Source organism: Quercus robur, chromosome 8 (assembly GCF_932294415.1).
Source record: "Quercus robur chromosome 8, dhQueRobu3.1, whole genome shotgun sequence".
NCBI classification, from domain to species: Eukaryota; Viridiplantae; Streptophyta; class Magnoliopsida; order Fagales; family Fagaceae; genus Quercus; species Quercus robur.
In genome coordinates, this window is record NC_065541.1 from 28836859 (window position 1) to 28908947 (window position 72089).

The 72089-nt window shown below is 37.2% G+C and overlaps 2 protein-coding genes across 2 annotated transcripts; one reads left to right on the top strand and one right to left on the bottom strand.

Annotated features, from left to right (window-relative positions):
* Window positions 1-22374: 22374 nt before the first annotated feature.
* Window positions 22375-25480, top strand: LOC126695127 (pathogen-related protein). The gene is made up of 4 exons (XM_050391768.1): window positions 22375-22595; window positions 22672-22804; window positions 23261-23559; window positions 25129-25480. Exons 1-4 carry the CDS (start codon window positions 22446-22448, stop codon window positions 25261-25263), a joined length of 717 nt encoding a protein of 238 aa, XP_050247725.1. The 5' UTR covers window positions 22375-22445; the 3' UTR covers window positions 25264-25480.
* Window positions 25481-30716: 5236 nt separating this feature from the next.
* Window positions 30717-57538, bottom strand: LOC126695128 (tubby-like F-box protein 7). The gene is made up of 5 exons (XM_050391769.1): window positions 57405-57538; window positions 56976-57333; window positions 56786-56873; window positions 40766-40895; window positions 30717-31575 (listed from the first exon to the last, which is right to left on the bottom strand). The coding sequence occupies exons 2-5, from the start codon at window positions 57288-57290 to the stop codon at window positions 30999-31001; spliced, it is 1110 nt and encodes a 369-aa protein (XP_050247726.1). The 5' UTR covers window positions 57291-57333; window positions 57405-57538; the 3' UTR covers window positions 30717-30998.
* Between the last annotated feature and the right edge of the window lie 14551 nt (window positions 57539-72089).

The window sequence follows — 72089 nt, forward strand, 5'->3', positions numbered from 1 at the left end:
AAGATGAAGCAAATGCATGTACCCTGATGGTTGGGGGGTAGAACACCTTCTCCGAATTTCTTAATTCCAAGGAGAGGTCCACGCAAGCAGCATTTAAGGCCTCGATCTAGGTCCAAAGTCAAAAGCCTAGGCTTACAGCCGGGATCTAGGACTTCAGATGTGCCTCAGTTTCTTTCTACCCCAGATTATATGCTGCTTGTTCAATCTTGCTCATTTCTTTAGCTTTCTGTTCCAGCTCCTTAGTCAGTTCTATGACCCTAGCCTGGGCAAGGGTAAGCTGACCTTCTGCCTCTCTCTGATGGCATATTTGTTCTCAAGCCTATCTCTCGGAGCTCTCAATCGAAGCCTCAGCACTTTTTCGAGCTTTATCACTCTCAAACAGCTTGAGGAGAGGCTCCTTCAATTTTTTTTCCAGTTTGGGCTTAGGCCTTCTGGGCAACATAGAGCTTGGATTCCTCCTCTTTCTTTTCATAAAGGGTTTGGTCAACCCACTCCTCGGCCACATACGTTGCCTGGGTGGCCTAGAAATTTATAAATAAAGAGGGAGTTAAAATTTAAACAAGTTAAACATTGTTTAAAAGGACGAAATAATAATAGATAGTAATGCTATTAGAGGTGAATAAAAAAAGGAAAGAAGAAGGAGAGCATACCAGAGCTAAGTCCCTCTTTAGGGATAGGAACATTTTGTGCTTCTTCAAGTTGCGAAGCTCGGCCATATCCCAAGGTAGAAGAAGTGCCTGTTCAACCGAGTTGGCTACGTAGCCTGCCCTTCCACAATCAAAATTGCGGATTGATGAATCCGAAGGAAAGGGGGCTCCATCCAATATAAGGGGGGGTTCTAGTTAGGAACGTGTGGGTGGCATTCCAAAACCATCTCTAAAGTCTCTCCTCCCCTCCTTTACTGAGACCGAGTTACTTTAGCCACCTTAGCTTGTTCAAGAGGAGTTTCTTCTTGGATCTCCCCTTCCTTGGCAAAGCCTTTGCCTCCCTTTTTATCCCGCTTCTGCTTTTTGTCAACTGATTCAGTTTTAGGTAGGAGGAGGAGGGACTGGAATCGGGGATGTGGGTACTACAAGAATTTCGGGAGTAGCATCCCCGGTGTGGGACTCTAGTAAGGACAGCAAGTTGAGCAACTTCTTTTCTATCACCATTGCCTCTAGAATTTCAGTTGCCTCCTGATCCTCGCTAACAACAAATGTAACCAGAATCGAGGTAAAAGCTATGTCCTTGGTCATGTCTTGATGATAGAAAATTTCAAAATCTTCGTCACAAACGAGGCTTTCAGTGCTTTCTTCCTCGGTTTCTTCCTCAATCTCTTCGAAATGAGCTTCAACCTTGTCATCCGAGGAGGTGACTTCCTCAACCAAAGGTTGGGTCTGTTGTAGGGTGGGGAGTTCCGTGAGTTGAGTACCGGTAGGAGGAGATTTTCGGATGAACCTTCAACGGCCATGTCAAACAATGCGAGACATGAGTCCTTGGCCTTGATCACGTGCTTGGAAACTTGGAAGTGGGTGGAGATCAGTTTGAAGCCAAGGATGATGTGTACCGCCTGAAGTTGGCTGTCTCGGTGTAGGAAGATCTCAAATCTCAAGACTTGGTTCAACAAGTTGAAGTTCACCAAGCTTCGTCTTTTGGCAGTGGCCTTTTTTTCTGAAAACAAAAAATGAAATGAAAGTTTGAAAAAGGATTGATTTAGAAAAATAAAGTTAGATTTTTTGCATTTTTTATCCTAAACAGCACAAGATCTTAAAGGCATCCCTAAGCTACCCCATCTGGAATGCCATCTGTGGTTGGGCAGTGAAGTCCATCATGCCACTCCCCTAAAACGATGAGAAAATCCTTGTCCATGCCCTTGTTCATCTCGAGGAGGCAGGAAATTAATCTAATGGCGGGAACCCTAGTTTTTAGGTAGTACCCTGCTTCATTATACCTCTGGCAACTATAGATCCAGTTTATATCATGCTGGGTAAGGTTTATACCCATCTTGTCGTTTATTGCGTCTACACTACCTAATATCTTAAACATGTTCGGAGCACACTAAGTAGGGTAAAGTCTAAAAAGGTTCAAAAATTTTCTAGTAACTCTACCAATAAGAATCCTCATTGCTCCCTCAATAAATGCTATCATAGGAATCACTACAGCCTTAGTGGGTCTCTTCTCATGCCACCCCCTAAGTTACAATGCTTTGTTGACACGTTACTAGGAATCTTATAGTGCCTTTTAAACTCTTCTTTGTGCTCGAGGGTATCAACTAAATTCAAAAATCTACCCATTTGTGAAAGAATGAAGATAAAAGGGAAAGAAAATCTAAGAATTTGTAAAAAGAAGAAAGAATTGCAAAAACACATACAAAATCTAGGAAGAAGGGCTCCTCGGGCGAGTTATTTGAAGTGGGGAGTAAATTTCTGTTCTTAAAGAGAAAAATGGAGTTAGTATCCCCATACCTTCACATCGTCGTTGATTTACTGGGTTGTTTGAACTTTGAAGGAACAACTGGGAATCTTTAAAGGATTGGGCACAGTTGCTTTGAAGGATACCCCTCCAATGTCTAGAGAACAATATTGAACACAGCACCATATATAATTGCTTGTGATAGAAAAGCATCATGTAGTTTTGTCTTTTAATTTGCTGATAATGTTTACAGCTACTAATTCTCTTTTGCTAAGTAATCCATTGATCGAGTGTTCATACCATACATCCTTTCAATTGAGAAGAATGTTTTGTCTTGAAATCTTCCACTCAATTAGTCTGTGTAAAGTCACTGGCCCGCTGCTTACAGCCTTTCTTTCGGCCTTCATTTATTTCAGAGTATCCAATTCTCGCAAAAAAAAAAAAAATCCCAAAATTATTTCCTTTCCTTTTTCTATTGAAATCATTTTCCTTGATGATACATACCCTACACGGCTAATTGTTTTTTTTTTTTTTTTTACTAAAATTCAGTTGTCATTAACCAGTCAGGCTGTCACTCTTAGGAGAAAAAAAATTGTCACTCCATATTATTAAATGATAGGTATCCCAAAACAATGTCATTTTTAATAAAAAAAAGAAAACAAGGCAATTAATGTGAAATTTGAAACCTCATCTAGGAATATCTAGGGTCCCATGGCATCTCACAGTGAATGGCCACTGACAATAACTCATCTTCGGCCATCGTTCCACTATCGCTTAACCTTTCGCCTCCTCCAACGGACTATATATTTGAATGTCATTCTTTTGATTTGGGTATTAATAGTTTTTATGCTTACCCAATTCAATAGGTATGCCACATTTTTCCATTAGTGTTTTTTTTTTTTTTTTTTTTAATTATTGATTTGCGGGTTTCTCTTATAGATCATGTTTTGTGCGTTATTTTTATGAAGTCTTGCTCATCACATATTTGATGTTTTACATGGTATCCTCCACATAGTCTATATATTTCTCACTCTTCAAGTCTATATTATATTATGATTATGATATTCAAAAAAAAAAAAAATTATGATTATGAGATGTCAAATCTTATAACTTAATTGGCACCTCCTTATACATATAGTGCTTGAAGGTTTAGGCATGGTTTTAAAAACCGGACTAGGGGCAAAACTAGATTTGCCTCCAGTTTTGGCCGGTTTTTGACTGGTTTTGGGCATTTTTACAAGACCAGATTAGTACCTGATTCCCGATTGAACCAGTCAAACCAATAGGGGAGTTTTTAAAACCATGGGTTTAAGAGGGAAAATGTTCGAGTTACAAAATTAGCAGCATATTGTAACTACTTTTATAGAAAAAAATTATGATTACAAGACACATGGATTTATGAATTCATTTTCTAACGTATTCAATCACTTTGATTTAAGACTTATCTATGATTTTTTTTTTTTTTTATTACTTTCAAATGTCTATTTAATAGAGACCATTTAGTTTATATGTTGATAAGTTTTTTGGTTTTAGATTCATACTTTTGTTGTACTTTGTAATTGGGTGATCGATTTATTTTGTCTTATGGACTAAGCTAACATAATTCAATAAAAGACATTTAAAATATTTTCTATATATTTTTTGTGCTCTTACTTCCTTATGCTCTTCTTCAAGGTCTCATAATCTCTTATTCATCATGTCGTCATTGTGGCAGTAATTTATATTTATGTTATGTTTGTTTCTTACTCTCTTTTATCTTTGGGAAATTGTTTATTTGAATTTGTCAAATTTGTAATACTAAATTTGAATATTTAAAAGTTCGTTTGTTTCTTACACTCCCTTTTTTTTATGTAAAATATTTTCAAATGTAAAATATTTTACATTGAAAATATTTTCAGGAAAACGTTTGCATTTTACAGTGTTTGGTTGTATACATGAAAATGTTGTGGAAATTATTTTCTACTTCACAATAAAATGAAAAAAAAAAAAAAAAAATCTTATATTTCAAATCACTGCACCAGCATTGAACCACCACCGACCACGCAAATCCTGAAAAGAAAAGAAAAAAATCCATTCTCAACAGTCAAAACACACACACACACACACAGAGATACACGTATAGCAAGTACAAAGAACCAATTAAAGTAATCAAATTCCAAAGTGTCAATCAAGATAGAGACCCATGGCTATCGTAGGAAGTGGATCTAGAAAGTCCACCACCAAAGTCACCATAACCACCCCAAACAAGCAACCCACAAACCCATATCCAAAAAAACGATCCAAAATTCGAGCATTAAACCATGAATCCATATCAAAAACCCGAAAACTCACGATTCTTGAGAAGCTAATTGGCAAGATAAAGGGGCGTGGCAATTGCATTTGGGTCATGAACCTTAGAACAAATGGGTGGCTTTTGTGTTTGGGTCGAACTAGAGTTGGGTCACGAACTTGAGAACCGGTTTGATGATTGATCATTGATGACAGTAGATCCGGTAATGAGTGGCGCCGACGATGGTGGATCTGATGATGAGGTGCTTGTTGGATGAGTGGCTGTTTTGGTTTATGGGAGTGGTTGGTCTGTTCACCCAAAGCTCACAAGATGAGAACTAGCCCCATTCTCAAAGCCTCACTTCCTCACACAGTTTCACTCTTGACTATTCACCCAAAGCTCACAAGAGATTCACATACACAGCATAAACCAACAACCTAAAATGGGGCTAGGGTTTTTCCTTTTATACTTAAGGCAAAACATAAAACCCTACACGTCAAACGGGCTTAGGCTAAGTTGGAAATTCTACCCAAAAAAAAAAAAAAAAAAAAAATTCTACACAAGGTTTGATCAATCGAGCCTTGTAGAAATTGAATAGTAATTTTCTGCAATTACTCGATTCCAACTTTACACATAAACATTGAAAGTTCAAAAACGTGTACAAAACACCTTTGAAAGTTTAGACCCCCAAAAATTAACTTAACCAACACAAGCAATATGTCAAACAACAAGTGTGCGGAAACTTAACATATGCTATAATGTGAAATTGGTTAAACAACTATCTAAGCCATCACAAAATAAAACCACAGCAGATAAGATAAAGGCAAAAATAGAGAGGAAGGAAGATACAAACACAAAGACAACACGCGATATGTTATCGAAGAGGAAACCGAAGTCCTCGGCGAAAAACCTCTCCGCCGCCCTCCAAGCGGTAATCAATCCACTAGAAAATACAGTTGGGATACAAGGACAGCAATAGACCCTCCAAGCCTAATCTACCCAGTGCACCTAAGCCCTCCAAGCTTCTTGCTCCAACGAGGTTGCGCCGAACCTTTTTCTTTTCTAGCTTCCCGGATTCCGCTACTAGACCGTAGCATCAACCAATGAAGATTGGCTCCTTCCTAACTGCTTCCCAGAACTCCAAACGACTGTCTCACAGAGATGATAATGGTGAGAACCAAGTTTGGTATAATGCCTCTCAAGGATTTGACAATGGAGAGGAAGAGAGTAAGGGAATTTGAAGAGACTCTAAGGTATAGATTGTGGGTGAAACAATCTGGTTTTTCTTTAGGGTTTCTCTCTCAAAATTCTCTCTGGAAGCTCTCTTTCAATCGTGGGTTAAAGGGGTATTTATACTGGAGTGGAGAGGAATGTGAAACATCAGGTTTTAGCAAAACAGGGGTGGCTCGCGGCTTGACCTCGCGGCTTGACCAAGTCGCGAGATCCAGTCGCGAGATAACCGTATGGCTAGTTGTCCTGTTTTGTCCTGTAGTGCTCCAGCTAGCATGACTGTTCATCTTCCAGCATGCTTGGCACGTGTGCAGCTTCTGGCGGCTTGCAGCCGCGAGTCCCAGCCGCGACACTCTGTTTTCTTGCACACTCTTGAGCAATCTTCACTCTATCTCACTCACTACCCTTACAACAAACCCACCTAGATACAGGGTTACTAAATGCTGAATTAGAAGCAAATTTGGTACGGAATAAAGCCAATTAGATAGTTGAATAAATTCAACCTTACAATCTCCCCCTTTGGCTATTCCGTGACAAAACCCTAAAACAGACTCTAGACTTAACATGTGAGTTGGGAACAGTTGAACAAAACTCACTCACACCTAACTCTAGAAGCTGTGAAGCACTTGAATCATATGAACATAAACTCCTGAAACACAACAATACACCATGATCATTGTAAGCAGAAAATTATAAATGCATATGAAACAGGCAATATGAGATCAAGCAAAGATGGAGTTAATAAACAAACCATGGCTTGATCAACCAAGTGAACACCACAAGGTAGTGATCACAGTGCTCATTCTCACTTGGAATGAACACAAGAACATACAAGTTAACAAGCACAAGGCAAGACACTTGTATGCTCAACACTTAACCAATGCATAGCACACAAGGCATATGCATCTAGGAACAATCCTACAAGGGCACAAGAGTGACAGTACATAAACCAAAATGCAGAACATTTAGATTAAAGTACTGATTTCAACATAGCATAAAGGCTGCACATAAGCAAGGTACATACCATAAAGCCTACAAACTATGCATAAAACATTAACCCTAAAAGCTTACAGAAGCACATGGGTACAAACCAATAACTTCCTGAAAAACATCATCAACATATATTAAAGTTTAAACCAAGAGTATAAGTTTAGAGTTAGAAACAGCTATACACCAAAACACAGTGTATGAAAAACCATAAAAACACTAAAAATACCCAACATAAACATATATAAACACATTACTCCCCCTCAACTAATTACTCCCCCTTAAGAGCTGCTTTTCTGCTTCTCAATCATCAATGAACTTCTCCCCCTTTTTGACAGGAATGGCCAAAGGGTCACTGGTCATGCTGAGTTGTGAGGCTGTCAAGTTTAGCAGCCATGACATCAATCTGGTCTTGCATGGCTCTCATCCTGTCAGAGTGCTCAGTTTGGACTGCCTTGATCCCATCAAGCCTTTCCAGAATGATCTGGAAAGCATCTGGAGGTGTGTCTGCAGAAGTTGAAGCTCTGTGTCTTTTGCCACTCCTCCTAGGTGTTGAGGTTGATGCAAGCCCTGCTGCCTCTGCTTCAGTCTCCATTGGGACAGCCTCTCCTTCATCACCTTCATCTTCTTCTCCTGGAAGCCTAACACTTATCCTTTTGCAAGTAAGCTTGTTGATTGCAGAGGGTGTAGACATGGGACTGATGTCTTGAGGGATTGGAACACCCTTACTCCTAAAAATCCTCATTAGCAAACTGGGAAAGATCAATTTAGGCCTAGAGGTTGTTCTAGTCTCATCCACAATGGTGTCATAAATGTGGGAACTTATGTCTATGAAGTTCTTTTCTTTGAGATCCATCAGAAAGACTGCTCTAGCACAATTGATTGTAGTCAATTTCTTAATGGGATAGAGGTTAAACATCATAATTATTGTAAGGCACCTCATGTCCACTGGAAAGGCAGTGGTATTCAAACATTTCCCTTCTCTCTACCCACCTATCCTTTGTTGAATTATTTCAATAGACACACTCCTATCCTTGTAATTGATAAATTCTTCATCATCTAATCCTTCAAGCCCTAATGCATCATCTATGACATGAGCATCCAAGACAAATTCTTTACCCCTCACCCAGCAACTTAATTCATTATCCTTTATCACAGCATTTGAGTAGAATTCCCTAATTAAGGGTTCACACACAACAGGGAATCCACCCAGAAGCTTTTCCCATCCTCTTCCTTCAAAACAGCTGGGAATAAATGTTTGCCTTAAGTCCTCCAAATCTACAAATCTCTCTTGAATGATTCCTGCATTCAAGAAGTTATCCTTGTATCTCTCAAAGTGATGAACTGATCTAAACAGTTTAGAATCCATCTTTAATCTTTTGTCAGCCTTCTTTGCAGTAGATTTCTTTTTCTGAGGTGAGGGAGCCATCTGTGAACAATCAGAAAAGGCCACAACAACATAGAGCAATATATGTGCATAACCAGTCAGTACCATGTAATTAACAAAGAGATATCAACCATCTTTAAAAACTTAAACAACAAGCTACTTAGTTCAAACATATGGATAAACCAAGCCTAGGATAGGAAACACATGAACAACATGGTGAAACTATCCTAAAGGCAGAAAAATGACATTGAGACAGATAATGGAAAAATGATATGACACACAAACAGTATATTGAGCCTAACAGAAACTTCCCACAGATTAACACACTAATACATGCAAATCTAGCACAGTAAAACTCACAACCTCAAAAAGAACCAATAGAAACAACTCAACAGCTCAAAGTTCAGATTGAAATAAAAGAAACACTTAGCTAAGCACAAGATGAAGTGCAATAAGAATATGACTATCATTAACACAAACTATAGCAACAGCATCCACAAGCTAAGCAAGAACAAGGAGCAGAAACCGAAACAAAAACCCATTTCAAAAACACAATCATATGCGAAAAATCAAAGGGTAAAATCACAAAAACAAGTAGAAAAGAGTGTAAAACAGAAAACCCATACCTGTAACTTGACGATTTTGAGCTACAAGAGTGCAACACTAGAGATTGGAAAAGGGAGCACGGAGTGTTTGGGAGGGAGAGAGTTTAGAGAGAAGATGAACAGTCACAAAAATTCGAGGGAAAAACTGAAAAAGTTTAAAAACTGCTCCTGTTTCTGCAAAACACGCGATTTTCCCGACTTGATTAAGTCGCCACACAGTCGCCAGCTCAAGCCGCCAAAGCACTCAAGAACAAAATTTTGAAAAATTTTTCTAAGTGTTTTTCGCGACTGGAAGGTCTACCCGCGAGTGAGTCGCGAGCTGAGCTGCGAAAATCTCTGAGTGAACCTCGCGACTGGGCCTTCCACTCACGAACAAGTCGCCAAAAATGACCAGCAAAGATGCGACTGAGGCTCGCGACTTGACATACCCGCGACTGAGCCGCCAAAACAGGGCAAAACTGAACTTTTGAAATTTTCAGATTTTTCAAACAAAATACTTTCCAAAAACACCTAAAACACTCAAAAATCTTTTTGTGCTTGAATTAACAAAGATTGAGTATGTGAAAACACATTTTATCAAGTACAATCACACAAATGAATATGGCATTTATTGAACATAAACTTGTGTGTTGTGTGTGGATATCAACAATGAGGTAGTCCTTTGTCTAATGTGAAGCTTCAATGATCAATTCAACCAAGGCATACACAATTAGCACTAGACCATGTGACCAATCTCAATTATAGAAATATGAATATATGACCTCCCACACATCTTGATAACATAACTTGGAGCTTTTCATTTGACTCCACTTTCAATCATAACAACTGATCTTTTTGATCTTTTGAGGCAATCATCTCTCATTGTGAGAGGGATATATAACATTTCTCTTTGAAGAACAGGCCTTTGGCCTTTTTGAATGAACATTCACTTTTAATATAAGGTCGCTTACCCTTTTTCCTAGTCAAATACTAGAATGTACGACAGGCTTTTGCAGCTCAATATCTCTTTTCATTTGGAGATTTACATTTGGTGAGCTCTTTTTAGCAAAAAAAAAAATAAAAAATGGGAAGATATATAGACACAAGTCTATGCATGTCTCAAGATCAACATAACCATTCACTAATCATTCATGACAAGTTTGAAGATCTATTTACAACAATCACATAGATTTCAAGATTTTTCCCACAGAGATATAGGTGCATGAAAACAAGCAATGCTCGAAAATGCACAAAGCCATTAGCACAAAGGTACAAGGCAAAACAAGATTTGAGACAAAACTCAACAAAGTCAATCAAGCTTTTTGATTTTCTAATTTTTTATGTGATTTTTGGATTTTTGACACAAGAAACACAAAGAATGATAAAACAAAATTAAGAAATATTCACAAGAGGATAATCAAACAACCAAAATCAAAAACAACAAGCATACCAAACAAACATAGTCACAAAGCATAGGAAGTATTAATGCATGGACATGTTGTAATGCTTATGCATGAGTACCCTTATTCACCCGCACGTCACTTGCGTTTGGGGTGATTTCCTTATAGGATTGGGTACGGGAATTAGGGCTTTCAAACCTTCGTGAGAAGCTTTCCAAGCAGTTGGTGAATGCACCAATCATCTTTATCACGTTCATCATTTCGGGATCTCCATTTTGACCTCTAGATTGATCACCTACCCAAATTCTTCTATCATTTCTGGGTCCTCCTGACCTTTGAGGAGTTGCACTGTTCTTTGCTCTCAGCTTTTGGCAATTTGGTCGAGTGTGCCCTTGAAGTCCGCAATAATGGCACACATACGTTCCTCTAGGACCTCTTTGTGGTCGTGGACGTGACTTGGCACGAGATTCAGACCTGCCCACAGACTGATTACGATGATTCAGCATCCGTTGGTCCACCACATTCTTCTTCTCCTCCACCTCGAGCTTCACACCAGTAAGGTCAGCTACAACTGGATCTTTGGCCTTTACAAACTTCACTTCTTTAGTGACATTTCCAGATGAACTACTTCCTCCGGTATATCCCAGTCCGGATTTGTCTGAAAAGCTCTTTTGAGAAGATATAACATCATCTAGCTTCTTGGTGGTGACCCTCTCTATTTTAGCATTTGCTTGCACAACCTCATTCTCAAGAAATCTCACTTTAGTGTAAGCTTCGGACAACTCACCATTCAGTGTTTCTATCTCACATTTGGCCTCCCTATATCGAATTAGGAGACTTTTGTAGTCCTCCTCAGCCTTCTTCATTTTTCTCACAGCAGCCTTGGCCACCCTTGTGTATTCACCCGACTTCTCCAAGAGTGAGTTATAATTCTCTTGAAGATTTGCTGTGCTTTCTTCTTCTTCAGCTTCTGATTCTTCAACAATTCCTAGTGATTCATCATCACTATGTTCTCCAAGGTCTCGTACAAGCAAATTCAACTCATCAGACGACTCAACATGAGCAATAGTCATAAAAGCTGAATAGTTCCCCTCTCCATCACAGCTCTCTTCAGATTCTGAGTCAGACGAGTCTGAGTCACTCAAGGTCGTGGCATACACTTTGCCTTTCGATTTCAAATAATTCGGACATTCCTTCTTAAAGTGTCCATGCCCGTTACATTCAAAACAAGTGACACCTTGTGTGGATTGGGATTCTTTTCCATCTTTCTTTTTGAAATCCCTCTTCTCCCTTCCAGAATTTTGGAATTTTCTTTTATCATCAAATTTGCCATTATTTTTGAATTTCAAAAACTTTCTGAAATTTTTGACAAGGTAGGCTACATCTTTGTCAACCACATCTTCTCCCGATGAGTCTTGATCTTCCACCTTCTCATTAATGGTCTTTAGAGCAAGGGATTTACTCTTCCGTTGATTTGGCAGCGACATCTCATAAGTCTGCAGAGAACGAACCAGCTCCTGTACTTTGATGTCGTCAAGATCCTTGCTCTCTTCAATGGCTGTCACTTTAGCACGAAAACTTTCCGGCAATGATCGAAGGATCTTCCTTACAATCTTTGAGTCCTCCGTTTTCTCCCCCAAGTTAAACTTACTGACAACCACCTCATTTAGTTTCCCATAGAAAGAGTCAAAGGACTCATCCTCACTCATTTTAAGCTCCTCAAACCGAGTGCTCAGCATTTGTAACTTGGTGTCTTTCACTTTCTTCGTGCCTTCATAAGTGGTTTCCAGAATCTCCCATGCTTCTTTGGCAATGGTAATGTGAGAAATCCTGTGAAATTCATCTGGAGACACACCACAGAAAATAGCATTTAGAGCTTTACTGTTAGCATTAGATGCAGCAAGTGCTGCCTTATCCCATGTGGATTTGGCTGCCTCAGGTTTGGTCCAACCAATCTCAACAGCATCTCAAACGGATTCATCAATAGAACACAGAAAAGCTCTCATACGAACCTTCCAAAAAGCATAATTACTACCATCAAAATATGGAGGTGCATTTAGGGATTGAGACCTATCCATCTCAAAAGGGAGTCAAGGATCACACAATGGTAATGAAACCAACAGCAGTGTACCTGCTCTGATACCAATTGAAAGTTCAAAAACGTGTACAAAACACCTTTGAACGTTTAGACCCCCAAAAATTAACTTAACCAACACAAGCAATATGTCAAACAACAAGTGTGCGGAAACTTAACATATGCTATAATGTGAAATTGGTTAAACAACTATCTAAGCCATCACAAAATAAAACCACAGCAGATAAGATAAAGGCAAAGATAGAGAGGAAGGAAGATGCAAACACAAAGACAACACGCGATGTGTTATCGAAGAGGAAACCGAAGTCCTCGGCGAAAAACCTCTCCGCCGCCCTCCAAGCGGTAATCAATCCACTAGAAAATACAGTTGGGATACAAGGACAGCAATAGACCCTCCAAGCCTAATCTACCCAGTGCACCTAAGCCCTCAAAGCTTCTTGCTCCAACGAGGTTGCGCCGAACCTTTTTCTTTTCTAGCTTCCCGGATTCCGCTACTAGACCGTAGCATCAACCAATGAAGATTGGCTCCTTCCTAACTGCTTCCCAGAACTCCAAACGACTGTCTCACAGAGATGATAATGGTGAGAACCAGGTTTGGTATAATGCCTCTCAAGGATTTGACAATGGAGAGGAAGAGAGTAAGGGAATTTGAAGAGACTTTAAGGTATAGATTGTGGGTGAAACAATCTGGTTTTTCTTTAGGGTTTCTCTCTCAAAATTCTCTCTGGAAGCTCTCTTTCAATCGTGGGTTAAAGGGGTATTTATACTGGAGTGGAGAGGAATGTGAAACGTCAGGTTTTAGCAAAACAGGGGTGGCTCGCGGCTTGACCTCGCGGCTTGACCAAGTCGCGAGATCCAGTCGCGAGATAACCGTATGGCCAGTTGTCCTGTTTTGTCCTGTAGTGCTCCAGCTAGTATGACTGTTCATCTTCCAGCATGCTTGGCACGTGTGCAGCTTCTGGCGGCTTGCAGCCGCGAGTCCATCCGCGAGTCCCAGCCGCGACACTCTGTTTTCTTGCACACTTTTGAGCAATCTTCACTCTATCTCACTCACTACCCTTACAACAAACCCACCTAGATACAGGGTTACTAAATGCTGAATTACAAGCAAATTTGGCACGGAATAAAGCCAATTAGATGGTTGAATAAATTCAACCTTACAAACATACTTTGAGCAAGTCTAAAACAAGACTAAACGTTTTGATCATGGTTTGCCAACATTAAATAATGAAGTTCTAATACATTTAAACCTAAAGTCTTAGAACCCAACATATATATATATATATAGATGAAAAACTTGTAACTTTATTAAGAAAAAGATAAATTTAGTACATCATGAGTAATGGTTGACTCAATCAGCGAAGGATTTTCCTCTATCCAGGTTACAAAATTATCGCTATTGACTATATCTTTGGCATGCTTTGCTAAAAGTTGTGTCGGCCTATTGCCTTGTCGCCTTACATGGGACACTTGAGCTAATCTAAAGTCATGAAATTTCTGAGATACCCCAGCTAGTATATTTGAAATACTCATAGGTGGAGAGCATAACCCCAACAGAGCATTAGACACTATCTTGAAGTCACATTCAAAAATCACAACCTCCATGGCTTTAGCTTCAATCTCCAAAGGTCCCAACGGTTGATGGATTTTCTAACTCAAAGCTACCGTTACCTTGCGTTCATGATCTCGAATCACTACTCCTACCCCAGACCATCTTGGTTAAAAACTGCTCCATCCACATTGGCTTTGTAGTCTGGTGCACTCGAGCTAGACCAAACCTCCTTCATGCTATCCTTTGGTCGAGAGATCAAGTGATTTGTTGTTTGAAACTCATCTAGTAGAAACAAACTTTCTGCACCACCTCAGAAGTAGATTGTCTAGCACTACCATGCCTAACCACATTTCTGTTATGCCACATACACCATGCAACCATAAAGACCAACTCTAAAATTTCATTACCAACATGTTGGACAAACATAAGATACCAGACCAAGTCGACAAACTCATCATACCGGACTCTTTGGGTTTCAAAAATAATACATCTTCATAACCACACATCACAAGCAGTCTAACACTCCTAAAAATATGCCCACTAGTTTCTCTCCCCGATCCATAAGCTTCACACATATCCTCATCAATAACCTAACAATGCCGCAAATTCACCTTAGTGGGGATGATATTTCGACACACATGCCATTCAAAGGATTTAGTCTTGTTTGGCAAATTCATACCCCATATTCATCTCCAGAAGGTTTTGAGTTTTCACCATTCAACGGTCCTTCCTTGCATGTCTCCTTGGACTCAACCACTGCAATCTTGTACGCGCTTTTGATGGTGAAGCTACCATGTCCCTTGGCAAGCGAGAGCTCAAAGGGATGCTTAAAATAGCTTCAACATCGGTAGGGATTAAAGTCTGGTGCACTAGCTCTTCATGCCAGTTTCCTGTGTCGAAGTTAATGAGTTTGCTAACTATTGAGATTGCTGGAATAAAGTTCGATTTGGTAAGCACTCCAAATTTGGATGAGTCATTGAGCCATCTATCGGACCAAATGTTAATTGATGCCCCATTGCCTACTTGCCACCTGCATCCTTTTCAAACAATATTTTGTGCCACCAAAATGCTTCTCCATGCATAAGATGGGCAAGACCCCAACTCTACCCCAAGAAAATCGTTATCTGGAAAATATTTGGCCTTTAATACTCTATCAACCAAGGATGGTGTATTGGTTTATGTTGGAAATAAAGGAGAGATAATACTTGAATTTTCCTTGAAAATTACATAATTTGATTTTACTAAAAAGAGGTGGCAGAGATGAGGCATGGACCAAGTCACTGTCTCGAGACAAATCGTGTCATCTATGGTATATCCGATGTAATTAGACAAATAGTTTCTACACGTTGTCCCCAAGATACAACAGTCCAGCCACCTTTGCTGATTATCCTTGTGAGCCTACACTGCTCATAGGATATAAGCTTTCTATAGTACTTTCTTTTCCCAGGAAATTTTGTAAAAGATAGAATATTTTTGTGAGTAGTAAGAGACAATAGATGGTAAGTGTTTAAGACAATAAAAAATTGTTTTTGAAAAGTTTACAGCTTTTTAATTCAAAAAATAAAAATGTGTGTGTCTGAAACTTTTATTTCTTTCCATATATATAGAGCCAGACATGTTGCTTGTCCTTAGCCAAAAAAATAAAACGTTTGATACCAATTAAATAGTCATAAAGTTATTGAAATTAATATATATAATCAATAGCTTTCTTTATATATATAAATATATATATATATATATATATATTATAAACCGGTCATCAAAAGCTTCTGTACGTTGAGAACAAAAAAAAGATCATAATCTTTGAAATTAATGCCCCATAGATTACGTTGCTAAACAAGAAAAGGGTCATAATGCCAAGCATTTAATGGCCTATTATTACAAAACATTTTCAAAAGTTTTCTTTCTAAATATATGTTACAAAAAATTGCTAACGGTTTGACCACTGTCTATTAAACCAAATAGTAAACATTTGGGTATATATGGTAACATAAAATAATTCAGCAATAGCTGTACATTTAAGTGCTGAAATTCTTCCATATATGACATTATTATGTCATATTCAAATAAGATAGTAAAACCAAATATGCTGGCAATTATGGTATTAATATCACGTTAACGTTTATAAATTTCCTAATTAAAACCATTGACAAAAACTATTCAAATTTTGAATTATATTTGAATTTCAAAATTTAACAATCAACATATCTGACATTAAGGGATAATTGATACACATAAATGAGTATTAAAATAAATATAATATTTTTTATAAAAATATCCAACAATCCCCCACTTATTTTTATAGAAAATAAATAGGTTATATATATAAGAAAATTTTCTGGGTTAAGTAGAAAATTATGCATAATGGGAGTGCCAATGGCTTGAACCCTCATTTAGTGTTTCAGCAACATTGTTCCAAAGTTAATAGTGATCTAAGTCTTGAACTATAACTTTTTCTATGGATACAAAATGTTACATCACACACATAATATTCCAGTACTCTGCTACAAGCTTCTAAGGCAGCACATTACGGCCTTGTGCTTTATCCCAGCATCCATGAGCTATTTAGAGAACTAGCCCGATTCTCAAAGGAAGCGGCCTCACTTCCATGCTCACTTAGGTGTGGCTATCAAGGATGTTCTTGCAACTCTAACGTCCCACTCATAAGAGCTATAGTCCACATTAAGAGTTTTTATAAAAACTCATCCTATATAACGTTACAAGATACATGCATGCGCACCATAGGGAGGGACATCAGTATTATTACTCATACATATATTTAGTGCATGTTAATCAAACTACTCTATGATTAGTTTTTCCCTTTGAACCTAGTTCTTGGGATCTCCGGTCCCTAGGTAGGGTATCCTCATAGGTAGTTTATTCTTGTTTGGGCTTAAGTCCCATCCCCCTTGATGCTATCCAAATCTTTTCTCTAGCTAGAGCTTTAGTTAATGGATCCGCAATATTATCATTTGTACTAATATAATCAACATTTATGGTACCATTGTTTATGTATGATCTCACAGTATTGTGTTTTCTTCTAATAGATCTGGATTTACCATTATAGTATTTATTGCACACTCTACCAATAGTGGCAGTACTATCACAATGAATTAAGTCGGGTGAAATAGGTTTCTCCCACATGGGAATTTCAGATAATAAATCTTGTAACCAACCCGCTTCTCCACTAGCTGAAGATAAGGCAATTAATTCTGCCTCCCTGGTGGATTTAGCGATAATCTGTTGTTTTTTTTAGATTTCCAACTTATTGCTCCACCACCTATTGTAAATACATAGCCAGTGGTAGACAAAGAATCACCTAATAAGGTGTTCCAACTAGCATCACTATATCCTTCAAGAACAGCAGGATATCTTTGATATAGCAAACCATAGTGCACAGTTCTTTTTAAATATCTCATTAATTGGGTCATGGCATTCCAATGCTCAAAATTAGGTTTGCTAGTAAATCTTGCTAGAACTCCTACGACATAAGCAATATCAAGTCTAGTACAATCAGTAGCATATCTAAGACTACCTAATAATACTAGCATATTCCTTTTGATTGTAAATATCATTTTCATCTTTAGTAGGAAAAAGATGCACACTAGAGTCAAAAGGAATACTTGTAGGTTTACAATCAAAGTAATTATATTTTTTCAAAATTTTTTCTATATAATGAGATTGATCTACAAATATGCCATTTGAAGTTCTAGAAATTTTCATACCAAGAATCACATTAGCTTCTCCTAAATCATTCATATCAAAGTTATTTTTAAGAAGCATTTTGGCAGCATTTATAATATCCATATTAGGACCAAAAATTAGAAGATCATCAACATATAAACAAATTATAACATGAGCATCATCAAATGTTTTATAATATATAAATTTGTCACTTTCATTTGTTTTAAAACCATTAGAAAGCAAACTTTGATCAAATTTCTCATGCCACTGTCTAGGTGCTTGTTTTAGACCATATAAAGATTTTAATAATTTACATACCTTGTGCTCATTACCTAGCATTGTAAAACCTTCTGGTTGGTCCATGTAGATTTCTTCTTCTAAATCTCCATTTAGAAATGCCGTCTTTACATCCATTTGATGTATCATCAAATTATGAATAGCTGCTATAGCAATCAATAATCTAATAGACGTAACTTTAGTAACAGGAGAAAAAGTATTGAAAAAATCAATATCTTCTTTTTGTTTAAAACCTTTAGTTACAAGCCTTGCTTTGAATTTTTCAATAGATCCATCAGGTTTTAATTTTCTTCTAAGTACCCATTTACATCCAATTGTTTTACAACCTGGAGGTAAATCTACAAGTTTCCAAGTATTATTAGAGATAATAGAATCCATCTCATCATTGATGGCTTCTTTCCAAAAACTTGAATCAGGAGAAGATAAAGCTTCTTCTAAAGAAGTAGGGTCTCCTTGTAAACTATACACATAATATTCAGGACCAAAAACCTTTTCAATTCTAGGTCTTTTACTCCTCCTAGGTTCAATCTCATATTCATTAACATCTTTTGACTTAGATGTTGAACATTCAACTTTCTCTTGTTGTTCAAAACCCCCACTATTTTTATATTTAAATGGAAATTTATTTTCATGAAAAATTGCATCTCTAGATTCAATTATTGTATTATTATCAATATCAAAAAATCTATAAGTTGTACTATATAAAGAATAACCCAAAAATACACATGTAGAAGCCTTTACCCCAAGTTTAGGTCTTTTAGGGTCAGGTAGCCTCACATATGCTAAGCAACCCCAAGCTTTGAAAAAATTCAAATTTGGTTTATATTTTTTCCATAATTCAAAAGGAGTTAAAAAATTCTTTTTATGAGGTACTCTATTCAAAACAAAATTTGCAGTTAAAACAGCTTCACCCCAAAAATATTTAGGAGCCCCAGAACTAACAAGCATAGCATTAGTTAAATTTATAAGAGTCCTATTTTTACGTTCAGCTACTCCATTTGAAGATGGAGAATAAGGGGCAGTAGTCTCATGAACAACACCAAGAGATTGAATATAATTATTAAGACCAAGAGTATCATATTCTTTTCCTCTATCAGTTCTAAACCTTTAAACCTTTTTATCAAAAGTATTCTCAACTTCTTTTAAGAAAATTGATAATTTTTCAAAAGCATCACTTTTGTTTTTCATAAGATAGATATATGAATATTTTGAAAAATCATCTATAAAGGTTATAAAATACCGATTACCTCCACGTGTCAAATGTCCTTCAAATTCACAAATATCACTATGGATAAGCTCTAGTAATTCAGTATTTCTTTCAATTGATTTATGAGGCTTTTGAGTAATTTTAGTCATGCTACAAATTTCACATTTTTCAAGTTCATTTTCAAGTTTAGGAATTAAACCTAAACCACTCATATTTTTCATATATTTATTATTAATATGACATAATCTACCATGCCAAACATTCACACAAGAAACAATATAAGCAAAACTTGAATTTTCATTCATCTCAACATTAAGTTTAAACATGTCATCACAAGCATAGCCTTTGCCAACAAACATGCCATTTTTAGAGAGTACATATTGATCAGCCTCAAAGACTTGTTTGAAACCAGCCTTATTCAACAAAAAGCCAAAAACTAGATTCTTTCTAATGTTAGGAACATGAAAGACATCTTTGAGAGTGACTTCTCTTCCAGAAGTAAATTTGAGAAGCACCTCTCCAATACCCACAACTTCAATGGTATGAGAATCACCAAGCATAATTTTCTTTTTCTCACCCAAGATGGTATAGGTCTTGAACCAAGTTTTATCATAACAAACATGTCTGGTTGCCCCAGAATCAATCCACCACCCTCCTAAGCCTTCGAGAATATTATTCTCGGTAACCATAGCCACAAGAGGCTCTTCAATGACATTGGCTTGAGCCATAGGCCCATGTTTCCGAAAGCGACAATTTCTAGCCGAATGTCCAGTCTTTCCACATACAAAACATGCATAATTGCTATTATTAGAGTGGTTGCCATTATTTGGAGCATGCTTAGGATGGTGTGCTTGGTTCTTTCTTTGATTAGAGTGGGTCTTATGTTGAGACTAATTTCCATTTGGCTACGTTTGAAGTTCCTTTTCTTAGACCTTACATAGTCATTATTTTTGCATTGGCTTTTGGCATGTTTTCATTTGAAGAGATAAAATTTACCTTAGGACCATTTGCTCCATGGAATTCAACAGCTTTGTCTTGGTTCCTTAACTCTTCCTCCACTCTCAAACGGGTGATAAGGGATTCAATGGAGAGTTCCTTTTGCTTGTGTCTTAGAACTTTGGCAAACTCCTTCCAAGATTCAAGCAGCTTGTCAATGATGGCTGAAACTTGCATTTGTTCATCCATTCAAATGCCTTCAGATCGAACATCTTGTGCAATCATTTGGAGTTCATAGGATTGTTCCACCACGGACTTGCCTTCAACCATCTGAAACCTGAAAAATTGGCTACATGCATATTTCTTGGATCCAGCTTCCTCTATATCATATTTTTGATTCAATGCCTTCCATATCTTTTTGGCTGATTTGTAAGCTTGATCATAATAATCATACAAATCATCAGAAAGACAATTAAGTAAATAATTTCTACAGTAAAGATGATCCTTATCCCATTTCTTAACATCTTTTTCATGTTGAGAAAGTTCTTCTTCAGTCAATTGTTCAAATTTCTTTTTCTTTGGTTTTTTCTCAGTTAACACATAAGCCACATTTAAGAGAGTAAGATAAATAAAGTCTTTTGTCTCCACCTCTTAAAGTTAACACCACGGAAGCGAAATGGCTTATTTAGATCACCCGCTCCAGAGGAATTAGACATAACATTACCATTTTCCAAGGATGATTTTGTGTTCTCCATATCGATTTGTCTCAAATTGTTGGAAATAAAGGAGAGATAATACCTGAATTTTCCTTGGAAATTACACAATTTGATTTTACCAAAAAGAGGTGGCAGAGATGAGGCGTGGACTAAGTCACTGTCTTGAGACAAATCGTGCCGTCTACGGTATATCCGATGTAGTTAGACAAATAGTTTCTGCATGTTGTCCCCAAAATACAACAACTCAACCACCTTTGCTGATTATCCTTGCAAGCCTACACTGCTCGTAGGATATAAGCTCTCTATAGTACTTTCTTTTCCCAGGAAATTTTGTAAAAGATAGAATATTTTTGTGAGTAGTAAGAGAATAAATGGTAAGTGTTTAAGACAATAAAAAATTGTTTTTGAAAAGTCTACAGCTTTTTAATTCAAAAAATAAAAATGTGTGTGTCTGAAACTTTTATTTCTTTCCAGATATATAGAGCCAGACATGTTGCTTATCCTTAGCCAAAAAAATAAAACGTTTGATACCAATTAAATAGTCATAAAGTTATTGAAATTAATATATATTATAAAACGGTCATCAAAAGCTTCTATACGTTGAGAACAAAAAAAAGATCATAATCTTTGAAATTAATGCCCCATAGATTACATTGCTGAACAAGAAAAGAAAGGGTCATAATGCCAAGCATTAAATGGCCTATTATTACAAAACATTTTCAAAAGTTTTCTTTCTGACTATATGTTACAAAAAATTGCTAACGGTTTGACCACTGTCTATTAAACCAAATAGTAAACATTTGTGTATATATGGTAACATAAAATAATTCAGCAATAACTGTACATTTAAGTGCTGAAATTCTTCCATATATGACGTTATTATGTCATATTCAAATAAGATAATAAAACCAAATATGCTGGCAATTATGGTATAAATATCATGCTAATGTTCATAAATTTCTTAATTAAAACCATTGACAAAAGCTATTCAAATTTTGAATTATATTTGAGTTTCAAAATTTAGCAATCAACGTATCTAACATTAAGGGATATCTGACATTAAGAGATAATTGATATACATAAATGAGTATTAAAATAAATATAATATTTTTTATAAAAATATCCAACAGTCTATAGTCTCTATCCTTGTTTGGCTAGTAATACAAGATTAAATGCTTTAAGATCACGAAAGAATAAGCCACCCTCATCCTTTGGGGTACAAACTTTATCCCAACTAAGCCAAAACATCTTAGTTGCAAAAAAAAAAAAAAAAAAATCATTATAAATACTTAATAATAATAACTATCATAATTATCATATTTTATATATAAATACAATCATAATAAATACTAGTATATGTGTATATGAAACCAATGCTAGTTACTTTGTGGACCATTCTATTGTGGTTGTTGGGCAATTATTGAGTATTCCTTGAATACCATAAATACGTATTCTCCCTCTCACATGACTGTAAGTCCTACTAATTAAATTTATGATGGTATCCATAATTTATGTGAGAGAGAAGACATTTATAGTAAATATTCAATAATTTTCCGTGATTATTGACCTGGTAATCTAGTGATTATTGAAGCCAATGGTGGGGCACGAAGAAACTTTTTAGTTATATATTAAACACTCTCCCAAGCAATTATGGTCCTTGATTGGCAAGTTCTATCGTCCTTTCAACTTCTTCCTACATAGAAATTGAACATGGCTACAGAAGAAGCTACACTTCTTAAAACCGTGGGAGATAAGTACAGGTCTTTCTTGTATGATGAAGCAGACGATATTGAATGGAGACATGGTGGGCCTCCAACATATGATGACGTTAACAAGCTCTTCGAAGATGGCAGGACTAAGGTGGAAATTAATTTAATCAAGATTTTTTCTTCTTCTTCTCTCTAGTTAATAGCTTATCTTGTTACTTGTATTGCAGGAATGGCCTAAAGGGTCACTAGAAGAAATAGTGCAAAATGCTGTGAAGTCCTGGGAGATGGAGCTCTCACACAAGACTCGCTTGAAGGACTTCAAGACAATCAACCCTGAGAAATTCAAGCTCTTCGTTAATGGTAATAAAGATAAATTTCAAGTCATATTTAAAGCCCCCACTTACTTTTCTAATATTAGTTACTTTTATCTAATTCATAAATAAATATAACCAAAAAAAAAAAGGATTTGTAAATTAATTTCCATAGATCATGATCTACTATGTAAATGTGATATGAGAAAATCTAAAGACATAACTTTTATCATAATCTTGATGTGACTGATTGTGAGCAGTAAAGAAAAAGTAATGGATCTATGTAATGAATTCATGTAAAAATAATAAATAATCAATCACAATCTATTATGTTAGAGTTGTAGCATAAAAGTTGTGGTAGAGAAGAACAATGTGACCGTGATGTTCAAGGCTGTGACAAAAAATTAAAGACAGCATGACTTATTAATTACGCCATATCTTTCATGATGAGCTAATAATAATAATAATAATAATAATAATAGTTGGTGAATTTATGGTGACACAGGAAGAGAGGGGTTATCAGGAGAAGAAACTCTAAGAATTGGGAGCTACAATGCGTTGTTGAAGAATTCACTGCCAAAGGAGTTTCAGTACTACAAAGCAGAGGAAGAGAGCTTTGAATCATCTCATGATGTATTTCGATCGGCTTTTCCTCGTGGGTTTGCCTGGGAAGTACTAAGCGTTTATACTGGACCTCCCGAAATTGTTTTCAAGTTTAGGCACTGGGGTTTCTTCGAGGGACCCTTCAAAGGACATGCTCCTACTGGAGAGATCGGTCAATTTTATGGATTGGCTACTCTCAAGGTACATATTTCATATACTGGCCCAAGAAAATAAATAAATCAGGCTTTCGTCTAAGATTTTTGATTGTTTCTCAACAAAAAAACAAAAAAAAATCAGATTTTTTATTCAACTGGTAATAATAAGAGTTCGTACTTATAATTATATATATATTGATTAGTGTTATAAGCAATACATTTTCATAACAATTGATTCAAACAAAATTTAAGTGATAAGTTGTTATAGATTTATATTTGGACTCACTATTTATATCACTTTTTAATCTACTATTTAATTTATTATTAACAATTTAACACTTTAACTTTGTTGTGAAATTTTTCTTAAAAAATACTTTTGTTATGAAATTTTTATATCTGTAGCTTTATTCAATTATATTATATTATAATATGCGATATTGGTTAATAGCATACATATTTTTGCAAGGTTTCCTAGTGCTATAGGGGAAAAAGAATATTAAAGACAAGGAATTGGTGGTAATCTAATGTTGTAAAATTAGTATGCAGTTCAAAAGTTCAACCTTATAATTGTATTGATCCCACTATTTAGTATTTACTCGCCCACCAAATTGTTGTGGATAAAGTTCCTCAGCGTCATTCAAAAAATATAAAAATGATAATAATAATAATCTTATAAAAAAATAATAAAAAAAACAGGTATGATTGTTTCGTTAACCTATAATATAAATCATCCATTTCTAGTTTACCCAAAAAAAAAAAATCATCCATTTCTTGTACTTCTCAACAACCTATCACATCAATAATTATAAAATTTTCTTATAAAAAAATATAATTATAAAAATGTGGTAGAAAATTGTGCCCCCTTCTTCATTACTCCTTATGGTTGAATTTAAAGGCTCAAATGAATTTAAATATAGTCGCATACTTAAAAAGTCAAATTGATTGTATCTCTTTTTATTTCTTTTAACCTACCCAAATTCAGATTTAATTCTTGAAATTTAAAAAATGGGAAGAAATTTGGAAGAAATCAAAATCAAACTCACAACAAATTTTCTGAAAAGGAACCTACAACAGATTTTAACAATCAAAAGTATAATTTTCTTTTTAAATAATAATAATAAAAAAGTTTAGGCTACTTAGTTTTTCCGTGGTCGGTTAGCCACCATGTGTGTGTGTTTTTTTTTTTTTTTTTTTTTGCATGTGCTAACTGCTGTAGTTTGTTAGCTTAAAAATAAGCATCAATAACAATAAAAATTTTCTCTACCATTTTACCAGCAAATAAGTATTATTTTTTTTATTTCAAATAATTAGTAAGTTTCGGTTAACTCAACTAATAAAGTCTTTTATTTTTTAATAAAAAAATTGATATGAAGCGAACGTCATAAGTTCAAATATTATTGATATGATATATTAAAAAAATGTTATTTTGGGAAAAAGTATACACTCCTATAACTTCTTTTTTATAGAAAAAAAATTTGTAAACACTAAACACTGTGCAGGACTTTTTTAATAAATTAGTTAAATAATAGAAGTAACTTAGTCGGCCTTGGAATTTGCAAGGCCTAAACTAATTAAAATCACTTGCTGGTTAATTACTAAATGCATCCCTGTATAGGTTGATGAATCTCTAAGGGTAGAAGAGGTGGAGGTGTACTATGACCCAGCAGAGCTATTTGGAGGCCTTCTAAAGGGTCAACCTGCAGCCACTGAAAGTTCAACTGCTACCCATGAATGCCCATTTTCCAAATAAAATTATATGTTCATGTTCATGTTTTTTTTTTTTTTTTTTTTTTGGGACTGAAAGCACAGCTGCCTATTTTCCAAATAAATTATATCTACATTTTACCTAAGTAATGTAATGCTCTATCTTGTCATTTCTCCTCTTTCATGCTTTTGTTGTACTAAGCATGCTTGTCTTTTGTATGTACATTTCCAAATAAAACTGTATGTACATTTTACCTAAGTAATTCTCTATGTTGTCAATTCCTCCCCCTCTTTCATGCTTTTGTTGTACTCGACAAGCTTATCTTTTGTAACCTACTTTTAGAGAGTTTTAATATATGGCATCCAATCATGATAATAACTGTTTTATTATCAAACCAAAACACCAGTCAGTTTTGGTGTATGTAAGGATTAAACCCCAGATCTCTTATTCAACCATCAGAGACTTTACTAGTTGAGCTGACTGAAACCCACTTATCTTCTGTAACCTTCTTTTTTTTTTCTTTTTTCTTTTTTTTTTGAGAAAGATCTTCTGTAACCTTGTTATTTAGTGGTTTGCATTTTATTTTTAATACATTGAGAGTTGGGGGTAAAGGGAATGAAAATATCATAATGTACTGGTCAAACTACAAGACTCTTGACAATTTGGCATTTATTTATGACAATAAATTATATCTCAATACTTCAACAATATGGCATGTATGTTCTCTATTGTTTGAGGCCTACAATGATAAAATTTAATGAGATATTATTTATATCTAAATATCAATTAAATAATAACTGTGGGGAGCATTTGAAAAAAGATACCAAAAGGGCCTACACTGAAGTATTTGGGCTTTGGTATCAAGCCCACAACAATTTATTTGTAGAGATGGGTGCAGTGGACTGACTTGTAGGCTCCTAATCTAAGGGCTAAAGTTAACAAGAATAGATCCTGAAGAAAAGAGGCGTCGCAATACAAAAATAAAAGAAGAGAAAGGTTTATAAATGTCTCCTCGGTCAGCCAAGGGATCTAGTCACACTCTTGGGGAGTACAAGTTTGAGTATTCTCTCTCCTTAAATCTCTTGATCCGCCATCTCGGGGGTGTCCTCCCCTTTTTATAATGGTTCCCTTTCTCATCTTGGCCCTCCACATGTAGGGTGGTTGATCTCCTTTTGATACTTGTCCCATCTCCCCTCTGGAAGGTGTGCTGCGTGAGCTATAAACTGTCCTGGCATTATTTAGGTGTCATTCAGCTATTAATGCGGTTGATCCGATTGGTACAATGCATTTAATGCAGAGGTAATGGGAGCTTCCTTGACAAGTTTACTTCTCTCTTTTCCCACACTGGAACCGATTGCCTTCCTCGGGTCATGCCTCCAAACCAAGGGTGGGGGCCCCTTACCTCGGGTTGCTTGAGGGCCTTTGCCTACACCCCTTTTTCCAACTACCCCCTGCATTTTCTTTTGCAGGATTGGTCCATTGGGCCCACATGCTTCTCAAACATGGGGGATGGCTCTTCTTGACCCCCACAATAACTATTTAATTTTTATTTAATACTTTCTTTATTTAAAAACTATTTTTCTTGCTTTTTAAAATGCCAAATTAGTAATTTAGTTTTTGTATTAAGGTTTTGTTAACATCTTTTTTTTTTTAATTAATATTAGGTAATCCATTTAATCTTAAACAACTTAAACAAGTATTTTTAGTAAAAGTACGGGAAGGATATATAGATTTTTGGAGAAATTGTTTTTGGTCTTTTTATGTAATAAAGAATAGTTATATATTACACGTCATTTTTACATTTTTTAAAGAAAATGTAAAAGAGAACCAAACCGATGTAATTTCTCTAAATTATAATTAAAGGAAAAGGTTAAGGTATATAATTTCTATTTATGTTTTTATATAATGTAAAATCAAACGTTTCAATGAAATAAAGATGTATTTCATTATTTTTGGTTTTCTTTTTTATGCCTTTGTAAAATAAATAGCAATTCCAAATGTAAAAAGAGAGGAGAGGCAGCTGAGATAGAGAAAGGAAATAGTCAATGGCAGCAAGAGAAGAAAGGTGTCCATAACAAAAGTAAGGGGAGGGGGAGAAAAAGAAAAGAAAATGTAGATTTTGTAAGTGAGGAGAGGAGTGGGGGAGAAAAAGAAAAGGAAATATAGATTTTGTTTTTTGTTTTTGTTTTTGGTCTTGACACTAAAATCATGTCTTAAGATACTGTTTCATATCAACCTAAAATTGTAAAAGACACGATTTTTATTAAAAATGCTCATTCTCCCTAATATTTTTAAAACAACACCAATTTTTTTAAGACTAAAATGAATTTTTCGTCCCTACATTTTGACCTGAGTCTCATTTTGGTCTTTACTTTTTATTTTTACCACATTTAGTCCTTATTTTGAAAAACGTCATCCATTTTAGTCCCTACCATCAGTTCCCTAACGGAAATATCCTACGTGGCCAACGAAGTGCACTGTTGGCACTCTGAACGCCTACATGGTCATTAAAATAAGAGAAATGATATGTCTACAACATTTTCACAACATTTTTACAACAAATCCTAAGTAGCAGGTTGTTACTAGTTGTTATTGTTGGGGCAAAAAAGTAATCTTGGTTTTAGGTTTAAATTTGAACCAATAATAATTAATCACCTATGATTTGTTGTGAAAATGTTGTAAAAATGTTATGGACGTAGCACATCTTAGCATATAATTAAAAAACTTATTTAGCATCCACATCAGCATATAATTAAAAAAAAAAAAATTCTCAATTTAACAAAATAAAAAACTAAATTAAAAATTAAAAATAACATGAATTAAGTTCTGAATTTATCTTGAACAATAACCACAAGAACATGAACCCAGTTCAATATCATCAATAAACCGAGCACATACCCAAATGTTAACAAACTCAAAATACCCAAATATGAACAAAATACCAAACCAATTAACAACCACAATATTAATCAATATTAACATACACTCAAAATAAAATATAATAAAAAAAATTGAAACACATGGCTGCCATGCTTGGGTACATCTCCCAAATTACCCAATTCCCAAGTGCCAAGCATTAATAGATGGACTGGCTTTCATTGGATGCCACATGCAGGTTTTTCAATAGATTTTTCAAAAGAATAAGTTCTTCCCAAAGAAAATTCGGCCAAAATGGGAAATTAACCCTGATTTTCAAACATTATAATTAGTAGGCCACGTTTTCAAACTATATTTTTTACTAGCATCTCGAGACTAAGAGGCTCGATTTTAGACTATAAATCGAGTCTTTGAGGGTCGATTTTCATGTTCTGATCGGGTCTGAGTTGGCACTTTTTCCACGTGCCATCCACCTGTAAATCGAGTCTTAGAGACTCGATTTACATCTGCAACAAATATTTTCAAGTGTCTGGATACCCAGACCCAGTTCTTCTCCCACTCTCCTTTCTCAAACTTCCAAAGTCCTAAAAAAACCTAAGAACAAAATCAAATCAAACTGACCCCGGCCAACGCGACCTGGCCGCGCGACCTAGGCTAGCGCAACCCAAGCCGCGCGGCCTGGGTCGACGAGCTCAGACCACGGCCAATGATGGGCGAGGTTGTTGCGGACCGATTCGGTTATGTTGCTAAGGAAGTTGCGAAAAGCTGGGGTGGTGATTGTTGACTTTGTGTTTGTTTGTTGGACCTGAGAATTTGGGAATTGGAAAACAGAGAAAGAGAGAGGAAGAGAAGGTGGGTGCGCTTATAAAACATTAACTTGTTTTTTAAAGGGTGCTTATAAATCGAGTCTTAGAGACTCGATTTCCAAGTGGTCGCCATGTGGAAAAAATGTCACATCAGACGTGATCAACCCAAGAAAATCGTGTTTTTGAGACTCGATTTATAGGCCCTAAATCGAGTCTCTTAGACTCAAGATGCTAGTAAAAAATATAATTTGAAAATAGTGCCTACTAATTATATTGTTTGGCAAACAGGGTTAATTTCCCATTTTGGTCAGAAAATTCATATGCTCTCTCTCTCTCAAAACAGTGCCTACTAATTGTATTGTTTGGCAAACAAGGTTAATTTCCCATTTTGGCCAAAAAATTCATATGCTCTCTCTCTCTCAGAAGCCAATTTTTGTGAATGGAATTTTAGTTTTTTGGGTTTTTTTTTTTGGTGGTTGATTCGGGTTTATGGATTTGTGGTTTTTTTGTGGGTCTTTAATCTTTCTCTTTTCCTTAACTGATTAAGTGCTTGGGAATGGAGTCGTCTAGATCAAATCTCAAGCTCGGGCTCACTTCAACCATGGAGCTTTATGGACCAATGAAGGCGGCCAACCACACCGAAATTGAAGACTTCGACACATCCACTCAAAGACTTGGCTTCTCAGGTTCAAATCTTAAATCTTCGGTCATGGTTTTAGTTTTATATGGGTTCGGGTTCTCAGTTTCACATGGGTTTGTTTGTATTGGGAAGTTGCAAGGATCGGTTGGTTGAAGGGATTTTGCTTTAATGGTCTTTGTTTGTTTTGAATTTTTCTAGTTCTGAAATTTATGGTTTTGTTTTCTAGGTTTGAAATTTATGTTTGTGCTCTTGCTGGAGATCGGTTTGTGTTTGGTTTAAGTTGATGTTGTGTTGGTTTCTCGTAAAGATGAGAAAATCTGCGTTTGAGTTGTTATTTTGTATATCTGGGTTTTATGATTTGAGAAAATCTAGGTTTTGTGGTTTAAGAAGATCTGCTGCTAGACTTGTGTTTGTGTTCTTGTTAGAGATCAGTTTGTGCTTGTGTTTTTGTGTTTGGTTGACAAGAAAGGACAAAAAAATGTAAGAAAATCCAAATTTAAAATCTGGGTTTGTGTTCCTTAGCGCTCTGTTAAAGATGAACACAAGTCTAAATTGATGTATTTTTTGGATTTTAATTTTGTTTTTTCTTTTTTTAAATTTGTTAAAATTGATAAATTAAAAAAAAATTAATTGGTTGTTGATGTAGCATTTTTAATATTATTTTATTGACCATCTCAGTATTCTGAGTGCCTGAAATGGATGGTGTTTTTCAAAATAAGGACTAAATGTGGTAAAAATAAAAAGTATGGACTAAACTGGAAATCGAGTCAATTTAGGGACAAAAAATGCATTTTCACCATTTTTTTTTAGTAATGAGACTTAGATACAAGTACTTAAGTATTGTTCCTTAAATTCTCCTCTTAAAATTCAGTCATATGGTTTTTTTCTCATGTAATGGAAGCGTATTTTTAGTTAAATACAACCACATGACTAAATTTTAAGAAGAGAACCTAATTAATAACAATTAAAACCACATGGCTAAATTTTAAGAAGAGAATCTAATTAGTAATACCTAAATATTGTACTTAAGCTTTACCCTTTTTTAACCTGAATACTGTACTTAAATTTTACCCTTTTTTTTAAATCGTCACTAGGCTCAATAATTATATCTTATTTGTTGTCAATTACAATAGAGAGAGAGAGAAAGAGGATACAGTGCAGTAGTACACATCTCATTTCGAAGATAAAATCTTTAAATCCTCATACTAACAATTCTCTTTATAATATACACAAAGTTGCACAGACAGATGCAAAACAATGTAAATTATTAAAAATAAACATATAAATAAAAAACCAATGCTTGCTGGCACTAAGATTGTCTACTACCAATATATATATTACACAAAAGCCATGTCATACTCATACAATAGCAACATGTACATAATAACCATCGCCACAAATATCCAGGACCAGGACACCACTTTCTTGCATATACAGAATAAGAGCAGAATATAATATTACTCACATGCCAGTTTTGTTCCAAAGCTGGTGAGGCAAATTGCAAATGCCTGGAAAGCTGACAAGGGCTGCCTATAATCCATGGTGAAGGTATCATCCCCTACCTTCCCAAACTGAAGGAGAACTGTTTCCTCATCTCCTTTTCCTCCTGGCTGACTTTGATCCGCTATTGCAACCAGTTGAAAATTCTTCACTGATGCTACTGTCACCCGACCATGGAAATTCAAGCACCAGCACTGCAAATGCTCATGCCACCTACGAGCTTTATTCCTCAAAACTGTATATTCAGACACAGAATACTCTGGTTTCTTCATATTGATGTTGTCCAGAGACTTGCTGTTGGAAGCTTCTCCAGGCAACGGGCACTTGAACGAGCAAACCATCCTTCTTGGACCTCTAGATTTCAGAAGGTTGAACTTGTAAGAGACCTGCCCAACCTCAAAGTTGCCAGCAGGAACTTGAGGGCTAATTTGCTTACTTGCAAAACGGCGGCTGCTTCTGCTACTTGAGGGTTTTGCACCACTGTGTGGTGGCTGGCTGTCATAGATTGTAAAATTTGTCCCGAGAAAGTCCGAGCTGCAACACATTTCAGATTAAAATGAGAATGTAAACAGAAAATAGAGGCTACTACTTATTTCCTGAAGTAAATTATTTATTTAACTTAAAAGCAGAAAGTAGTTTCATTCCATTCTAACATCTAGTGAAGCACTTGATGGGAATCATAACTGGCAGCCCCCTTTGTAGATTTATATGAGGCAAGGGAAAGCTAGGTCTAGTGCTCAAGCATTAATTTGCGATGCAGAGCTCTCTTAGTAAGTCTAATCTTTTTAATACCAAACAACCATCAAACATATTCAAGATCCAATCTTTTGATAGCATAAAATGTTTTAAGATGTAAAATGATTTTAATTGAAAATATTTTCAAGTGTTTGGTGTGACCTAAAATGAAAAAATAAAAAAAACCCTTCATATCAGAACCCACCAACCACCACCAGATTGACACAAGAAAACCCACCCATGACCACCTACTAGATCAGCACAAGAAACCCACCAACCCATAAGAGAGGCACAATTTGACTCAACCACCCAAGAAATTGGTGCAATTCAACCTAGCCACCCCTGTCGCTGAGCTTGCCACCAATCACAAAAGCCCTATTGCCATTGATCTTGAGTGTTGTTCTATTCACTATTTTAATACCAAATAGCCAGCCATCAAACATATTCAAGATCACTTCAAGAACCCATCAAGAAATCTTTCCTTTTTTTTTGTTGCTAATATCAAGAAATCTAATTTAGTGTTAAATGCTTAAAGACCTGACATCAAAATTGGCATCAGACCCTATTCAAGTTTCTAGCTTCTAGCCTGTATTAGCACTCCTACAAAAATGGCCATTCTTAGTTGACAACAAATACCATTGGCACAGATACGATTGGGGAAGCATACAGATAGGTTTACATATCAAAACACTTTGTCAACCTCTTGAGCTTCAACTCACTCTTATGAACAGTCATACAAGGGATTTCCAACGTATTAAAATAAAAACTAGCCTCATTACACGTGATTTGCGCATGCGATGAGGTTTTTTTTTTTTTTTTAGTGTAATAATTTTCATTCATTCCAATTTGAGATTTAGACGTTTTTTCATTAATATTATGTTTTTAGAACTATTAATACAACCAGGAGTGTCATGACTCTTGGTGGTCCTATTTTGTAGCAAAAAAAAAAACCTGTTTTTATTTTATATATATAATTTTTATTTTGAAAATCTAATTTATAAGTGAATAAAACAATTTGAAAATCAACAAGAAAGTGTCTCTATTTTTAGGCCATGTTTTAGTGGGAGTTAAAGTTGTATTTTTACTACTAATACGACCAGGAGTGTCATGACTCTTGGTGGTCCTATTTTGTAGCCAAAAAAAAAAAAAAACCTGTTTTTATTTTATATATATAATTTTTATTTTGAAAATATAATTTATAACTGAATAAAACAATTTGAAAATCAACAGAAGAGTGTCTCTATTTTTAGGCCATGTTTTAGTGGGAGTTAAAGTTGTATTTTTACTACTAATACGACCAGGAGTGTCATGACTCTTAGTGATCCTATTTTGTAGCAAAAAAAAAAAAAAAGCCTTTTTTTATTTTATATATATAATTTTTATTTTGAAAATCTAATTTATAACTGAATAAAACAATTTGAAAATCAACAGGAGAGTGTCTCTATTTTTAGGCCATGTTTTAGTAGGAGTTCAAGTTGTATTTTTACTGGATTGTCCTTTAGTTTTGTCTTTACTTAAACATAGGGATGTAAGGGCAGTTCTGAACCAAAAAAATTTGATAAGTAATAAGTTTATTGATATCAAAAAGGGGAGCACCCTAGTACACAGGGAGTGTACAAGGGGGCAAACAATCAAGAACAAAAATTACAAGAATCTAGGAAATCAAGAAAAGATAAAAATGATTGGTTCCGCAATGCAGCCAACCAATCCATTAAAGTTCTAAAGAAAAATAGCTTCAAATCTGATCTTGATCTCTCCTTATCTTCAAAACATCTACTATTTCTCTCTCTCCAAAGACACCACAATAAGCAGTGGGGAACAATCAACCATATTATACCCATTTCGATGATAACCAAATCTGCCTTGCCAACATGCTAAAAGCCCCACTACAAATTGCGGCATAACCCAGCTCACTCCAAACAATCCGAACACCATAGCCCATATATCCATTGCAATCGGACAATGAAGAAAAAGATGATCAATTGATTCACCATGACACTTGCACATGTAGCACCAATCCAATATCCAAACCTTCCTTTTTCGTAAATTGTCAATCGTTAAGCACTTCCCCAAAACAACAGTCCAAACAAAGAAAGCTACTCGAGAATGAATCTTCTGTTTTCAAATACTTTTCCAAGGAAAGCAATAGTCATTAGAGCCCACTAAGAGCAACCACAGCAGTTAGTGTAAATTTTCCTTCTATTTTACACTAAAAACCTATTTTTCCTATTTTACACACTTATTTTTACAAAACACCCACATCAGTTTATCTATTCTATCATCTAATTTATTTAAATAATCATTTTCTCACTTTTTTATTATTATTTTATCTCAAACCCTCTCTCTCCACTCACGAGAATTCTAGAGTCTCCTCTAAAACTCCTCTCTATTCCAAACTCCTCTCTGAAATTTCGATCCAAGCAAGGAGCACAACGCCGATCTAAAACTCCGATCCAAGCTGAAATTTCCATCTAAAATCTAAACCCCGATCTGAAATTTCCATCCAAATGCCGATCTTAAATTTCCATTAGAAACTCCGATCCAAGCACGGCGAGAAGAACTCTGATCCAAGCACAGCAAGAAGAATGCCGATCCAAGCATGCCAATCTGAAACTCCGATCCAAGCACGCCGATCCGCCACAAGTGCCAATCCACTCTCTCTATCTGTCTCCATTGGTGTGTGGGTGTGTTTGGTTTTGTGATGTCTGTGGTTGATTTTGTTGTTGATTTTTTATTTTTGTGGTTGATTTTTATTTTGTCTGTGGGAGTGTGTATCAGAGGAAGAAGCAGATGATGAGGGCGTTGGTTTTGCAGATGGAGAAGAGAAAAAAAAATGAGCAAAATTAGAAATTATTAAAATAATGTATAGAAAAGCTATAATAATCGTGTATATATGCACGTTTTACTGTAGCTCTTGTATATTTATGCACAATTTTACACCCACTGATGTGGGTGTTTTTTTGGTCAAAATGTGTAAAAAGAGTTGTTTTTTGTATTTTGCAAGATTATTTATGAACTGATGTGATTGCTCTAAGAGACTATCATAGTCTTTAACTAGGAAGCCCTTCTCTCTATCAAGTTTCTAACACATCTTATCCTCACCAAACCCTTTCACCGAAGCACCATAAATGGTATCCATGAAACCAGCCAATGCCTCTAATTCTTGAGCTTGCACACCCCTAAAGAAACTTACATCCCAAAAAAGGACTCCATTATCAAGCTTCATAAGCTCAGCCACACTAACCTCCTTGTCTCGGCAAACTCTAAATAATTCAGGATAGCTGACTACAAGAGAAGTCTCACCACACCAATGGTCTTGCCAAAATTTCACCCTAGACCCATCCCCAATATCATATAGAATGTGGCGAGAAAAAGAAGGCCATCCCCAACTAATATATTTCCACAAGCCAACACCATATGGACCATTAACAGGGCTAGTACACCAACCACCCCATTCACTGCCATATTTCACCTCTATCACTTGCCTCCAAAGTGTAGCCCTCTCCATCCCAAATCTCCACAGCCACTTTCCAAGCAAAGCTTCATTAAAAAGTCTTACATTAAAAAGTCTTACCTTCCTTATCCCCAAGCCACCCGATACAATGGGACTGCAAACAGTAGCCCATTTAACCAAATGGAATTTTGGTTCATCTCCAATGCCACCCCATAAGAAATTTCTCTAAAGTTTCTCAATTCGTTTAGCCATAGCTGCAAGAATAGGAAATAGAGATAGAAAATAAGTGGGCAAATTAAATAGAGTGCTTTTAATTAAAGTGACACTACCTCCATTGGATAAGTACAAACGTTTCCATCCTACTAATCTCCATTTTATCTTCTCTAGAATTGGGTTCCATATTGCCTTATCCTTGAATTTAGCTCCCAAAGGAAGACCCAAATACTTCATTGGAGTACCTTGTTTACAGCCAAGGACAATCAACAATAAATCCAAATTATCCACCATAACAACAGGAACCAACTTTGACTTACCCAAATTTACCTTTAGACCAAAGACCACCTCAAACCAAATGAGGATCATACGGAGAAATAGAACCTGATCCAGATCAACACCACAAAAAATCAAAGTGTCATCTGCAAAGAGAAGATGAGACACCGCCAATGATCTTCCCTCTTCACAACCCACACCAAAGCCTGACATGTGACCATCATGGACAGCTTTATCCAACATTCTCCCAAGGGCTTCCATAACCAGTACAAACAGCAAAAGGGAACAATGGGTCACCTTGTCTCAACCCCCTGGAACTCTCAAAAAACCCACAAGGAAAGCCATTTATCAGAATAGGAGAAACAAACTGTAGATATACAAAAGAATATCCACTACCACCATTTAGTAGAGAACCCACCCTTTTCTAGTAACTGCATAAGAAATCCCCAATTTACATGATCAAAGGCCTTCTCAACATCCAATTTACAAAGTAGCCCTAGCAACTCAGTTTTCAATCTACTATCAAGGCATTCATTAGCAATAAGTACAGGGTCAAGAATTTGCCGGTTCCTCACGAAAGCATTCTGTGAAGCTGAAATTATATCTTCCATAACTGTGCAAAGTCCGTTGGCTAAGACCTTAGCAATGATTTTATAAACCCCCCCAACAAGACTAATGGGGTGAAAATCCTTAACATCAATTGCTTCATTTTTTTTTGGTATGAGAGTGATGAAAGTTGCATTTAAACTCTTCTCAAACTGAACTTTAGCAAAAAAAAGATGAAAAACAACCATAAGATCAGTTTTGAGAATTCCCCAACAAGCTTGGAAGAAAGCCGTTGGAAACCCATTTGGTCCAAGCGATTTGTTACCATTAAAATTCTGTATGACCTCCAAAATTTCTGCCTCATCAAAGGGTCTATCTAGCCAATCTGCATAATCACCAAATATCCTAGGAAATACCAAGGCTTCTGGAAACGGTCTATCAACTTGCTCCTCAGAATATAATTTCATAAAGAATTGAGTAATACAATCAGCAATCATACCTTGATCTGAAGACAAGATTCCATCAACCATAAGACTCTCAATACCATTATTTCTTCTATGGGAATTAGCCATTCTATGGAAAATTTTGGTATTTGCGTCCCCCTCCCTCAAATGCAGCACCCTAGACTTCTACCTCTAACTAACCTCTTCTAAAATAGTGAGCTTTTCAATATCGATACGAAGATTAGTTTGTTCTAACTTTTCCTCAACAGTTAAAGGCTGAGTCTCCTCTCTAACATCCAAATCATTCAACATGTTCCAAAGTTGCTGTTTTTTAATAGTGACATTACCAAACTCCGCTTCATTCCACTTTTTTAGATCCAACTTCAAAGCTGCCAACTTCTTAGCTAGTATAAAACTCGGGTTGCCTTGGAACAAATAAGATGCCCACCAAGCTTTCACTTTATCAACAAGATTCTCCACCCTCAACCACATATTTTCAAAACGAAAAGGAGTTCTACCTTTCCAATGACTTCCCCCCTCCAGCAGAATTGGGAAGTGGTCTGAAAGTACCCAGGATAGTTTTTTTTGGGTAAACATAGTGAAGTGACCCGCCAAGAGTGGAGAGAAAAGAAATCGATCTATTCTAGAAGTGGAGGAAGTATTGGACCAAGTATAAAGGCCCCCATCCATAGGTATATCCATCAGCCCATGTAGAGAGATAAAATCAGAAAATCCATACATAGCCCGAGTACAACTTGCAGCCCCTCATCTTTCTGATGGGAAGCAGATTATATTGAAGTCCCCTCCTATACACCATGGCAAATCCCACCAACTAATCAACCCTGTCAACTCCTCCCACATTTTCCTACGCCTCGTATTCAAATTTGGCCCATATACTCCTGTAAACGCCCACTCAAATTGATCCCCAACATTCTTAAATTTGCATGAAACAAAAAAATACCCCACTGCTTCTTCCACTTTTTCCATCACTCTTCAGTCCCACATCAGAACAATACCTCCAGAAGCACCTTCAAAACCCAGGTATAGCCAATCCACATATGGACAGCCCCATATACTTTGAACAATTCCTCTAGTTATCCATTCAAGTTTAATTTCCTGCAAACATACAATATCAGCCCTCCAGGTAAGCAACAAGTTAGGAATCTGAAGCCTTTTCTTAACCACATTCAAACCTCTAACATTCCAGGAAAGTATCTTCAAATTCATTTCGAACCAGATAGTGCCCACTCCCTATTAGTACCGTTACGCCTAGATGAAGTAGAACCATAATTAATCGAACTAAATAGTCCCTTAAACTCTCTTATACCTTTCACTCCTGAACACTTCAAGTCACATGCTTTTTTCTCCAAAGCAGCCCTATGGTGTACTTCAAGTTCAACAACTAACAAGAAATCTGTCGCTTGATTTTCCAAACCTTGTAAGGACACACCCAAGAAGTTATCAAACCCATTGAATCTACTTTGGAACCACTCAGAGTAAGATTCTTTCCTCACTGGATTCTCCACACCCACAACTTCCTATCCTTCCATGGCCAAGGGTAGTGAAAAAGCTAGTGGTTCCGCTGCTAGAGGTGACAAACCCCCTTCATTAGGTAGCTCAGCAGCCTCCGAATAGGTGTCTGAAACCCAGTCCTCCACAAGTATTTGATCCCCCTCAAACCGAGCTGATGACACCTCCAAAGAATTTGAAGACCTCAATGGAACCAAGACCAGCTCATTTTGCTCTCCCAAAACCTTTGTGACTTCACCCGGTGGTAGAGAAATTTGTATCGAAACCGCCACTCTCCTTCCATCTCGTAATTCAAGAACCCACTACTCTGAATTCCCCCATTTCTTGACAACATTGTCGGAATGTTCCTGAAGTAACAATCTAATGTCTCGCTGCAAGTTAACTTCACCTTCAGAGATGGTTACTGACACATCGGTCTCATCGAAGTCAAGAGATTTTGTATCGCCCCCATCGGTGCCGAGAAACTCAATCTCGGCATTATCAGAGAGCTTCATTGGTTGGGCTAGCATCGAAGAGCTGCAAGGAACAGCTTGAGAGTGCTTCGGCTCGACAAACACTACCTCAGAGCTTTTAGAACCTCACTCAGAGCTCGCTGAGACTGACGACGAAGAAATCCCAGCGTTTTGGGTCTCGTCAAATGGAAAAGAAAAAAGGTGGGTTTGTTTTGGCTTGGGCCGCCATACTGAAATCGGCTTGGGAATATCAGTTTGGCGATTGGGCTTTGGTTTGAAGGGAGCTAAAGGCTTATCAAAGCTTTTGAGACTTTGTTCCTTGGGCTTTACATTTCGGCCCACTTCTTGGACTTTGGACCACTGAACTTTCCACACACCATCCGGCCCACGCTCCACTCTCATGCTCACATCCAATGATAAATGAGGTTCAGTGCCGCTGCCAATCTTTAATCTCAAGCGTGAATTTAGCCTCAGACATCGGTTTCTCTTTCTCAGCGATCAAATCGCAAGTATCATGGCTATGATTGCACAAGTCCGATTTGTTTGTATTTTCAAATTTTGATGGCTTTCCTTTCTTGCTACCACCACCATCTTTTCGATCAGCCTCCGCCGTCGCCAACAGTAATGATTTGGACTTCTCCACTGTCGGTTTCAGGACATATTGAGGCTGTTTGCTGATTAGCGTCTCAGAAGCAATGGCTTTCCGCAGATGCAATCCAAACCCTCTCCACCCACTACCCAATTTACCTTCTAGCACCACGATAAAGCCTTTCCGACGGCCATGGACAAGTTCCAAGATCATAAGAAAACTGCCATGTGCATTGGAACCTAGTTGCAAAATAAATACTTTATCACCATCTCTGAAGGTTCATGCGAAATTACCCGTAGTTACATTGGACATGAGATCCTCCACAATAGCTAGCAAACGCTTTGCACTCTCTTTGCCCATGAAAACTGATCGGAGCGAATCTCGATTTCTCTCATAAATACGTAACATATAGTAAGTACCTCCCTCCTCAACAGAGAATTCAAAAGTCTTGGACTCAACAAAAAAGAAAATGGAACCTCCCATAACAATAAAGTAAAAACCTCAAATTTTGTGACTAATCAGAGGTAGCCAGGCCTCAAATCAAATAGATACTAAAAACAAGATCAAAATTATTGGTGTAACATCTGAAGTTTCTGCCCAAACCTAGTTTTTAACTATAGAACATTACAACAATAGTATAGGTAAACCAAGATTCTGCCACATTACAACCTCCAACCCACAATTTTATGTTCATCATTCCCCTTCTTTCTTGGAGGCAATGGGGAGTTTGCCAAACATAACTTTTTTATTTATTTATTTTATAGGTACATTACACACATCTAGTAGATCATGAACCAGAACCTCTCTCCACCTTGATCTTACAAGGGGAGCGGGTGGCATTTGAGATAGAGCTCATTGGCCAAACATTAACAATGAGGAAATTGGAAATAGGATGTCTAGTAAGAGCACCACCACTCTTTATTTTTGTACTACACAAATTACACATCTGGTCACCAATTTAAAAAATTCACCCAACAAAACTAACCCAGCAGATAGAAAACACAAGTTATATATTATAGTAGCACAAAAGGGACTAATCTGCAAACCAGGCAATCCAGTTGAACAATAATAGAATGAGTTCTACAGTTGTTGCTAATCTCAAGTTTAGCTGCATAACATTAGCAGTTTGAGCTCTGGAAAAACAAGCAAAGTAGAAAAACGTTGAACCCAATGTTGGTTGTGTATTGCAAAAGACAACCTAGCATGTTTTGGATTTAAATTCTAAAAAAATCCGCAAATGGCCTCTCAAGCAGAATAAGCTTAACCGGAAGATGCACACTTGTAGAATATCTTAATATCCCAAAATTTATCTACTGAGAAACTAAGAGACTCTTTAAAAAACTGAAACTGAAAATCTAAAACTTAGCCTGCAGATAATGATAGCTGCAGTCAATAACACACACACCAACATAGAAAAGGTGTCACCTTAACTCTTTAAAAAGAATTTCTTACCTTTTTTTTGAAATGAGTAAAAGGAATATCTTACCTTAATTTTCCAACATAAGCGTTACTTCCTTGAGATAGGTCATCGGCATCAAGTGATACAATAAACCCAGTGTGAGCACCATGCCTATACCTCCGTGCTGCCAAGAGAAACTTTCCCTTATCTGTAAATGCTGAGAAGAAGAAAAAAGAAATGATCAAATGAATGACAACTTCAAATTTTGCAACTTGCAAGTTGTGAAGGACCAATCACGGTGGAGCAGTATAGGTAAAAGAAAAACAACTGGTCATATCAAAACCATAGCTTTGGGACACCAATTATTGCAGTAAGAATAATGTCATAATATTTCTAACAAAAATCATGGAAATTGTGCCCATTATTAGTCATAATTTTACAATTATTACTTATAGAAGGATATATTCATAATTTTACAATCTTATAAATTATTTAAAAAATTAATCTTCCACCCATTAATTAATAGCATTTAAACATCATCACATCTTTCTAGACACAAATCTTCCATTAATATAAACTTTTTGTCTATAGAATTCACAAGAACAAATTAAAAGGAGGTAAGATCTTTTTATACGATATGTTTGGCTGCATCAAAAAGAACCGTAAAATGGGTAGAAACATCTCCAGTTTGCATATGCAGTATAGATGCTTATTATACCAATTAGTTCACAGTTAAACCACATTAAAAAAAGCCCCACATCCACAAACACAAAATTCCTATGTAAACACAATTTTAAGACTGAAAGGATTAGAATTCCAATTGTCCAATTTAAGTGCAGCTAAATGCAAATTTCCTTGTTTCCTTCCAAGAACTAGCTGCTCAAGAAACTTGGCATCTACAGTAACATTAATGAACTAATGCAGCATTATGTATTTTCACAAAAAAGTCTAGATCTTGTCGAAACCTTATGAACATGTAGTAAAATTTCAATTTCTCATCATTCAAAAGGCCTTTAAGAAAATATTTACGGTAAATCAAACTCACAACATGTGGTCCCACTGCCGTGAGTGTGACGCTGCATGCATCCAACAAACTAGATACCACCTCCTGAGGGGCAACAGCTAAGATAGTTCTAGACCAGAGGGAGAGAGCAGGGAAGGGACTGCTTCAAAGAAAAAATAAGAAAAATAAAGGGGATTAGTTTTTATTTAAATTAAATATATTTTTCATATATATTTCTTATTATACCCAGGTGTGATGCAAGGCAGGGGAGCTAATTCCCACCCCCACCCCATACCTACTGCAGGTGGACAATTAAAAACCCACCCCCACCCTGCCACTGAAACTTCATCAAAGCAGGTAAATGCCACCCAGGGCAGCAGGACATACCCAATAGTTTGGCCAAAATTGTTATCCCTAGAGCAAAAAAGGACGCAACCTTTGTACATGGAAAGTATACAAAAGAAGCACCTACATAATATTTAACCTCCAAAATGTACAAGGTCAAAACAGAGAAATAAAGTCCTTAGTTTCACAACAGAGACTTCAACTCTTTTATAGTATCTAGCATTTCTTTCACTCCATATGCACCACATAATGCACAAAGAAATTCCATTCTAAATAACACCACTGCAATGCTTCCCAAAACACCCATGCCAACATGCCAATCCAAATTGTCTATTTGCATTAAGAGCAAGAGTGGCGATCAAGGTCACTTCAGGTTCCACTAATTGCCACAAAGCATAAGTCCTTTGTCTTTTAAGTTCATTGCTGACTTAAATTACATAATTAAGGACATGCAGTACCCCAAAAAAAAAAGAAAAAAGAAGAAGACATTTTTCCAGCACCAATAGCTCCCACAGGGATTCCAATAATGGTATAAGATATCAGATTCATCCTCCCCCCCCACCCCAACCCAAAAACAATGCTTGATAGATGCTTCTCTTCTTCTTCTTCTTTTTATTTTATTTTATATTTCATCAGAACAAGATGCTTCTCCTTTTAATTGCTCCTCAAAGACTAGCATTCAGGGAGGAGCTTCATCATCCAAAATGTCATTAACCTAATGACACCTTTTCTAAAAGGGGAGCCTGAAATGGTGAACTTCCTTACAGAATTACAAACAGACATCAATGTGATCCAAAAAATCAACTACAGATCTACATGAAACCCTTCCCCCACCCCCACCCCCCAATCGTAGCATGATATTCAACAAAGTTTCTCAAAAAACCATTCTTAATATCCAACATTCATTTATCATCATCTTCAAAAGTCCTACGGTTTCTCTATTCAATTGGTCCAAATGATAAAATGAGGAGTTGCTTGCCAACAAACCCAGTTTCAATGATAACCAAACGGTTCTCTACATGAAACAACCAATCTACATCACTCCAAAGGCTATATGATGCAGAATACAATAGGAAAATGGGAGATAAAAGGAAATAAAGGAACAACAGTACAAATCCTAGGCTTCACCACCTAGAATCTGCCTACAAACCCTAGGCATCACCACCTAGGGGCGTTTGGCATCAGCACTAAACACAAAGAACAAAGGAGGAGACATATTCTCAACTCATCATAAAATTATTCTTACTCAAAATCATCTCCCTTTCACCATTTACAGGAGTACCAATTAAATAGGTTTTAGGGATTATACTTTTTTTTTTTTTCCCTCTTTTATAGGTAATCAAAGAACTATTATTAATGAAAAAATAAGGAAGAGTACAAGTTGTTCATGATGATGAACAACAAGAAAAAGACAAAACAAACAACCAAAAAAGAGGGTAATCAAGAAACTAATCTAAGAGAAAACATAAACTCAAAGAGAGAAGAATAATCAGTAAAACCGCAATAACGAGACCATTCAAAAAGACTATGCTGGCATAAAACCTTTAACTCATCCAATTTCTTCTCAATATCCTCAAAGGAGCGACGATTTCATTCCAAGCAAACAATCCACATTAAGCACCCTGGAATCAAATTCCAAATGTTCGAATTATGCTTCCCAAGCCACTAATGCCAACAAGATAACAATCCCGCCACCGAAACTGGCATAACCCAATGTATACCAAAAGCCTGAAGCATAAAAATCCATAAGGTATGTGTAACAGGACCATGAAGAAGAAGGTGGTCCACCAACTCCCCATCACAACAACACATACAACACCGATTTGCCAAAGGGCGACCCCCTAAGCATGAGATTATCCAAAGTGAGAATCCAATCATGAGCCGCTGTCAACAAAAAGAAAGCCACTCGCTTAGGAACCATTGGTTTTCAAACACCCTTCTAAGGAAACAAAGAATTCGGAGTACCCCGAATCGCATTGTAATAAGACCGGGTGTCAAACTTACCATCACCTTTGAGCCGCCAACAAAGTATCTCTCCTATCACCCTGAGGAATACGAGTTTGGATAAACTGAAGAAGAGAATAAGATGCAGCTAGCTCCTAGTCTTCAAAAGCTCTATAAAACCCTAAATTCTACACTCTTAACAGCTTTTCAGAATCCACAAAACCTCAAAGATACAAGCACCCTTGGCAGCTGAACACACATAGAGCTCAAGATAGAGATTTTTTATGGTATTATCACTAATCCACATATCATGCAAGAAGCGGATACGAGTGCCTTCACCTACTACAAAAGACATGTTTAGAGAAGCTCTCCCACCCTTCATGAATGCTTCTCCAAAGGCCACATTCATGAGTCCTCCCACAAACTTTAGTACTCCACCCCCCTTGTTAGGGATCATACTAATATGGAAAATGCCAAATCAAATCCCTTGAAAACCTCGACATTAAAAACTAATGTCAAAATTCAAATTTCAAATTCAAAAATAATTTCAAATTTAGAAACAAAATCTTAAATGTATTTGGTGTTCCCTGCATCACTATAAATGCAAAAAACCACTACTCCTAAGCTATAGAACAATGAAGTAGCAAATGATCTACTATTTCGCAACTATACTTGCACATTATACATCTATTACCAACCACCCCCTTCCTTTTAATAAGATTATCCAAGGTTAGAAAATTAGAATAGAATTCAAGGGGCTGGCCACACAAAGAAAGCCACCTCATGTGGCACCTTACTAGCCCACACACACTTCTATGAGAACTATGATGCAGATACCTATCTCAAACACTCATAAAAAGATGGTACACTGAACCACCCCTTCCCATACAGGGTCTAGAATAAGCAAATACTCATTGCCTTTTGAAATATTCCAAGAATAAAGCAGCTCCCTCAATTCATTCACTCCTAGCTCCAAATCCTAAAAATCCCTAAAGAATCTTAGTGACACAAACTTCCTTTAGTGAGTGATTCCCACACCAAACGTTATGTAAAAAATTGATTCTCTTACCATTCCCTGCACTAAAAGACAAGAAAGTAAAAAATTTATCCCAACCAGCCCCAATTCCTTTCCATAAGCTAAATCCATGAGGTCTTCTCACTACAGCCATAGGCTAGCCTCCCCAATTTTCCCCCCATATTCTGACTTAATAACTCCCCTCCAGAATTGATCTTTTCCCATAACCACTTATCCAACAACACTTGATTAAAAGTGGTGATTTTCCTAACCCCCATCCCCCCATACTCTACATAAGAGCACACCTTACCCCAACTCACTAAATGAAACTTTCCCTTGCCATTTTCTCCGCCCTACGTGAAAGTAAGCTAAGTCCTCTCAATCTTGTTAGAAACATCAAATGGAATAGTGAAAAGAGACCAGAAAAAAACAAAGGTAAGCTAGACAAAGTACTTTTGAGTGATGTAAGTCGACCACTCTTAATAAATACAACTTCCACTCAGCCAACCGAATCTCTAGTATTTTTATCACAACATTCCAAGCTGCAATAAATTAACCTAAGGAGCATAAAGGCATTCACAAATAGACTATAGAGAAAGACCCCACCTTCCAACATAACAAATCAGCCAAAACTCATCATCGTCTAACTCCCCCACCTCAACCAAAAACATAGCACTATCCTCCACCCCCATTGGAAGTAGCTCGCCGGAATTAATGATGGGTTCAAAGTCAACAACGGTCCCATAGAAGATATAGTATCACACATATGTTATTTGCGGTAACATGATTTTATTTTGCAATGCATCTGCTGAGAACTTGCTAAATATTCATCTTATTCTTATGTGCTTTAGGGCGGGCGGTGAGATAATCATCTCTTCTATGGGACCTCTATTAACTCTGAACCCATCATCAACCCACCCTCTATGGTACCCACAACCACAACACTAAGTACCTCCATATAAAGAGTAAAGAGTATAGTGGGTCCCTTTGTGATGGAAATCAAGATCAAATAACTGAGAACTTGAACTAGAATTGCCTTAGAATTAAGAATTAAAGCTGGAATTACAAAGAAACTGGAGAAACAAAGTTTCTGTCTTGGTCTAAAACTAAGTTAAAGTTACATTAAAAAAAATATATAAAATAAAAATAAATAATAAAAAATAAAAACTGATTCTACTCTTACATAACAAGCCTATTTATAATCTTTTACTACTAGGAAATAAACTAGCTAATAGTTACATTTAGGCAGGCTATCACAACATAACTCAAAGCTGAAATTAATGAGAAAATATGGCAAATCTGAGAAGTCAAAATAAGGATGCAAATCTTCAATGTCTCTATTTAAAATGGACTTATTTTTAAGTGCTTCACAAGTACTATAGACTCAGTAGTAACATCTGAATTTGAAATGGTCTACAAATCTGGGGCTTAGTTTAGAAAAGTGTTTGGAGAAGTGCTCTTGGTGAGAGGCCCGGCTACCTCGAATTAGCTAGATATTTAGTTCTTTTGTTCTTTTCGATCTATCTATTATGGGTGGTTCTTGCAGTATTTTTATTGAATCCAAATTTTTTCAATTGGTGGTAGAGGAAGGGGGACGGTATTTTTCGTTAAGGATTTTCGAACGGGGAAAATACTTCATGAAGTCGATTTTTATGGGTAAAAATGCGGCATAATGGCTGATGAAGAATATAGAACACATCATCATTGGGATAAGTCCCAAGCAATTTTTTACTTTCAGAGAGGGTGATTTAGCTTATACTTTCCAACAGAGTTTCAACTCTTTTGGCCAGTTTATACTATTGACTGAATTCAAAGTTGGCGGGTCTAGAAGGTCTATTATTATTCCAGAGGGCAGAGAAAAGAATGGGTGGAGGGTTTTTGGGCTAGAACTAAGAAAGATGCTGGAACCTGAATACTATGTGAATGGTGGCTCTGGTCAGTCGAAATTTGTTGCTCAGCCTCATAAGGATAATTCAGGGATTTAAGCGTCTAAAACTTTTGTTGAGACAGTGCGTGGCCACCAAGTGCAAGGTAGGGACAGAAACCAGCCACTACTATTAAGCATCCATGATAAGGGGAAGTCGCATTTAGGGGAAGACAAGGTGGTGAAGCAGAACCCAGAAGGTGTTCAGATGGTGTTGAACGAAAACCTGACGGGCAAACCATGTCCGACGACTCTTGGAAGAAGAGGAGATGTGGGTTCTTGGTGCATTAATGTGGACTTTAATTTGGGAGAGATAAATCCAGTTGGAAATAAAAAGAGATTTCCATTAAGATTCAGTTCAAATTCGAATGAATCTGCATATGGAAAAGAACGTCATCTGAGGAAGTCTTACTAGACAGGGAAGGGATTGACCATGGAGGTGAATGGGGAAGGAAAGCGATGTGTTGCATGGGATTGCAATAAAGGTGGATTTAACAGCTTTAAATGGGTCACAAGAGGTCAAAAGGAGCAAGTGGTGGGCTTAGGCACAATTTGTGACACGCGGGGTCAAGTGAAGCCTGTGTTGGGCTTAGACCCATGCTGTGACACACTTGTGGGCCTTCCACATTTGCTGAACAGAGAGTCTACAGGCCCAATCAGATTTGAAGTTGGTGAGAGTTCTTCCTTGTTTGACCGAGACCATTAACACTTGAAGCCCACGAGCCGGTGATGGGGGCAAGCTCTAAAACAGGTCACGATATCTCTATTGCTCAGACTGAGGTGGTGGGTCGACCTGCGGAGCCTGCGAGGGAGGTCACCAGCTCTGTTTCCAATGGATTTCACGCTGAGAAGTTACCGATGACACCGGGCAAGGCCGATATAGTGCAAACTCACTCATTGGTGACGGTGATGAGCTCTAATTGTGCTCGTGAGGTTGTTATTCCTCAAACCGAGGCGATGGGTCAACTCATGAACTCATCGATGGAGGTCGAATGCCCTTTTCTAACAGGATTCATGCTGATGAGCCTCTGATGACATTGGGTAAGGCAGAAACAGAGAGTGATAGGGTATTAATGGGTCTTTTTTTGTCCAATTTGTTTCTGAGTTTATCGAGAGCTGGAATAGCAAATTTGCATGTCCAGGATGGAGATGAAGGTAGTTGGGTTGATTTTGCAAGGGTTACTCAAGGGATAGATACTCCCGATCAGGTTGACCAATTAGTGGTATCAGCAGATTGTGGTTATCCTGAGACGAGAGTATCGACGGAGGGAGAAGTGGTTAGTGCAGACATGGGTTTGGGTGATGTGGATAGTCCCTCCCCTTTGATGACTATCACTCCTATGGGGTTGGCTGTGTCGACTGAATTGAACAGTGGTAATGAGGTTTTGGGGCTTGAAAATACTTTGGATATTTCTAATTGGGTGAAACATAGAATCCCTGGTTTTAGTAAAATGATAGGGCTTTCTCTAGGTCAACACAAGGAGATGGGTATTAAGCTTCTACAAAGGCTTGAGAGGGAGATTGAGGCTACCAATCTGCTAAACAGAAAAGATGCAGCCCACTGGAAAGCTGTGTCCAAGGACAAAGGGAAGAGGGAGTTAAGGAATTTGATTTCCTCGGTTAATTATGATGGTAGATAGTCTTCTTTGTTGTTTTCCGTTTGTTTTCTTGTCTTTTTCTTCTTCTTTTTGTTTCTTTCTCTGTACTCTTTGCCCTACCTTATGTTTTCATGGGGTAGTTTCTTGAATATACATCTTTCTTATTTATCAAAAAAAAAAAAATAGTCTTCTTTGACTACAATACTGAGATTGGAGTAGGAAGTAAACAGTTTTTATGAAGTTGAAAATAGTGTCATGGAATATTCGAGGATTGAATGATTCATGGAAACGTTTGGTGGTTAGAAATTTACTTCGAGAGTTGAATTGTGATGTAATTTGCCTTCAAGAAACTAAGATTGCTGGTATGGATAAACAGTTGGTTTGCAACTTATGGGGTTGTCCTTATGCTGACTGGGTAGCTTTGGATGCGGATCAGACAGCTGGTGGGGTTTTGATGATGTGGAATAGGAGGGTTTTAGAAAAGTTAGAGGTAATAGTGGGTTACTTTCCGTATCGGTTCGGTGGAAGGGTGTGGGGGATGGTTTTAGTTGGGCTTGTTCTAAGGTTTATGGCCCCAACGATAATAACTTAAGGGGGCAAATATGGGATGAGCTGATTGGAATTCAGCAACTTTGGGATGTTCCATGGTGTTACATAGGGGATTTCAATGTTGTTCGTTTCGTAAGTGAAAAGTTGGGGGGATTGCGCCTTACTCCAGCTATGGAGAATTTTTCTGAGTTCATTGAGGAGCTCAATTTGATAGATTTGCCATTGGAAGGAGGGAGTTATACTTGGTCTAGTGGCTCGGATCAGCCTTCAATGTCCAGGATAGATAGGGTTTTGGTTTCTCATGATTGGGAGGATCACTTTCCCGATGTGATCCAGCAAGTCTTACCCCGTCCTCTCTCAAACCACTTCCCCATATTAGTGGAGGCAGGGAGGATATTGAGGGGGAAGAGTCCTTTTGGGTTTGAGAACATGTGGTTAAAGACAGAGGGGTTCACAGATAGAGTTCATTCATTGTGGAATCAATACTCTTTCTCCGATACTCCCAGTTTTGTGCTTGCTAAGAAGTTGAAGGCTCTAAAAGGAGAGATTATTCAGTGGAATCATAGTGAGTTTGGAAATGTAGGTCATCAAAAGAAAGAGTTGTTGGAGGCCATGAAATTATTAGATGCTAAGGAAAGGGAGTCTGGCCTTTCGAAAGTGGAAATAGGTGAGAGGGCCGTGATGAGATCTCAAATACAGAACCTTCTTTCTTTGGAAGAAGTTTCGTGGAGACAGAAATCGAAGATGCTTTGCATTAAGAAAGGAGACAACAATACCAAATTCTTCCATAAGGTGGCTAACTCCCGGAGAAGGTATAATCATATTAGTATGCTGGAGGTGGATGGGGTTACTTATGAGGATGAATCAGAGATGGCAGACCAAGTAGTACAGTTTTATAAAAACTTGTACAAGGAGATAGAGGAGTGGAGGCCTTTTGTGGAAAGTTTGGAGTTTGATCAAATTGAAGGGTTGGAGTGGGACTGGCTTGAACGGAGGTTTAAAAAGGAGGAGATTCTTCGTGTTGTGAAAGAGTTGGAAAGAGATAAAGTTCCAGGTCCTTATGGTTTTTCTATGACCTTCTATCACCATTGTTGGGGAGTTGTGGAAAGAGATGTTTTAGCTGTGTTTGAGGAGTTTTATCAACACATTAAGTTTGAAAAATCTCTAAATGCAACTTTAATAGCCCTAATCCCTAAGAAGAATGGTGCCTCCAACATCCGAGATTTTAAACCTATTAGCTTGGTGGGGAGTGTATACAAGATCTTGGCTAAAGTTTTGGCAAACCACTTGAAAGAGGTTTTGGATCAACTGATATCTGAGTCTCAGAACAGTTTTGTGGGTGGCAGACAGATACTTGATTCAGTTCTTATTGCTAATGAATGTGTGGATAGTAGGGTGAAGAGTAAGATTCCGGGGGTTATTTGTAAGCTGGACATTGAGAAAGCCTATGATCATGTGAACTGGGAGGCTCTTTTAGATTTGTTGAAGAGAATGGGATTTGGGGTGAGGTGGTGTAGGTGGATCCGTACATGCATATCTATAGTCCAATTCTCTGTTTTGGTTAATAGGTCTCCAGCTGATTTTTTTGGGAGTTCAAGGGGATTGAGACAAGGGGACCTGCTTTCTCCTATGTTGTTTTTGGTTATGATGGAAGTTTTCAGTAAGATGATGAAAAGAGTTGAAGGGTCTGGTTTACTTCGAGGTTTCAGGGCTGATGGTAGAAGGGGTAAAGGGGTATGTGTCTCACATCTTTTGTTTGCGGATGATACGATTCTGTTTTGAGGAGCAGATTCTACATGTTTGGATGCTACTTCTTTGTTTCCAAGCTGTGATAGAATTAAAGGTTAATGCTTTGAAGAGTGAGATGGTTCCCATTAGGGAGGTTCCTAATATTCATGTCTTGGCAAAGATCTTGGGTTGCCGGATTGGGTCTTTGCCCATGACCTATCTTTGTACACCACTGGGGGGCGTCCTACAAGTCCCCCACTATTTGGAATCTTATATTGGAGAAAATCGAGCGTAAGTTGGCTGGTTGGAAGAGGATGTATTTGTCAAAAGGTGAACGACTAACGTTGCGTAAGAGTACATTATCTAGTCTTTCGACTTACTTTTTATCTCTTTTTACAATCCCTGCACGTCGCCAATAAAATTGTAAGGTTGCAAAGAGATTTTTTGTGGGGGGATTCCAAGACACATCTAATGGGATGTGATAAGGTATGTGCACCTCTGGAAAATGGTTGGTTAGGAGTAAGGAAATTAACTACCTTTAATAAAGCCTTACTAGGAAAGTGGTTATGACGGTTTGGGGTTGAGGAGACAAGGCTTTGGAGAAGGGTTGTAGCTCTAAAGTTTGGGGAAGAATGGGGGGGGGGGGGGGGGGGGGGTGTTTGTACTTCCAAGCTTGATAGAGGGGTACATGGGTGTGGTTTGTGGAGAAGCATCCGAATAGGTTGGGAAGTTTTTAGAAAAATTATTCAGTTTGAGGTTGGAGTGGGGGATAGAGTGAAGCTTTGGGATAGATCAATGGTGTGGGGTTTTTCTACTTCAATTGACATTTCCGGTTGTGTATGGGATTGCCTCCAATAAAGGGGCATCAGTGGCCTCTTCTCTTGAACGGTTGGGGATAGAGGAACGGAGAAACTGGGATGTTCGTTTCATTCGAAAACCAAATGATTGGGAAATGGGTGGTGTGGATGCATTTCTTCGTACTTTGGGCTCTAATTTACCTCCAACTGAGAATGGAGATCATATGCGATGGAAGTTGTTGAACAATGGGGATTTTAATATCCGATCGTTTTATAATAAGTTAAGAGGACCCTTGCCCATTATATTTCCTTGGAAAGGTGTTTGGAAGGTTAAGGCCCCTCGGCGTGTTTCTTTCTTTGTGTGGACTGTTGTTTGGGATAAAATCCTTATAGGTGACAATCTGAGGGGTAGAGGGATGGACATTGTTGACTGGTGTATTATGTGTCGTTGTAATGGAGAGATGGTGGATCATTTGCTACTGCATTGTGGTAAGGCTTACCAATTGTGGAGTTTTGTGTTTAGTTCTTTTGGGATTTCTTGGGTCTTGCCAAGATCAGTAGCAGATACTCTCTTTCATTGGTGGAATTAGCCTGAAAAGCATTCATCTAGCATTTGGAATTTAGCTCCGCTATGCTTAATGTGGTGTTTGTGGAGGGAGCGAAATTGGAGGACATTTGAGGACATGGAAAGTTTCGATGATCAGTTATTGGCTACTTTTAGTGGCTCCCTTTTTAATTGGTCTAGGGCGGGGACTCACCACTAGTGATTCTCTCCCTATGTTCCTTAACTCCCTTCTTTGTAATTAGTATTTTTTTTCTTTCTGTTTTTTCATCATCTTTTTCTGTACTTTTTATCTCTACCTTATGATTTTAGCATGAGGTAGTTTCTTTCAATATACATCTTTTTTACTTATCAAAAAAAAAAAAATTCCCAATTCCTTGGTGATGCAGGAGGCAGTGAGAAGACAGATTTCCTATATTTTATTTTATTTTATGTATCAAGGGCAATTCTTTAATTTCCTAATATTCTAAAATGGGCTGTGCTTATAGTCTATTGGGAAGAACTTTAGTTTTATTTTAAACTTGGTTATTTAGTTTGGGTTGAGTAATAAAGCCCAAGGAGTCCAAGTCCAAGTCCAAGTCTTATTAGGGTTTTAAGAAATCCTAGTTCAACTAGGATTAGGTATTAGTCTTCTATTTAGAGAGTTGTAGTACTTTCTATTGAGCTGATTAATAATGAATGTTTTAAGAATTTAAGAGCTATGAAGCTTTCTTATGGTTTGTGTGATATAACCTTCGCCGAGGTGTGATGCCAAGGAACCCTACGTGTGATGCTTAGGAAGTCTAGGTGTGATGCCTAGAATTTATCTATTTTATTTAATTTTACCATTCACATCACTGTTCACAGCTACCCAAATCTTGATTTTCACCTTTGTTTTCATTCTGAAACCGTACTAATCCTTGTCCCCTTTGGAAACCCTATAATCCCTATTATTTTCTAGTTTATTCCCCATCAAAACCTAACCTTAATTCTTCAAAACCCAAGCTATACCAGATCTGCCCTGGTGTTCTAAAGCAGAGTTTGTTGTTCCCCCTTGTCCTATGTCAGTTTGGTATCAGAGCCAGGTTTCAATCCTAGGACCTGTGGGTCCACAGGTCCCAGGATGAAGAATGATGTAGGAGGCAGTGAGAAGACAAATTTCCTATATTCTATTTGATTTTATGCATCAAGGGAAATTTTTTTAATTTCCTAATATTCTAGAATGGGCTATGCTAACAGTCCATTAGATAATCTTTTGGGCTTTATTTTAAGTTTGGTATCAAAGCAAGGATTTTGCATCATGTCTACACGATCATGGAGATTGTTTAGGAGGGAATTGAGTGATTGTGAGCAAGATGAAGATCATATGGAGGATGAATTTGATTATGGAAAGTTTACTGTGGATGACTTGGAGGAGGATGAAGTGGATACTTCTCTTTTATCTATAGTGAGACATATTTTAGCAGCCCCTAAAGTAGAGAAAGAGGATTGGAGGCGAACTTCAATATTTTAGATTTTGGTTTGTTATGGAAACCAAGCAAAGAAGCTTATTATTGATGGGGAAAGTTGCATGAATGTTGCGTCATCTTGTGGTATTTATAGTGATTCTATCATGTGTGATATGATTCCTATGCAAATTACACATATCCTTCTTGATCGACCTTGGCTCTTTGGTCAAAATGTCCAACATATGGGAAAGAAAACACCTACGCTCTAATGGTTGGTGAGAAGGAGGTTGTTTTGAAACCTATGACCTTAGCCGAGATGGATAAATTTAAAGTATCAAAGCCAAAAGTTATTGATGGAAAATATCTAGAAGCTAAAAATTCTGGTGTAGCAACAGAAGCTACCAAAATAAAACCTAACCAGCCTATAGAAGTGCCTCAAATTCCAGCAGATTTTTCCAAAGATTGCACAGATTTTTCCAAAGGTACAAGCTGTCTAGTGAGCAACATTAGGGATGCTAAGTTGAAGATAGATGCAATTGATCAAGAGAAGCTTGAAGTAATGCAACAAGACTCGAAAGAGATGGAAACTGTTGATGAAGTAGTTGAAATTGAAATGGCAGCGTATCAAAATTACAAGGAAGAAGTGAAGACTATAACACTCGAAGCATCTTATTCTCAAGTTCATGTTGCTTACCAAAGTAGGGTTCTATTGCCTACACCAATTTTTCTAGATATTTTTTTTGATAAGTAATAAGTTTTATTGATATCAAAAAGGGGCACCCTAGTACACAGGAAGTGTACAAGGGGTCAATAAATCAAGTACAAAAATTACGAGAATCAAGGAAATCAATAAAATAAGGGAATGATTGGTTTTGCAACACAACCAACCAATCCAATAAAGTTCTAAAAAACAATAACTTGAGGTCTGGAATGGATCTCTCAATATCTTCAAAACATCTACTATTTCTCTCCCTCCAAAGACACCACATTAAGCAATGAGGAACAATTGACCATATATAATCATTTCGATGACAACCAAACCTACCTTGCCAACACACTAGGAGCCCTAAAACAGATTGTGGCATAACCCAGCTTACTCCAAATAAACCTAAGACCATAGACCACAAATCCATAGCAACGGAACAATGAAGGAAGAGATGGTCAACTGATTTACCATTACTCTTGCACGTGTAGCATCAATCCAATATCCAAACCTTCCTTTTTTGTAAATTATCAATCGCCAAGCATTTCCCTAAAGCAGCAGTCCAAACAAAGAAAGCTACTCGAGAAGGAATCTTATGTTTCCAAATACTTTTCCAAAGAAAAACAGCAATCAGTAGAACCCACTAAAATTCTATAATAATCATTAAGCATGAACCCCTTATCTTTACCCAGATACTAACACATCTTATCCTCATCAAACCCCCTTATTGAAAAACCATATATGGTTTCCATGAAACCTGACAAAGCTACTAATTCCCAAGTATGCACACCCCTAAAGAAGCTTACATCCCAAAAGAGGATGCCATTGGTGGACTTCATAAGCTCAGCCACACTAGCCTCCTTATTCCTGCAAAATCTAAACAAGTCAGGATAGCTAACTATAAGAGATGTCTCTCCACACCAACGGTCTTTCCAAAACTTCACCTTAGACCCATCACCGATATCATACATAATATGGCGTGAAAAAGAAGGCCATCCCCAATTGATGTTTTTCCATAAACCAACACATCACTTTGCCTAAGGTAGAGGGTGACTACATCACTTTGCCTCCACCCTCTCAATATGCTAAAAAGCTCAATGGAGACCCGTTAACCAACACTGAAAATGCTCAATAGATACACAAAAGGCTATCCACTTCCTCCACATCTCCCTAAAACCTTAACAGTCTAACATATACAAAAAGAAACCCCAATTTACATGGTCACAAGCCTTCTTAGTATCTACTTTTACAACCACTTTAGGTATCATGTCCCTCAATCTATTGTCAAGAAATTCATTAGCTATGAGAACCAAGCTTAAGATTTAACTACCTTATATTAATGCATAACGAAACTTGGTTACTAGTTTCCCTATGATCATCTTAAGTCTTTTATCCAAAATATTGGCCAATATTTTATACAAAATACCTGCCAAACTAATAGGCCATAACTTTCTTACACTTCGTGCTCCAAGTTTAAGTATCAAATTAACAAACGAAGCATTTAAAGATTTCTCAAAGCTACAATAAGCATAAACCTCCTGAAAGAATACTAGAACACCTTTCTCCAAAATATCCCAGCATTTTTGAAAGAGAACAATGTAAACCCATCAGGCCCTAATGCTTTATTCCCTTTCATACCTTTTATAGCATAAAAAAAATCTCCTCTATCTAACTCCCTCTCCAACCAACCCTTTCTACTAATCGTGAAAACAGGCAACCCATCCTCTCTTGGCTTCCACTCAGCATCTTCTTTATAAAGGGAGTTGCCAAGAGCCTTGTAGCGCAACTAGTACCTTCCGGTGTTTCCAATGGAGGCATCCACGGTTCAAATCCCCTTCACCCTCATTGTAACTATTGAACTAAAAAGGGAGTCTTAAAAGATAAAACCTTACAATAATGTCCTCCACTCAAGTCAAAAGCACCTCATCCACATCCAACTCCCCAATGAAGTTTGTTCTCCAATGTGAGTTCATAATATTGAGTTATTGGTGAATGTCCTGGGTTGTAACTTGTAAGCAAGGTACTTTCCTTAACTGAAAGAGGGGTTAAAGGAGAGAGTATGTATAATGAATAAATATAAACTGTTCATTGCTCCTAGTCCATCCAAGCATTAAGCTTAATCTATCTCAACATGCAAATTTCGTTGACAACACCTCCAATTGACACACTCTAAATCAAAAGGCCTTGTGCATTCACGTAAAAAATGCCTAAAATCACCGTCAAATATTGATCACAAATGAAACAATCTAAAGAAACGTTGTGACCAGTTAGGCTTTCTGACGTGCCCACGGTCCCACAACCACTAGCAGCTATTTTCACTAAAAGACCAATAAACAGAAGAAAGCAAGTTTGTAACCAAAGAGTCAAGTCAAGTCAAGTATGCACGTATGTATGTCCCTACTAGTAGAAAATCAATTTACATGATTGATTTATAGGGCTTAATAACAAAAAAGAAGAAGAAAAGAAAAGGGGATCCAGAAATTTGATTTAATTTGTCCAAATAAATACTTACAGGGAGTGAGGGCAAGATAAAGGTAAAAGGTTGAGGTCTTCTTGTTACGTTTAATAAGACATTGATGAGGAATGTGGCGGGGTCCTGGCTGCATTTAATTTAAAATTGAAATAATAATAAAGAACAATTGTGATGGTTGAGATATTATTAATTAAAATTAAAATTGTGAAGAGAAGAGATGAGATGAGACCTGTTTGAGGCAAGAAGGGAAAGTGATTTTGGGAACGGCAGAGATGTGGGAAGGGGAAGGGGAGCGAACCACTTGTCTGGTGATTTCTCTCCAACGCTTACAGACGCAACCGCATGCCACCACGTTTTGGCGGTTCGGCCACTGTTCCTCGCTCCTCTCCACCCGCTTTATTATCTCTCCAAGAAGCTCTGCTACCATGCCCGCCCACATTCCTTCTGCTTCCTCCTTCACTTCCTCCGCCACTTCCTCCTCCTTCAAACTCAAAGGTCCCTTTCCCTTTCCCTTTCCCTTTCCCTTTCCCTTTCGAAGAGACATCGTTCCAATCCAATTAATATCCCCCACCCAGACACAGATAAACCTAAAAGAACACAACTCAAATTAGAACGAACGCACGCAGTTGACAGATGGAATATGATTCTGATTTCTCACCCCTGATCCTGAGAGGTATGAACAGAGAGAATTTTGGACTCCCGAGATGGGAAATGGGATCAGAAGTAGTAAATTAAAGGACGAATATATATATATATTTAACATAAGAATTTTTTATTATTTTATTATTTCTATTTCGCCTCAAATTTACTGGACTGTGTTATAATTATTCAGGAATTTCCCTCTCCAATTATTAACTAAAAAAATATCTTATTTTCATATATTTGCAAGGTTCACCAAATAGCCCATGGTCCGATCCAAAAGCCTGATGGCTCATTGGGTTAATGGGCGGTCCGGCTTGTTCTTATTGAGGCCCAAGGGTAGCCCACTAGCCCAACGAGTTAAGTCGCGAGCTAGTTTTTATGCCTATTGACACTCAGTAGGTTAGCCCAGTAGTCTAGTTCGTTTGCCCAACCAATTGCTCAGCTCAATAACTCAAAATTCATAACAAAAACATATAGAATAAGTATAAAGGATTGATCTTGAGACGTTATAGATGAATTTCTTAAGAGAACTCTCTAAACCACTAAGATACCTAAAGTGATTATGTTAATTTAGTTTACTGAATATATATTTTCCTAGCAGTTTAGCAACTTTGTACTAACCATATGACATTTTTTTAATAAAAATAAAAACTAAAAACCATTTAAAGCCTTAATAAACAAAATCAAATAGGTTTCCCTCGACAAAACAAAAAATTAAATAGATTTGACCATAAATATTTTTTTAATTAAGTATTAAATTTTTTGATTCTTTCCATTAAAAAAATAGACTGATTATTCTCTTACAAAAAATTGATTCTTTCCTTATAAAAGTAATAAAATAAGATGCTCAACCCAGTAGGCTCAACCCAGTAGCCAATTAGGCTCAACCAAGTAGCCCAGCCCGCTAAAGACAAAATGGGCATTGCCCATGGGCAAATTCATGGGCTGGAGTTTTCTCTTTCGACCCAGCCAACTCGACCCGTTATCTAATTAATAGCCCACTGTGCCCAGCCCATTGTACCCATAGGCCATGTAAAAATGGGTCGAGCTGGCCTGACCCGGCCCATTGACAACTCTTATATATTTGATAGAAACCTGAGTTGGAAAATTATCTCTTGACTTTTATTATTGACGAAAACACCATTTTAGTCCCTACATTTTGGGGTCATGATCAATTTGGTCCCTACAACAGTCAATTTAGTTCATGCTATTTTCAACTTACAGCCAATTTGGTCCCTACCATTAACTCACTAACGGAAAATTCATACATAGCTAATGGATTACATAGTTGGCAAGTCTAATGTTAAAAAATTAAATCTAATGCTAACATGTTTATATTTTATTAACCACATCAACGCTTAGATGGCAAAAAAGTCATGTCAACATTAAAAAAAAAATCTTTTTGTTTACCAATATTTTCCTTTTCTTTATTTTTTTTTTCTTTTTAATCTTCTTACAGAATTCACTTCTCTCTCTAACATACAACTACCAACCCATAACTCTTTTTCTAAAATTTAAAAAATAAAATAAAATAAAATAACAACAACAACAACCCAGAACTCAAATTTTCTCCCATCTTTCTATCTATAATTTCAAAAAAAATAAAAAATAAAAAAATAATTCTCCAGTCTCTTTCTTTCTAGCTTATCTTATTCCTCTCTTTTGGCTCCTCCATCTCCCCAACTAGGCTAGCATCCACATAGCTTGCCCCACTGGCAATAAGATGCATGATGGCACCATTGCGAGAGTCACTGTCTTGCTACATAGGGAGCGTCATTGCTCCAAGTCAATGCTGGAGACGTTGATTCCAATGCTCAAATTGCCTCTCGTTGGTCCAAATCACAATCTATGTATCTTCGATTTTGTTATTTTGGTTGCTAGCGGCTCGTTTTGATGGCGCTACCCTATTGATGAGATCGGTAGCTGGAAGGCGGGTACGAGGTCTTGAGATCTGATCTGATGTGTTGGTTTGAAAGCTAATTGACTGGATATATCTTAGGTTGTGGCTGGTTTTTATGGTGGGTGGGTTGGAATTTTAGTTGTTGGTTGCCAAACTTCATGCGGTTTAGTGGCAGTTAGCCTGTGAGGGGCAAACGGCGTTGACTTGGAGCGTCTCGAATCTATAGTTGAAGTTTAATGTTTTAGTTGCGTCTTGAGTAGCGGTGGTAGGAAGGCTTAGATTTGTGATTCACGGCCAAGAGTTTTCGGGATAGAGAGACAATGGTAGAGTGTTTTTGGTTTTTCAAGAAACCATATTTTTATTAGGTTCTTCTAAAAAAAAATGATTAGGTTGTTAAGTAAGGTTGTCCACGGGTCAGGCTGGGTCAGTTTTAAACCCAGCTCGAACCCGATCCGCCAGCGTCGGGTGGAAGGCGAAAGGACCCGAAACCGACCGCCGTCGTCAATCGATCAAGTCGGTTTTGGGTTTGAATGGTGCTCGGGTCGGTTTGGTTGGTGGAGGAAGTCATTGGAGCTTGCAAATGCCACTAGAATATGCAAAACAATTGCCAGAATCTGTAGAAACTCACCAGATCTGCATCGAAATCATCGAAATCTGCACCAAAATATTCGAAATTTGCTGGGATTTGGCCAGATCTGGCTAAATCTCACCAAATATGGTCAAGATCTCGCCGGATCTTCTCGAATCTAAGCTTGATCTTATTGGAGTTGGCCGGATTTGTATATAACATCGGTTGGGTCGGGTGGCTCGAGTTTTAAAGAAGAAAACTTGCCACTCGACCCGCCAACGTTGGGTCTTAAGCACGGAAACTCGCCACTGACTGACGGGGGCGTTGGTTCGGGCTAAAATTAGATAGGGATTGAGCGATTTGGTTGGTCCGGCAGGTGTGGGTCGGGTCTGGACACCCCTATTTTTGAGGATTGTGTGTTTGTCTGTAAAAAAAGTGAATATAAAATTGAAGGGATCGATGTGGATTTTCTTGAATTTTTGGTATTGTATTGTGATTTCTTTTTGTATTTGTTTTTGTGTTTGGATGTCAAGAAAAAATATGTTTTATGCCAAGAAAATAAGAAATTGATATTTCTGTTATTTAAATTGTTATTATAAAGTTTTGAAATTTTATGTGAATTTATTTATATATTTTTTAAATGCTGATGTGGCTTTTTACCATCTAAGCACTGATGTGGTTAATAAAATATAAACATGTCAACATCATATTTAATTTTTTAATATTAGACATGCCAACAATGCAATCTGTTAGATACGCATGCATTTTCCGTTAGTTAATTAACGGTAAGGACCAAAATGGCTACAAGTTGAAAATAGCAGAGACCAAATTGACTGCTACCAAAATGTAGGGACCAAATTGATCGTGACCCCAAAGTGTAGGGACCAAAATAGTATTTTCGCCTTTATTATTTAACTTTTGCATATGATAAAATTGTTTTCCTTATTTAGTTTCATGTGAGATTAAGTTGATTTCTATAAAATTTTAGCGGAAAACAATTTTATTTCATGTTAAGCTAAATATAAAAAGTTAAGAGATAGTTAAAGTATCATTTTAAATGTTTCCAAACTTTATTCAAAATCTTTATTTAAAAAAAAAATACTCATTTTGATGAATGGGTTCAATAATCATAAGATAAGAGTGACTTGGCAAAGTGTAAGGATCGTTCTTTTTACTAAAAATTTAGGCTAAAGTTAATGGGTCTTGGAAATTCTCGATTGTATATGTATGTGTATGGAGTTGCCACTTATTTTATTAAGAGAAAATTAAGAAAATCAGGAATGAATATGGCTTTTCATTGATGTTAAATTGAAATATATCATTGGATTAAAAGAAAATAAAAGGCTAAAATACACTAATCTCTCAAAAAAAAAAAAAAAAAAACTATAATACACTATAAATTTGTTAAGCTTGCCTAATGAGGGCTTTTAGTCCCTCAAGTTTCAGGTGAATGTTATTGATCCTTTTGTTAAATGTAGTTAGTTCTAATTCATCCAAATTATCATATGCATGTTCTAATTGAAGCCTAATGGCTACCAAGAAATTTTGGGTTTGTCCTAATGGTGGCAACCAAGACAAATCAAAATACTAATGGTTAACTTGTAAACTATTTTAAGTTGCAGCCCAAGCCAATTTAGTTCCAAACATGTGTGGAGCCAACTATGTGTCATTTAAGGGTCTTATCTAAGGTCTTAAAGTAGTGTTGGGTCGTTTGAAGCTTATTGGAGGAAGTTATGCCAACTTGGAAGTCTTATCTACTTAGTGGTTAGTTGGTTACACTATCCTTGTTTCCAAACAAGGGGCTTCATGTTGTAATAGTTTCTTGTTAGCTAGTTTGCTACTTGTAACAACATTAGCTAGTTTGACACTTGGCAAGCTCCTAAGTGGCTGCCAATTCCTAACAACATGTATAAATACTATAACCATCTATTTTGTACTCAATTGGTTAGAGTCAATAATATTGAAGTATTTTGTGCTTTCTTTGGAACTTAGTATTCTTCTAGAGGTGCCTAACCACCTAATAGATGTTCCAAGCAACAAACAAAGCAATGACATTGTATTTTTTAAGTGACTGTAGACACTCGATTTTGCACCCATGATTTAATCAAGGAGAATGACTTGAATGATCATTCATGTACCCCAAAAATCATGATTGCATTACATGCATTGATTTGTTCTTGCATTACATACATCAATTTGTTCTTGCATTGCATGCATCAATTCATTCATTGCATATCATAAAAATGATCTTGAAATTCTAACAGTCGTGATGGTATGTTCGGTTTCCAAATCGAACAATTAGATTGAAAGATATCACATAATCGAGTTTGCACGGTTAGCATGCATTATGTCTAGGTAGAGTTGACCACCCACGATTAATTTAAATTAATTTTGATTGGTTAAACCATTAAAATTAATTAAATAATTTTGTGATTGGTTGATAATTGGTGTTTAAAATAGGATTGCATGCATAGGAATAAAATGGATGATTGGATAACAATAAAATTGTGGATAATCTGAACTTTATCAAGATTTATTTTAGGGTATTTATCTACAAAAAAATTATTCCTGAAAAAGTTTGAATTATCTAGAAAAGAGATAAAAATTATAGACTAAGGATGAAAACACGTCTAGGTACAAAGACCAGATCAAAAAACCCTAAAAAGAGAGTCCAAAATGCACCCAAACATGGAAGAACGTTCGGCATCCAAGAGCACCATTCGGCACTTTTGGAGTGCCGAACGACACTTTAAAAGGGCCGAATGGTCCCCTTTTGGGCTTTGGCCCAACTCCCTTCGAGTGACGATAAGGCATACCCTTTTCGACCTTTTCGTAGAAGGATGCGTCCAGATTCGCATTTTAATCGCCCATGCCTATTTTTTAGAGTTTTCCCACCTCTATAAATAGAGACTAGATCTCATAATTCAAGAGACCTTTTTTATGCTCTGAGAGGCATACTTTTTTAGGCTCTCAAATTGCTCATATTTGCTAATCCTCTCTCTGATATTTGCTGCTAAAATGGAGGATGAATAAAATGGAGGAGATGATTAGAAGAGCCCGTAAGATGGAGGACCTTATGGACTATGTTCCCTCTCACTCTTCCTTGATGCGAGGCTGCCTCCCAAGTTCAAGATGCCAACCTTGGACAAATTTGACTAGACTAGCTGCCCAAAGTCCCATCTGAAGATGTATATGAGGGCTATGTAGCCCTTAGGCGTGACCGAAGAAGTACTTGCTCAGATGTTCCAAAACACATTGACCGGAGCTACTCTTAGGTGGTTCCTCAATCTAGATGATGCAGGGGCAAGAAATTGAGAGGACATCTGCCGAGAGTTTCACAAGCAATACAAATACAATATAAAAGTGGGCAACACATGGAGAGACCTCTAGACCACTAAGTAAGAACCGAAAGCATCCTTCTCTACTTTCATTACCAAGTGGAGAGCCAAGGCAGCACAAATGATGAGTAGGCTAAGTGAGGAGGAACAGTTAGCCATGGTTGTAAAGAATTTATTGCCTGTATACCACAAATATTTGTTTGCACAATACTTTCCTAATTTTAAAACTTTGATTGCTGCTAGAACCCAAATTGAGGATGCAATAAACAATGGAACTATAAAAACAGATTACCCACCAAGGTTTAAAAAGAATGTAGGATCTAATTTTAAGGCTGCAGAAATTTCCAACATCCATAAAAGTGATCCTTATCAATTGATTGTACCCATTGCACCTGTGCAAGTACCATAAGCACCCAGACCTAAGAGGGAATTCCATAAGTTGTACATGCCCATGAGCCAAGTGTTTGACAAGCTAAAAGCAAAAGGGTTACTGAAACCCTTAAACCCAAGACCAATTCCAAACCCTTTGCCCTCAAGGTTTGATTTGAATAAGAGGTGTGCTTACCACCAAGGCCCTGGTCACGATACTGACCGTTGTTTTACCCTTCGTCATGCAATTCAAGACCTAATAGATAACAAGGTGATTATACCGCCTACAAGGCCTAGCATCACAAATAATCCCTTACCCAATCACAATTTTTGGAAAGGACCAAGGATTAATTGCTTTATAACCGAAGAAGAAAACAAGGAAGACCCATCCGACTTGATCTATGTCCTACCCGAATACTTCATGATGACACGGGAAGAATTAATGGATAGGACATCTATTACCACCACAGAATATGACATATGGAATGAAATACCAGAACCCGAGAACAACCAAATACCCACAAATGGGGGGTGACACTTCAAACCCCAAGTAAATAGCCAAACACACATAAGTGGGGGGAGACACTTCAAACCCCAAGACATCAATCCTAATGATCCAACCAAAATTGCCCATATCACCAGGGGGGAGACAATTCAAACCCCCACATTTAGAGACCGACAAACCATGGAAACTTTGAACAGATCCACCCAACAGACACATGTCGAAGAGGATGAAGTCCTTAAGCAATTGCAGAAGACACAAGCCAACATATCCTAATGGGGTTTACTCATGGCCTCATACAAACACCGACAAAATCTAGTAAACCTTTTAAACCAAATTCAAGTCCCTACAACCATAACCTCCCAGGATCTGAATGCTATGATTGGGTCCATAAATAGAGAACTCACAATTTCCTATGCTGACAAGGATTTGACCAAGAAGGGTAAACACCACAACGATTCGTTGCATATCATGGTAAATTCCATGGGGAAAAGTATACCGATGGTTTTGATAGATGATGGAAGTGCTTTGAATGTGTGTCCTTTGAAGACTACTAGCTATTTAGGCCTCTGTATTGAAGACTTTGTGCCTATTGATCAACATATGAGGGCATACGGCAACAATAAAAGAGAAGTCTTGGGAACCATAACATTAGAGCTTACCATCAGACCGATGGTCAAGAAAGTGGATTTTTAAGTCCTTAATATAGCCTCATGCTTCAATATGCTTCATGGGCGACCATGGATCCATGACACAGAAGCCGTACCTTCTTCTCTATATCAAAAGGTTCGGTTTCCACATGAAGGGGCTATTGTGACCATATATGGGGACACTTTAACTGTGCCTAAGCCTATTTATGGTATTGATTTTAAGAAAGAGCCATTGACCTTAGATGGCTTTGAGATTGAGAGGTCTAGCTTTGAAAGGAGAGAACGAGAAGTGGAGAAGATCTCGATGAACTTTACTCCTTATGGTAACAACAATGTGGTAGTAATGATGAGGAGAATGAACTACCTTTCAAGGATGAATTTGGGGAGAACTATAAAGAAACCTGCAGTTCAGGTCCCAATAATTCCTACTACCACACCACCTTTTAGGCTAGGCTATAAGCCTACTGATGATGATTTGTTAGAGATGGAAGTGAGAAAGATGGCTCGAGCATGGAAGAGAAGTTTCGGAATTAGGGTTGTATTATGAGTCAGAACCAAGTTCACTAACCTTACATACTGAGGAGGAGGATGACATAGATGCTAGGTTGGTTTCTCTAGACCAAAAGCTAATGGTCCACAGTGTTAGAATCATGACACTTGAGAATGCTGAATGTAATGATGAGAGGACAGAAGGAGACGAATTAGAGCATCTCCCTCAACCCACCTACTTGGGCAACAGAGGCAAGCACAACCTGTTTGATGAATGGATGGATAACATAGAATGCCTAGATACTTTTGTGACCTACAAGCCCATAGACATGGAAATTGAAGAAGAAGCTATAGATTATATGGATGTAGATCCCCCAGTATTGATGCTGAGGGAAGAAGGAGCTTACTGGGAGCCACCTACCATTGTGGAAGCCACAACCGAGTCGAAGAATTGGGTATGGAAGGGAGCCGCCTACCCCATGGAGGACTCTGTGAGGAAGATCAAGACCGTCAAGTCTATCACTTTTGCCAAGAAGATCAAGACTGCTGAGCCAGTCACTCCTGCCAAGAACATTGTTTCCATTCCTATTGAGTCTATTTTAGCTAGTGTTTTTATTCCTGTTAAATCTGTTTGTGATAGTTTTCCAGTTAAGTTTGTGGAGTTTGTGGAGTCTGTTAAAAACTCTTTCCCTTTTAATATGATTTTTGATTCTGCTTATTTGCTGGCTTTGAATGTTTTTATTTAAGAAATTGGTAAAGGAACTCATAATAATAAGGAATTAAAACATGGATACCTAGAACCTATAAAAAAAGAAACCCAACCCATTGACTTGGGAACTGATGAGCCCAAAATGATCCAAGTGGGCAATACCCTAACCATTTCAAAGAATGATGCATTAGTGGCATTGCTGACAGAGTTCAAGGAGGTATTTGCTTGGTCATATGAAGACATGCCTAAGATTGATGCAGCTATAGTACATCACTGCATTCCAACAGATCCAACCATGAAGCCAGTCAAGCAGAAGTTGAGAAGAATGAAGCCAGAGTGGACTCTTAAGATCAAGGAAGAAGTAGAGAAACAGTACAATGCGGAATTCCTAAGAGTAGTCAACTATCCAGAGTGGGTAGCTAATGTGGTTCCTGTACCAAAGAAGGATGGGAAGGTCAAAATGTGTGTAGATTTTCAAGATCTAAATAAGGCCAGCCCGAAAGATGACTTTCCATTGCCTTACATTGACGTCCTGGTTGACAACACGATAGGTCTTGCTTTGTTATCGTTTATGAATGGATTTTTAGGATACAATCAGATTAAGATGGCTCCAGAAGATATGGAGAAAACTTCCTTTATCACTCCATGGGGGACATATTGCTACAAGGTCATGCTATTTGGCCTAAAAAATGCGGGTGCAACTTACCAACATGCAGCCACTACTTTGTTGCATGATTTGATCCACAAAGAAGTAGAGGTTTATGTTGATGTTATAATAGTGAAGTCCAAAGACCGTGAAGGGCACATACCAGCTTTGAGGAAGTTCTTTGAAAGAATCCAGTTCTACAAGCTGCGGTTGAATCCAAAGAAGTGTACTTTCAGAATCACATCAAGAAAATTGTTAGGGTTTATGGTAAGCCAAAGGGGAATAGAAGTTGATCCTGAGAAAATCAAGGCAATTGTAGAGATGAAGCCCCCAAGAACTGAGAAGGAGATCCGAGGATGTCTGGGAAGGATACAGTGCATTAGCAGGTTCATAGCCCAACTCACTATGACATGTGAACCAATCTTTCGATTGCTTAAGAAGGAGGTCCTAACAATGTGGAATGAACAATGCCTATCTGAAGAAGCCACCAATACTTGTCCCACCAGTTCCTGAAAAACCATTGTTGTTGTATCTCACCACTACAGATACCACAATGGGGGCTTTACTTGCTCAATACCTAAAGAAGACTAGAAAAGAGAATGCAATCTACTACATCAGCAAGAAGATGTTGCCCTATGAAGAGAAGTATTCGCCATTAGAGAAGACATGTGTAGCACTTGTATGGGCAACTCGCAAACTCAGACATTATATGCTTGCTTACAAGGTTTCGTTGATTGCAAGAATGGATCCTTTGAAGTACTTAATGGAAAAACCTGTGTAAGATGGAAAGACTGCTAAATGGGTTTTGCTTTTGTTAGAATTTGATATTAAATATATGACTTAGAAATCTGTGAAGGGGAGAGCAATTGCCAATCACGTAGCCCATTGTTCATTAGAAGAAGCCGAAGAGATCCAATGAGACTTTCCGGATGAACACATCATGGGGATTGAAGTAGAATCGTGGAAGATGTACTTTGATGGAGTAACAAATAAAAATGGAAGTGAAGTTGAAGTTCTCTTAATTTCTCCAAAAGGGACACACATTCCATTTTCTAGCAAACTCAACTTTCCTACCACCAACAATGCCACTGAATATAATGCTTGCATCATAAGGCTACAAGTAGCCCTAGGCCTTTGAGTGAAAGAGTTGGAGGTATACAGAGACTCATCATTGATAATTTCCCAAATTCAGAATAAATGGAAGATCAAAGAAGAAAGGCTGATGCCTTATCATGAATGTCTTCAGAAATAGGCCTCAAAATTCAGCAAGATTCAATATCAATATGTGCCAAGGATGCAAAATCAAATTACAGATACTTTAGCAAACATGGCATCCATAATGGATGGACCAAAAAAAGATGAAGCTAGATTGATAGTGTTGGAACAAAAAGAAGAACCAGCCTACTGCATGATAATAGAAGAAGATGAGGGAAAGAATGGGGAGGGTGAATGGTATTCAGACATCCTACAATACCTCAAGGATGGAACATACCCTAAGTCTGTAGACAAGAATGATCTATTAACCATCCAGAGGTTGTCTACTAATTACATTATTTGTGGTGAAAGGTTTTACAGAAGATCATATGATGGAATTCATCCCCTTTGCGTAATTACCAAGGAAGCACAGCAAATAATTGAAAAGGTTCATGAGTCAAGTTATGGGCCACATATGAATGCACACATGCTATCAAGGAAGATAATGAGACAAGGTTATTACTAGCCTACTATGGAAGCCGATTGTGCGGCTCATGTTCGAAAATGCCATCAATACCAAGTCCATGGAGACCTAAAACATATGCCACCCATGCCACTACATATCATGACATCACCTTGGCCATTCTCTACATGGGGGATAGACATTATTGTGAAAATTCACCCAACAGCCTCCAATGGTCATGAATTCATACTCGTAGCCATTAATTACTTCACTAAATGGGTAGAAGCTGCCTCATATAAGATTTTGAATTCAAAGAAAGTTGCTCAATTCATCCAGACCAATATCATCTGCAGATACGAGGTACCACATGAAATTATCTCTAATAATGGGCAGCACTTTAAAGGAGAAACAGAGAAGCTACAACGACAGTTCAAAATTCAACACCACAAGTCTTCACCTTACCATCCTCAAACTAATGGAGCAATTGAGGATGCTAATAAAAACATATGGCAAATCTTGAAAAATAGCACAAAGAACTACAAGGACTTATTCATCAAAGAACCACAAGTTTAGGGGTATTGAACATCAATTCGATCTTCCACAAGAGCCACTCCTTATTCATTGGTGTATGGGATGGAAACAGTTCTTCCCATTGAAATGGGTGTCCATTTACTAAAGACAGTACTGGAAAGTGAAATTCCTGAAGCAAATTGGTTGCAAAGCATATATGATCAGTTGTGCATGCTAGATGAGAAAAGAGTCAAAGCCTTGTATCATATTCAAGGTTACCAAAGAAGGCTTAGGAAAGTTTTTGACAAGAAAGTGAAAACTAGAGATTTGAAGTTGGGGGATTTAGTTTGAAGGAAATCCGAGTCCCGGTCCAAGATGCAAACAGGAAGTTCAAGCAAAATTGGGCAGACCCATACATTATCAAACAAATATACTTTAGGGGAGCAGCAAGGCTGATGGACTTAGATGTAAACCCTTTTACTAAGCCAACCAACATGAATCAATTGAAGAAATATCACGTTTGAAGTGGTAGTCTGACAGCACCACGTCTGAAGTGGTTGCAAATTATGTTATTTCCCTTCCTAGGTTTGACTAAAAAAAAAAAAAAAAAAAAAAAAGCTCACTAGGCTAAAAACCCGAAAGGGCAGTCTAGGCAAAAATTAGAGTAACAAAAAAAAAGGGTAGGTTGAAAACCTAAAAGGGCAATCTATGTAAAAGGAGAGTAAAAAATAGAAAAGGAAGAGTGAGAGAGCCTGCTAGGTTGAAAACCCGAAAGAGCGGCTTAGGCAAAAGTTAAGGCAAATAAAAAAAAATCAATGAACTACGTGATGACCTGATCCTTTTGCCAAGGGGGTACGTAGGCAACCATGTATTGGTTCGGTCACAATTTCCTAAAACCACCATTTGCCTATTAACCAAAATTTTTCAAAAAATTCAACCATTCCATTAAACCATGTCACTACATAAAGCCCTAAATCAATCCCGAAACCAAACCAAACCTCAAGAACCCAAACCCTAAACCAAACCATAAAAAATTCCAAACCCCAAAAGCCTACACTATAAATAGAATCCCTAACCTGCAAATCCTAAATAATTCTTAAACATAAGAGTTTTTACATCAGCTTTTAAATAAACATGTTCAAAGCCAAAAAATAAGAAAGTCACTTTGTCTTCAGTCTTTTCTTTTTCTGTTGATCATTGATTTCCTCTGTGTTAGGTGCTTTATCATTCTTGTCCCTTCTTTTGAATTCATAGTTATCTTCATCGGGTCTTTCCCTGTTGTCTTTGAGAAACTGTTCTGTCACAGTAATCCTTTCAGCCTCCTTATCAACAATCTTGTCGATCAACCAATTAGAGTATTTTGTAGTCATCCTGTGAAAATGAACCTTGACAAAAGATTGGTCCACTCGCTCAGCCATCTCCAATCCCAATAGCATGTTCTATACAGAAGTAGGATTTGTGTCCACATGAGTGAAGAATCTTCTTCTTTTTCCACCAGGCATTCTTTTCTCATATTTGAATTACCTCAAGAGTCTATCTCCCTTGTAGAAAGTTGCCCTTTGTAACCCTACAAGGAAGATGTGGTCTGATCCTAGAGACCTCAGTAGAGGGGGTGGGCACTTCCACCAATAACAATCCCATTGAATTGAGGTACTAGATTTCTTGTCTAAGAATTTCATCCAGTCACTCTTAATTTGGCACTCAGTTTTGATTATAGCCCTACTAAGAAAACTGTTAGGCCTGTAATTACTGGTTGTAGGCTTGGCAATCATATCCAGTCACTCTATTAGCCATATTGCAAAGTCAAAGGACTCCCTAAGAAGTTCTAAGTTTCTCCACCATGAAATACAGCATCCAGTCCTAGAAGAGTTTCTGCCAAGATCAAAGAAACAGGATTATCACCATCCTTAATTTGATTCACAACACTTACGGCTCGATCATCCACAAAACCGCGTCTTCCAAAGCAAAGTAAAAGTTTTCCCACCGTGCATAAAGCCAAACCGAAGTTTTTCTGCATATTGTCAGTCACTCCATACGTGCATTTGTCGATTAGCCTAGAAACAATTGCATGAAGATTCACCATATAACCTTCAATCATATTATCAGTAATGGAAGTAGGAAGACTAAAAGCATCAGAGAAAGATTCCTTATGCCTGGGATCACAAGAAACCCCTATAGATTTCTTGCTTGGATCATAGCCCAGGATAGCAGAAAATTCTTCAATCGTTGAACAGAGTTCAGCAGTTTTAAATCAGAACATATGATCTTCTGGATCCCAAAGTTTCACAACAGCACAAAGGAAGTCCCACTTGATTTTGACATTCCTTAGAGTCTTGATTCCCTCTAGTTTGTAGGCTGTAAAATTGGTTTTAGTACTGAAATCAATGCTACAAACCCATCTGTTGATATCATGAATTGATGAATGAGAAAAATTATGATTGCTAGCCATGGATGACTTTTGCTTGTGATTATTATGTTTTACTAACCTTTATGCAGAGATTTGTCATAGGAGAATTCATTTATATAAGCTACATCAATTCCTAATCAAGTTTGAAATAGGTTTCAGAGAGTTTGTAGTTGACTAGAAGAGTGTTTCGTGATCACAAACGAAGTAAATTTTCTTTTTCAAAAAATGTGAAAATGCGAAACATGCATTGGAAAAGCGTACGGAGTCGGCCCACCATGGCGTGAAAATCGTGGCATGGCCAAGAGCCATTCAGCACTCTAAAAGTGCCGATTAGCACTTTCAAAGTGCCGAATGACACTCCTCTCATGCCAAGTGGCACCAGCCCCTCCATCAAACATCCATGCAATTTTGCACTCTCGGACATTTTTTTTTTTATGATCAATTAACATTCAAAAAGAATTTTTTTTTTTTGGTCAAACTAAGGCATTTTGATGTGTCTAACTCACTTGTTTTCAAAAATTATCACTTGCATCATTGTTTTCAAAAGTTGATCAAATCAAGTTTTTTTCAAGACTCATGAATTCATGTTCCAAACTAGGGGCATTGGCCCATGGCTCATTCATTTTCAAAAAAATCATCATCATCTATTCAAAAAAAAAAAAAAAATCATCATAACCAAGATTTCCAAAAATCATGCATTCATTTCAAACTAGGGGCATTCGGCTCCACCTCATTCAAGTAAATGCAAATTCTAGCAGAATTAGCATTACAAGACATCATCAGGTGAATTCTAAACTTGTCTTAGTTAAAGTTTCTACATGATCCAAGGTGACTCCGAGGACAAAGAGCTAAACATGGGAAATAATACAAGATTGTCTAAAAAGCACTTCCTTTTCTTTTGTAGGAAAAATGAAATATACAAGTCATACATCATTAGGATTTCGAGTCCGCTTACG

Excerpts from the sequence above, each read along its gene's own strand:
- LOC126695127 (XM_050391768.1), top strand. The coding sequence starts at position 22,446 with ATGGCTACAGAAGAAGCTACACTTCTTAAAACCGTGGGAGATAAGTAC. Across the intron at positions 22,596-22,671 it reads TCGAAGATGGCAGGACTAAG|GAATGGCCTAAAGGGTCACT; the intron begins GTGGAAATTAAT and ends CTTGTATTGCAG. Across the intron at positions 22,805-23,260 it reads ATTCAAGCTCTTCGTTAATG|GAAGAGAGGGGTTATCAGGA; the intron begins GTAATAAAGATA and ends ATGGTGACACAG.
- LOC126695128 (XM_050391769.1), bottom strand. The coding sequence starts at position 57,290 with ATGTCTCTTCGAAAGGGAAAGGGAAAGGGAAAGGGAAAGGGAAAGGGA. Across the intron at positions 56,874-56,975 it reads TCCCTTCTTGCCTCAAACAG|CCAGGACCCCGCCACATTCC; the intron begins GTCTCATCTCAT and ends AATTAAATGCAG. Across the intron at positions 40,896-56,785 it reads TTATCTTGCCCTCACTCCCT|CATTTACAGATAAGGGAAAG; the intron begins GTAAGTATTTAT and ends TCTTCTTCTCAG.